The sequence below is a fragment of the Gracilinanus agilis genome, chromosome 6 (assembly GCF_016433145.1).
Source record: "Gracilinanus agilis isolate LMUSP501 chromosome 6, AgileGrace, whole genome shotgun sequence".
Classification (NCBI taxonomy): Eukaryota; Metazoa; Chordata; class Mammalia; order Didelphimorphia; family Didelphidae; genus Gracilinanus; species Gracilinanus agilis.
The window spans coordinates 273,946,346-274,018,434 of NC_058135.1; the positions used below are offsets into that span (position 1 = coordinate 273,946,346).

Here is a 72,089-nt window from a genome sequence, read left to right on the forward strand (position 1 = left end):
ACCAAGAGAAACTTGAGTGAATAAGAAAAATAGGATATTCTATTACACACAAAGAGGTCATGGGAAGGAGAGGGGACAAATACTATTATAAGAAGGAGAGGAAGAGAGCATTAAGAGGTAATAATCAAACCTTACTCTCAGTGTAATCAACCCAGAGAGGGAAGAGTAGCTATACTATCCATTGGGACATAAAACTCTTATCTAAACCTTCTGAGAAAGTCAGAAGGGATAAACCAAGGGGCGCAGGGGAGTGGGGAGGTCAAAAAAAGGGAGGGGAGAAGAAGAGGGAGGGAATTCATAAGGTCTGTAAAAACAAAAAAGGGGGGGAAATAAGGGAGGAGGTAGAAAGGGAAGTTAATCCAGGGAGGGGATAAGGGATAGCAGCTCAATAGCAAACCACTGGTTTAAAAGGAAATAGTATAAGAAAAAGGGGGTAGGAATAGGGGAGGATACAAAAATGTCAGCAAATGCACAACTGATGATTATAACTCTGAATGGGAATGGGATGAACTCGCCCATAAAACGTAAGGAAATAGCAGAGTGGATTAGAAACCAAAATCCTACCATATGTTGTCTACAAGAAACACATATGAGGCGGGTGGATATACACAAGTTTAAGGTTCAGGGCTTGAGCAAAATCTTTTGGGCATCAAATGAGAAAAAGAAGGCAGGAGTGGCTATTATGATTTCTGACAAAGCCAAAGTAAAAATAGATATGATTAAAAAAGACAGGGAAGGTCATTACATCCTGATTAAAGGCAGTATAGACAATGAGGAAATAACAGTGCTCAATATGTATGCACCAAGTGGCATAGCATCGAGATTCATAAAGAAGAAACTGGCAGAGCTCAAGAAGGAAATAGATAGTAAAACCATACTAGTGGGAGATCTAAATATTCCTCTTTCAGATCTAGATAAATCAAACCGAAAAATAAATAAGAAAGAGGTAAGAGAGGTGAATGAAGTCCTAGGAAAATTAGATTTAATTGATATGTGGAGAAAAATAAATAGGGACAGAAAGGAATACACCTTCTTTTCAGCTGCACATGGCACATTCACAAAGATTGACCATGTTATAGGGCATAGCATCATTGCAAACAAATGCAAAAGAGCAGAAATAATAAATGTAACCTTCTCAGATCATAATGCAATTAAAATAATAATTAGTAAGGGCACCTAGACAGGAAAATCAAAAACTAATTGGAAATTAAATAATGATTCTCAAAAACCAATTTGTCAAAGAAGGAATCATAAAAAGAATCAACAATTTCATTGAAGAAAATGACAATGATGAGACATCCTATCAAACTCTGTGGGATGCAACCAAGGTAGTACTCTGGGGGAAATTTATATCTGTGAGTGCATATATTAACAAATTAAGGAGGGCAGAGATCAATGAATTGGGCATGGAACTCAAAAAATTAGAAAGAGACCAAAATAAAAATCCCCAAATGAAAACTAAATTAGAAATACTAAAAACCAAGGGAGAAATTAATAAAATCAAAAGTAAAAGAACTATTGAATTAATAAATAAGACTAGAAGCTGGTACTTTGAAAAAACAGATAAAATAGACAAAGTACTGGTCAATCTAATAAAAAAAAGGAAAGAAGAAAACCAAATTGATAGTATCAAAGATGAAAAGGGAGACCTCACCTCTAATGAAGGGGAAATTAAGGCAATCATTAAAAACTATTTTGCCCAATTATATGGCAATAAATATAACAATTTAGGGGATGTGGACGAATATTTACAAAAATATAAACTGCCTAGATTACCAGCAGCAGAAATAGAATACCTAAATAATCCCATATCAGAAAAAGAAATCGAACAAGCCATCAAAGAACTCCCTAAGAAAAAATCGCAAGGGCCTGATGGATTCACAAGTGAATTCTTTCAGACATTCAAAGAGCAAATAATCCCAATACTATACAAATTATTTGATATGATAAGCAAAGAAGGAGTCCTACCAAATTCCTTTTATGACACAAATATGGTACTGATTCCAATGCCAGGGAGATCAAAAACAGAGAAAGAAAACTACAGACCAATCTCCCTAATGAACATAGATGCAAAAATCTTAAATAGAATATTAGCAAAGAGACTCAAGCAAGTAATTAAGAAGATCATCCAACGTGATCAGATGGGATTTATACCAGGAATGCAAGGTTGGTTCAACATTAGGAAAACCATCCACATAACTGACCATATCAACAGTCTAACAAACAAAAATCACATGATTATCTCAATAGATGCTGAAAAAGCCTTTGACAAAATACAGCATCCATTCCTATTGAAAACACTGAAAAGTATAAGAATAGAAAGACCTTTCCTAAAAATGATAAACAATATATACCTAAAACCATCAACGAACATCATATGCAATGGGGATAAATTAGAAGCCTTCCCAATAAGATCAGGAGTAAAACAAGGATGCCCATTATCACCTCTATTATTCAACATAGTACTAGAAACACTAGCAGTTGCAATTAGAGAAGAAAAAGAAATTGAAGGTATCAAAATAGGCAAGGAGGAGACTAACCTATCACTCTTTGCAGATGATATGATGGTCTACTTAAAAAATGCTAGAGAATCAACTAAGAAGCCTGTAGAAATAATCAACAACTTTAGCAAAGTTGCAGGATACAAAATAAATGCACATAAATCATCAGCATTTCTATACATTTCCAACTCACTGGAGCAGCAAGAAGTAGAAAGAGAAACACCATTTAAAATCACCCTAGACAATATAAAATACTTAGGAATCTATCTACCAAAACAAACACAGCAATTATATGAAAACAACTACAAAACACTTTCCAAACAAATAAAACTGGATCTAAACAATTGGAAAGCCATTGATTGCTTATGGGTAGGACGAGCTAACATAATGAAAATGACAATTCTACCCAAATTAATGTACCTATTTAGCGCCATACCTATCAAGCTACTAGAAAACTTCTTTACTGAATTAGAAAAAACTATAACAATTTTCATTTGGAATAACAAAAGATCAAGAATTTCAAGGGAAATAATGAAAAAAATGTGAAGGAAAGGGGCCTAGTAGTAGTACCCGATATGAAACTATACTATAAAGCAGCAGTCATCAAAACAATATGGTACTGGCTAAGAGACAGAGAGGAGGATCAATGGAATAGAATTGGGGTAAATGACATCAGGAAGACAGTGTATGATAAACCCAAAGAGCCCAACTTTTGGGACATGAATCCACTATTTGACAAAAACTGCTGGGAAATTTGGAAAACAATATAGGAGAGATTAGGTCTAGATCAACATTTCACACCCTACACCAAGATAAATTCAGAATGGGTAAACGACTTGAATATAAGGAGGGAAACTATAAAGAAGTTAAGTGAACCCAGAATAGTATACTAGTCAGATCTCTGGGAAAGGAAAGACTTTAAAACCAAGCAAGAGTTAGAGAAAATTACAAAATATAAATTAAATGATTTTGATTATATTAAACTAAAAAGTTTTTGTACAAACAAAAACAATGTAGTCAAAATCAGAAGGGAAACAACAAATTGGGAAAAAATCTTTATAACTAAAAACTCAGACAGGGGTCTAATTACTCAAATATACAAGGAGTTAAATCAATTGTATAAAAAATCAAGCCATTCCCCAATTGATAAATGGGCAAGAGACATGAATAGGCAATTTTCAGGTAAAGAAATCAAAAGTATCAATAAGCACATGAGAAAGTGTTCCAAATCTCTAATAATTAGGGAAATGCAAATCAAAACAACTCTGAGGTATCACCTCATACCTAGCAGATTGGCTAAAATGAAAGAAGGGGAGTGTAATGAATGTTGGAGGGGATGTGGCAAAACTGGGACATTAATGCATTGCTGGTGGAGTTGTGAACTGATCCAACCATTCTGGCTGGAAATTTGGAACTATGCTGAAAGGGCTATAAAAGAATGCCTGCCCTTTGATCCAGCCATACCATTGTTGGGTTTGTACCCCAAAGAGATCATAGATAAACAGACTTGTATGAAAATATTTATAGTTACGCTTTTTGTGGTGGCAACAAACTGGAAAAGGAGGGTATGTCCTTCAATTGGGGAATGGCTGAACAAAGTGTGGTATATGCGGGTGATGGAATACTATTGTGCTCAAAGGAATAATAAACTGGAGGAGTTCCAGGCGAACTGGAGAGACCTCCAGGAACAGATGCAGAGTGAAAGGAGCAGAGCCAGAAGAACATTGTACACAGAGACTGATATACTATGGTTAAATTGAATGTAATGGACATCTGTACCAGCAGCAATACAATGACCCAGGACAATTCTGAGGGATCTATGGCAAAGAATGCTGCCTACATTCAGAGGAAGGACTGCAGGAGAAGAAACATATAAGAAAAACAACAGCTTGAACGCATGGATCGGGGTGGACATGATCGAGGGTGTGGACTCGAAACTACCACACCAATGCAACTACCAACAATTTGGAAATAGTTCTTGATCAAGGACACATGACAAAACTAGTGGAAATGTACATCAGCCATGGGTGGGGGGAGTGTGGGGGGTTAAGGGGAAAGTAGGAGCATGAATCATGTAACCATGTTAAAAATGAATATTAATAAATGTTTAAAAAAGAAAGAGCTCAGACAGAACCTGGACAGGAAGATAAAGCTGAGAGGGTTCATGGAGCTGGGACTCAGGGGAAAAATGCTCCAGAGCTCCACGGGCAGAAAGCCTATCTGCCTCACCCAGACTTCTGACTGAGAAATAAATAATAATAATGCAAACCAAGAACAAGAACCCCAAAAGAGAAAAAGCAAGATGAAATCTTTAGCACTCAACAACTTTTACACAGGAAAAAATCCAGACAAAACAGCAAACAGGAGAGGAGAACAAACAAGTAATCACATCCAAACATTCCCCAAAAAATTAAAATTAGACACAAGCTCTTGAAGAGTTCAAATCTGAGATCATGAGAAAATGGAAGATATTTGGTGAGAGAAGTGGGAAATAACTCAAAAGGAAATTAAAAGTTTAAAAGACAAAAACTCCCAATTGGAAACTAAAGTTAAACAGCTGGAAAACAGGATAGACCAAACCAAACCAAAAAGGAAATCCATAAGAGTATAACAGAAAATCAGTCTCTAAAAACTAAAGACTAAAGTATTGGGCAAGTAGAAGCCAATGATCTCTCAAGACAGCAAGAAAAAAATAAAACGAATTCAAAAGACTGATAAAAAAGAGGGAAACATGAAATATCTCACTGAAAAATTGACAGATAAGAAAACAGGTCTAGAAGAGAAAATCTGAGAATCATTTGTCTTCCTGAAAAAGCAGAAGTTAATAGAAATTTGGACTCCATACTAAAAGAACTTATTCAGCAAAACTGCCCTCAACTTCTACAAGAAGAAGACAATATAGACATTGAAAGGATCCATAGATCACCCTCTACATTAAACCCTGAAAAGACACCGAGGATATAATAGCCAAATTCAAGAGCTTCCAAGTAAAAGAAAAAATCTTACAAGAAGCCAGAAAGAGACAATTCAGATATCAAGGAGCACCAATCAGGATCACACAGGATCTGGCAGCCTCCACACTACAAAACCACAAGGTTTGCAATATGATATTCAGAAAGGCAAGAGAACTGGGTCTACAACCAAGGATCACCTACCCATCAAAACTGACTATATACTTCCAGGGGAAACTTGATTGAATAAGAAAAATAGGATATTCTATACCACACAAAAAGAGCATGGGAAGGGGAGGGCATGAATACTATTATAAGAAGGAGAGGAAGACAGCATTAAGAGGTAATTTTTAAAGTTTACTCTCAGTGGAATTAACCCTGAGAAGGAAGAGTAGCTATATCCATTGGGATATAGAATTCTATCTAACTCTACTGAGAAAATCAGAAGGGATTAACCAAGGGGAACAGGGGAATGGGGAGGTCAAAAACGGGAGGGGAAGAGAGGGGGAGGGAATTCATTAGACCTTAAGAATAGAGAGAGGGGAATAATAAGGGAGGGGGTGGAAAGGGAAGTAAATCAAGGGAAGGGACAAGGGGGACTGGTCTAAAACAAACCACTGGTTCTAAAGGAAATAGTGTAAGAAGACGGGGTGGAACTAGGAGAGGATACCAAAATGTTGGGGGATACACAACTGATAATTATAACTCTGAATGTGAATGGGATGAATTTACCCATAAAACGGAAGCAAATAGTTTAGTGGATTAGAAACCAAAATCCTACCATATGTTGCCTACAAGAAACACATATAAGGTTGGACATTCACAAGTTTAAGGTCAACAGCTGGAGCAAAATCTTTCGGGCTTTAAATGAGAAAAAGAAGGCAGGAGTGGCAATTATGATTTCTGACAAAGCCAAAGTAAAAATAGATATGTTTAAAAAAGACAGGGAAGGTCATTACATCCTGATTAAAGGCAGTATAGACAATGAGGAAATTACATTGCTCAATATGTATGCACCAAATGGCATAGCATCCAAATTCCTAAAGGAGAAACTGGCAGAGCTCAAGAAGGAAATAGATAGTAAAACCATACTAGTGGGAGATCTAAATTCTTCTTTCAAATCTAGATAAATCCAACCAAAAAATAAAGAGATAAGAGAGATGAATGAAATCCTAGAAAAATTAGATTTACTAGATATGTGGAGAAAAAGAAATAGGGACAAAAAGGAATACACCTTCTTTTCAGTTATACATGGTACATTCACAAAGATTGACCATGTAATAGGTCATAGAAACATTGCAAACAAATGCAAAAGAGCAGAAATAATAAATGTGACCTTCTCAGATCATAATGCAATAAAAACAATAATTAGTAAGGTCAGGTGGACAGGGAAATAAAAAACTAATTGGAAATTAAATAATATGATTCTCCAAAACCAGTTAGTTAAAGAAGAAATCATAGAAACAATCAATAATTTCACTGAAGAGAATGACAATGATGAGACATCCTACCAAACTATGTGGGATGAAGCTAAGGAAGTACTCAGGGGGAAATTTATATCCTTGAGTACATGTATTAATAAATTAGAGAGGGCAAATATCAACGAACTAGGCATGCAAATCAAAAAACTAGAAAGGGAAAAAATTAAAAATCCCCAGTTAAAGACCAAATTAGAGATTATAAAAATTAAAGGAGAAATCAATAAAATTGAAAGTAAAAGAATTATTGAATTAATAAATAAGACTAGAACCTACCTGGTACTTTGAAAAAACATACAAAATTGACAAAGTACTCATCAATCTAATTAAGAAATGGAAATAAGAAAACCAAATCAAAAGTATCAAAGATGAAAAGGGAGACCTCACCTCTAATGAAGACGAAATCAAGGCAAACATTAAAAACTATTTTGTCCAATTATATGGCAGTAAATATAGCAATTTAGGTGAGATTCATGAATATTTACAAAAATATAAATTATCTAGAATAACTGTAGAAGAAATAGAATACTTAAATTATCTAATATCAGAAAAAGAAATTGAACAAGTCATCAAAGAACTCCCTAAGAAAAAATCCCCAAGACCAGATGGATTCACAAGTGAATTCTATCAAACATTCAAAGAACAACTAATTCCAATACTATACAAACTATTTGACATAATAAGCAAAGAAGGAGTTCTACCAAACTCCTTTTATGATACAAATGTGGTACTGATTCAAAAGCCAGGTAGGTCAAAAACAGAGAAAGAAAATTACAGACCAATTTCCTGAATGAACATAGATGCGAAAATCTTAAACAGAATACTAGCAAAGTGCTCATGAGGGTTATTCATTACGGTCAGGTGGGATTTATACCAGGAATGCAAGCATGGTTCAACATCAGGAAAACCATTCACATAATTGACCAATCCCTGATCTCAACTTTCTGTAATGCAATTTTCTGTTAGTGAATTTGAAGTGAGAGCCAGGACCTGGGAAACCTCAGGATTCTATGATGTGGTTTACCCTAACTGAAAAGCACTGCAGACCTATTTCAGGAGGCTCTAGGTTTTGGCAGTGAGAATCAGAGCTAAATAGCACTGGATTCACTTGGGTCTCTGTCGCATCTGGAAGAACAAAAGATCAAGAATATCAAGGGAACTAATAAAAAAATGTGGTATTTGAATGATTTCATTGTTTGAAGTAGTTCTTCTTTAACTTAGGACCTCTTGAATTTGGCAATAATATCCTATGTTTCAATTTGGTATCTCTATCAGGAAGTGATTGATGGATTCTTTTTATTTCTATTTCATCTTCTCAATATCTTCCCTCTGTATCTATAAATCTATACTTATATCTAAATGGCTATATATATGCTCTGTGGGTAAAAAACTGATTCTGGAGTCAGGAACACCTGAATTCAAATCTGGATTCAAACACTTAATAGCTGTATGACCCTGGGTATGTCATTTCACCTTTATTTGCTTTAATCTGTTGGAGAATGAAATGACAAACCACTCGAGCCTTGCCAAGGAAACTCCATGGACAGTATGATCCACAGGGTCATAAAAAGTTGGACATTACGGAACAACTGAATAACCATCACAACAAATTATATCTACTTCTCTTCTACAAATTCTATTTGAACTTGTGCTAAAACTGTATTTTTCTTTCACAATAGGTAGATGTATTTGGGGTCATTCTCCTCTTCTATGTATATGCATTTTTATCTGTCACCATAATATCTTTATGACATGATTCATTTGGTTCTTTAATCTTGAACTTTATGTTCGAGCTAGGTAATGTACTCTTCATGAAATGGGTGTGTTTAGGCTAAGTTTCTATCCCTTTGTATCCTGGTGGTACTTTTGAAGAATATTGACTTTTGTGTTACTCCAGGATCTCTGAGAAAGTTCAGACTGGGATTTGGGGGAAAATCTGATCATATCCCTTCTGGTCTAAGGTCATTAATTTTTTAAAACCCTTAACTTCTGTGTATTGGCTCATAGGTGGAAGAGTGGTAAGGGTGGGCAATGGGAGTCAAGTGACTTGCCCATGGTCACACAGCTGGGAAGTGTCTGAAGCCAGATTTGAAGCTAGGACCTCCCGTCTCTAGGCCTGACTCTCAATCCACTGAGCTACCCAGCTGTCCCAGGTCATTAATTTTTTGACTGGTTTATAAAAAGACTCGAGATTATTTTATCATGTATTGCAATTAACTGCTGTTGTAACCAGCCACTATCAGCTAGTTGAATTGCTTTCAGTTTCAGAGTAACAGAACTTCTGACTCCACTTTGGTCTGAGTTTGCTGCCTTGGTTATTTCTAGCTGCACACTGAAATCAGTCCTGTACTGGAGACTCTGCTCATATCCTAGGATTAGAGATATGGAGATACAGTTTGTTTCTAATTTAGTGGAATGATGGTGAACTTTTTAGAGACCTAGTGCCCAAACCATAACTCTCACACTACATATGAGCTGATCTCTTGCCCCAAAGAGGGGAGGGAGGAAGTATTCCCACTGGGCTGCTGGACAGAAGTGTGGCTGATGACAGAAATGTTCTCAGGCACAGTGGAGAGGGGGACGGGAGTAGCCTTCTTTGGCACATGTGCCATAGGTTCAACAACACAGGTCTAGGGCCTATTACCACTCCTTCTATTTGAAAGCTCTGCCTGAACACAAATCTCCTCAATCTACCCTAGATCATTATGTTTTCAATTGATCAATCAATTAATAAGTATTAATCAGATTACTACTTGTTATGTTGATCTTAACAGAGATATTTGGGAAGCTGAAGAGATGGCCTGAAACTAGAAACCTGCAGGACACACTTCTCCTCCACACAAAGGCTTGAGTGAGAAGGGAGGGGCTCAATCTAGAACAGTGATCCTTTCTCCCCACTCCCAACAAACAGTTAGAAATCAGTTAGAAATGGAGGCAGGACTGATGTCTTTTGGCAAGGCTCAGCAAGGCAAATCTCTAATGATGTTCACTTTCTCAACTTATATTCCCCACAGGTTTGACTGAGGGACAATAAGAGAAGCTTGATGTCTTATAGTTATCAGGGACAGAACGAGGATCTGACTTCTTGGGCTGGCAACTGAAAGGAACCAAGCTTTACAGAGGCTGTGAGTATGCCCAAAATAATAACTAGGCACAGCTACTAAAAGATGAAATTTTACTGATAAAAGAGGAAGGGAAGGCAAGGAGGTTTTTCAAGGATTAGGATAAGATCTGGGAATCCCTGAAGTGTTAGGTAGAAATTGCCACTCCCTCCCTATCTAGCTTGCCCTCAAAGCCTATAACTATCACTTCTAATTTCTAAATAACTAAATAACAATTGTACTGTTGCTGGAAAGGTCCAGTTCAGCTAAACAGGCAAACTGCTGAACAGAACCAAAATGGCTTTCGCCACAAATGGCCTCCAAAGCAATCCAGAACTGGGGTCAGCAAATAGAGTGACTTGCTCGCTTCAACCCCCAGTAATCAACTCTCTCTAACTGCTTTAAACTGTCCCCTCACCCAGAGTTCTCCAGGGGGGGTCCCTTTGAATTCTGGGTGAGGCTTGACCCTTTATCTTGTAGGAATTCCACCCTGCCATTTCCATGTTACACTACAATTTACCAAGATTTATATCATGCACTGGGGGGGGGGCGGTAAGCAAGTATAGTTGTTCCTCCATATCTACTAATCTGATATATGCAGATTTAGTTAGCCATAGTTATCCATGGAAGACATGAAATAAAGGGGAAATTTTGAAAAAAAAATTAAGTTCATGAATTTTAAATCAATTACCAAGCAAATACAGGATATAACATGATGAATTCTTCCAGCCCAGAATATGACAACAGAGTGGGAGATGGAGAAGGAAAGAGAGAATGTTCTTTGTCCTTCATTTACAAAGAGAACTAATGGCCCCATAGGATAATATCTTGACTTCTGCTTGAATTGGCTTTAAGTGAAACAGAGTTGGACAAAGTCATCAGCACCACTCTCTTCCAAAATCCCCAAAGAAAAATGTCAAGTCAAAGGTCAGGATAAATGGTGATGAATTGGGATGCAATGGGATGCAATGCATCTTCAAAGTTAGACTAAGTTTTAAGTGCTCCATAGCACTTGCTTCATCTGTCTTCATCGTCTTTGGGACAAAATTCTCTCATCCCCCATTCCAAAAGAGGAATGTTTCACATGCTTGGAGTTTTGGGTAAATACCTCCATAACTCAATGACTGGCTTCATAGCCCATAGGCTGCTTACCTTCAACCTGGTTTAACCCATCTACTGAAATGGTCTTAAAAAGGTGTGGCTTCTATACATGCTAAAATTTCTTGTATCCCCAGGGTAGAGCTGGATGCCAGGTGGACACCAAAGATGGGGGATAAGAACTGGAAAAGGCTCAAAAACCTCACACTAGAATTGCTATTACTTCTTAAATACCCATACATTCCAAGAGAATATTGTACTGTAAAATAATATATGCTATACTTAATTATTATATTTAACATTTGCAATATCTTATGTTTAATTTGTCAATTAAAATTTATTATATATACAGAAAATTATTTATGCTTTTTATCAATCGGTGTGTGCTTATATACATGGATCTTGAGGAGGAAAATACTATACAATAAATGAAACAGATCCTACTTATACTAAGTTTACACTCTAATATATGAGATAAAAAGCACTTATACAAATAAATGTGTGTGTGCATACATATGTGTATATATATGTATATATATAGTGAAAATTAGGAATAATAAATATAAAGACATCCAAGCAAAAATTTTAAATACAAAATAGTTGGAGGAGGGTACTAGCATCATTTGGGGGGTAAGAAAAGCCTTCACACAGAAACTGGTGCTTGAGCTGCATCTTAAAGGAATTATTAAAGTGAATGATTTTTGACCAAACTGGATTTATATTTGTTCTTCACTCATGACACTTTATCTCATGTCTCTGAATCTTTATACTGTTCTCTCAGCACTACCCAATGATTAGATTAAATTCACAGCATACTTGTCCCTCATGATGTCCCCTCCTTCCTTTAAAGCATCAAGTATCTAACTATGAGATTACATTTCACTATTTGATACCTTAAAAAATGTGGTGAGGAGGCAGGGTAGGTTTTATTAACTCATTTTATGAAAGAACATATATAAAATCAATAGTCCAATGTTAGAGAGCTATAAAATATTTCCACATTTATGTTTAAGATACAGTCTTTATAAACCCATTATTGGTTTCTATTTACTGTAAAGTACTCAGTTGTGTTTGACATTTTCCCCTGGAGAACCATCAGTGACATATTTTATAATATAAAAGAAATTAAGAATTGGAAGGATAGATATATATTTTAGTGGTTGTTCAGCCTGGACCTCTCCCTAATGCCAGTGAGAACTATTGAGGGTTATCTCAGGTCAGGTCTAGTTCTTAGCTCAAAGGACTCAGAAATTAGGTTCAACGGAACTCATTCATATTAAGTAAATTCAGTGAACTTTATTAATAGGTCTGAATTCCCCTACTTAAAGTTACTTTGGGAACTGTGCCTGATAGAGTAACTGGTCAGTCAGAGATATCTTAAGTGACCAAATGTAACTTTCTGTTGGGTAACTTCACCCAAGAGGCTAAAATACAATGGCTATAGTAGGAGATTTACCTGGAAAGAGTAGCAGTACTCATCATTTGTAGAATATACATCCACAGATGGAAGACAGCTATAAGTGTTCTAGGAAATGGGTTGTGAAATGATCAGGAGGAAAAGTGTATTAAATTATAACAATAATCATATCTATAGTGTACATAATATCTGTAATATATCATCTACATAAATGTAATATAATGTAAAATATATATTATATGTAATATCTATAATAAGCACATCTATAAATATCACTAGTATTGCAGTCTGGAAAAGCAGTTTTCTTTGACAGACTTATCATATTGTAAAACTATATCAGTTATCAATTCATCAATAAATTGAGTGAAAGTGGATGGTCAATATAGAAAAAAAGAAATTTAAGGTAAATAAATGAAAGATTATTCTTTTACAGAAAAAAATCACAAAATTGGAGGATTGCCAAAATCCTCAGTGATCATTCAATATAAACTTTAAAAGTTTATTAGAAAAGGGATCATACATTCTTTTAAAATTTTTTGATAGGTACTTGATCCTGTTACTTGTTTACTGAAGAATGATTTAACCCTGAACAAAATTTCTGTGTTTGTGTGTGTGCATGCATGTGCATGCATCATAGACCTCCTTGCCAATTTGATGAAGCTTATGTATTTTTTCAGAATAATGTTTGTAGCATATATTCATAGTGAAAGGAAATGTGAAATTTTAGTTACATGTGAGGAAAAATAACATATTTTCCCATAATGGTCACTCAATACAGATCCTTTCAATGTCTATAAATTCCAGTTTTAATATTCACTTATTCCTAAATGATTTTATCAAATTCTAAAATTACATTTAAAGTCTAAAAGGTGCTAAATGAATCTCATCTGAGATCATGGTAGGAGAGACATCATCAACATTTATCAACTTTTAGAGAATACAGCAGGATCTGGGAATCCGAATGTCACTGCTGAGCAGCACAAAGGGGCTAACTGATTGGAAAGACACTGAAAGAAGAGAAGAGACATAGTATGCCCAGGAAATGATTCCTTGAGAACGTTCCATATGAAGAATAAATGGGCCACTGATTACATTAAAGCAGACAAAAGAGCTTACCAACAGCAGGATGGATTTAGTGGCTTGGATCTCAGGGGATGTACTGGAAGATAGACTGGTGTTGTGAATGTGCTTGACCTGACAATGGTGTCTATATAGGAAATATACCATGTATATGCTACTACAAGCCATTATACCCACAAATATAAAATCATAGAGAGACTTCCAGATTATAACTTTTAAAGAACTCACAGAATGTACATCCAGAGAACAGTACCCCAAATTCATTCTCTCTTTGGTTGTGTTATTCCTTGGACCTGTCACATAGACAAGTAAAAATACATCTATCAACAGATTAAAAATCCAAGAGAGAAGGCAGCATGGGAAGACACAATTTGGGGCTTTGGTTTTAACTTCAGCCCAAAAGAGACTGCTGGGACTGACAATAATGGCCTGGAAGACACTCAGGAGGCTAGTACTAGAGAGAGAAAGGCCCCGGGATACTCTTTGGAAGTAAATTATGAGTTTACACTCAATGTCATTCAGGAAATCTCCCTGTCTCCAAACTCTTATCATTTGTGGGATACCCCTAAACAGAAGAAACATGATATTGACAAAGGCCAAATGAATAAGTATTGGATCTATGGGTCTTTTCTTGTAGCCAGTGATAAAATTATAGTTATATATGCAAAAAAGAAAGCCATTCCCAAGGACACCAGTTATGAACTGTATAAAGTAGATGATCCATAGGACTTCAGCATGAGAAATCATCTTTCATTTTTCTTGCATCAAATTGTTTCTTTCATATCTGGAATCAATCTGTGGAGTGAAACATATGAATATTCAGAATATTGAAGATAAAAATGCTTTCCAGATGTATTTCCCCATGTCCTCATCTACAACATGGGCATTAGTAAAAGTACCTCTAATGGAGTTCAAGGCATGTAGGAAGGGTCATCCAATTTCAAAAGTACTTGCCTGATAAATATGAAAATCTGATCACCCTAGTGCAAATATTAATAATATGGAAATAGGTCTTGATCAATGACACGTAAAAACCAATGGAATTGCTTGTTGGCTAAGAGAAGGGGTGGTAGGAGGGAAAAGAAAGAACATGATTCATGTAACCATAGAGAAATATTCTAAATTGATTAAATAAATAAACTTCAAAATATGAATATCTGAATAGATGAATATTTATTAAAATATTACTTGCCCCAATTAACAGAAGAGAAAACAGCATACTTAAACAGGCCTACCTTATTAAAAAGGTCATCAATATTCATTTTAAGGAAAAATACCCTGAATCACAAATGAACTTTATGTAATATTTTAAATGAATAATTATAATGTTATATAATATTTTTTTGAAAATAGACAAGAAAGTATTCTACTAAATTCCTTTGAACACAAATATGGTGCTGACATTTGAAATAGTAAGGGAAAAACCATAAAAGGAAATTATAGTTCAATTTCCCTCATGAAATATTTATTTTAAAAATGTCAAGTAAAATATCAGAAAGGAGAGAACACACATAAATCACAAAGATAATATTGTATGAATAGATTTATTTAGATTTATACCAGGAATACATGATCTATACATTTACAGGAAAACCATCAGCATAATTTATCATTTCAATAAAAAAAGTTACAAAAATTTTTCTCAACATATATAGAAAAATATTTTTAAAATATAATACTCATTCCTATAAAAATAATATAAAACATAGGATTAAATGGAGAATTTTAAAAAATGATGAGCAATACCTATCTAAAACATCAGCAAGCATTATCTATAGTAGGATGAGCAAGAATCCTTTCCAATGAGATCAGAGATGAAGCAAGGCTGTTCATTATTACCAGCATTATTTAATATTTTACTAGAAAATTTCCCTATAGTAATAATAAAAAGAATCAGAAAGGGATTTTAATAGGCCATGAGAAGCAAAACTATCACTTTTGAAGATGACATGATGGTATACTGTAAGTAAAATATCGGCTAATGAACTAACAATTGAACAATTGGAATTGAAAGGTAATAATTTAAAACTTCAGCCAAGTTAGAGGGTATAAAATATACCTCCATAAGTCATCAGCAGAACATATGATCTGCTCATTATTTATGTGGGCATATATAATACATACATATATATATATATACACACACATACTTACACATACCAAAAAAAAAAAAACAACTCTGCAGGAAGAAACAAAGAAATTCCATTTAAAATAACAGCATACAATAGAAAATACTTGGGAGTCTTCCTTCCAAGAAAAACCTGGAGACTATGTGTTGATGTTCATACTTCATTTTTTTCAAAGTACTATGTGACCACAAATGCGAAATACTTTTCATACAAATAAAGAGAAATTGAAACAATTGAAAAATTATTGTTCATGAATACACAATTGATATAATTAAAGTGATGATTCTATTTAAATTAATTTGTTTATTTAGTGTCATATCAAACACTAACAATAATTCTATCAGTCTAGCAAAGGTAAAAATAAAATTTATCTGGAAGAACAAAAAGTTAAGAATATAATGAGAATCAATAAATAAAAATGTTATGAAAAGTGGTCTAGTAGGACCAAATCTCATATTGTATTACAACTTGATAATCATGAAAATAATCTGTTGCTAATTAAGAATAGACTAGATCGGGTACACGTAATTCACAGTAATAACTAACTATAGAAACATGGTGTTTGATGAATCCAAAAATTCAAACCTTTGGGACAATAACTCACTATTTGAAATAATTGCTAGTAAAACTTAGGAAATTGTATGAATTTCTGTGTAGACCATCATCTTACATTGTATACCAAGATAAGGTCAAAATGGATATATAACATAGTCATGAGGTAATATGTTAAAATCTTCATGGGAACATGGAAAATTTTATCTGTTAAATCTTTGGGTGAGAGAAGAATTTATGACCAATTAAGAGACAAAGAACGTTGGAAGTAAAGTGGATAATTTTGATTACAGTAAATTAAAAGGTTTTGTACAAACAAAATCAATGTGGCCAAGATTAGAAGGAGAATAGGAAACTTGAGTGAGGAAAGTAGATTACGACAAGTAAACAGAATACTAGCAAAGTGCTCATGAGGGTTATTCATTATGATCAGGTGGGATTTATACCAGGAATGCAAGGATGGTTCAACATCAGGAAAACCATTCACATAATTGACCAATCTCTGATCTCAGCTTTCTGTAATGCAATTTTCTGTTAGTGAATTTAAAGTGAGAGTAAAGGGAAGCACCATGCTATGTTACAATTTTCTTTTAATATACATTGAAACAGACTATACCCAATATTTGAGGTCAGTTTCAATGATCTCTCTCAAGTACGCTAAACTCCTTTTAGCCTTTTTACTACCTTGGATATCAAGACCTAATTAATTCCTCATGAAGTAAGCAAATTCTCTATATACATTTATATGCCAGCCAGTATACCCTCCCCTCCTCCCACAGAATTTTTGGTTGGAATGAATTGCTTTATACCAGTCAATGCACTGTACATAATAATTGGTGTTAAAGGGATAAGGTTGGTGTAAGAAGAGAGAGTTATTTTTATGCACTGGGAAGCCTCAGTATAAAAGATAGTGTTAAAAAGATTGTTAGGATGTATCTAGTCCAGACCTCCCCCTTTAAAAAAACAGACAACAGAGGCATAGAAAAATGAAATATTTCCCCCAAGGCATCACAAGTAGCATCCAGATAGAATTTGTACCCAGGTCATCTGCCTCTGATAAAGTGACTTTTCCCATTCTCCAAGCTGAATGAAGGTTATATCTTACAGATGCTTAGGGACCGCCTTTCCCTCTTTTTAGAGAATAATTTTTAAAACGTCTCTAGATCTTTGGCTGACCATGATTAAATGAGTGTGAATGGTGAATCCCTTGCAAACGTATACAGATACAGAGGAAGAAATCTTATAGAGAGTCATGAAGGCTCAATAATGGCATATAAAGCCAGAGTTGTTGGACAGTTTTCATGCTAAGGCTATATCCATTGATAATAGGCATCTCATGCCATGCCAGTGAGAAAATGGGAAAGTGATAGAATAGAAAACCATTGATGAGGATTCAAATATATTTTCTACTTTTTGCTACTTCTGTGTCCTTGTATGAGTCACTGTATGATCTCTTTGCCTTGGTTGCCTCATTTGTAAAATGAAGATTTTTGTTGGACTGAAATATACCCTCTCTTCTACTCTTCAGTGTGTGTGTGTGTACATTGAGAAGAAGATTGAGAGATCAGCAAACTCAAAAAATAGACAGACATAGAAAAACATGAAAACAGAGAAAAAGAGGGAGGAAGAGAGGCAGAGACACACAGAGAAAGTAAGAGGCAGAAAGAAGAAAGTTGGAAAAAGACAGAGACAGAAACAGACAGAGAGATCATAGCCTGTACAAGAATGTCAGAAAGATATGTATAGTTTCAGCTATCTCAGAGGAATTTTAAACCTGTTGTTGACATTCTTTCAGATCCATGGGATCTAAGCCAGGGAGGAGGTGGTAGGATCAGGCTGATGTAATGAAAAGCTCTGATAAAAGAAACCAAGGATCTTGGTTTCCACATTCTCTCTCAATATAAGACAATAAAGACCCTGAGCTTATCCTGTGAGGGCATTTGATATTTCACAATGATTTTACCAACTGACAGGATCTGGATTAGAGTTAAAGGATTCCTCCTCCTGCTCATAGTGCTGGGCTTAGACTCAACAAGCACAGATTCCTTCTTTTATCTAAGTAGAAAAGGAATAACAAGGGACTTTCTTCACTTTGTGGCTGTTTCTGGTGTACAATCCCATAGTATCAGGTTAATAACTTTGTGCCAGTCCTGCATATACTCCCCTAATGTAACCTGTTTGAAGGCCTAGATCAGGGAATATACAGGCAAGCACAGAAGGCAAGTGACATATCTCTACTGGGTTTTAAATATATAATGAGATCATTTTGCATCCCTATCATAAATAAGCTGGGATTCCTTCTAGGAAAAATATATACACACATACATATATACATACATGCACGCATATATATATTTATATAAACATATACATGTACATGCATGCACACACAAACATGTCCTCATGTATACATGCCTTTTTTTCTCTCTAGCATTGTTTATATCTGAGCTGTAGAAATAAAGGCACTTACCAGACTGGTTTGTCCTGCCAGAAAATAGTATAGAATTCTCTCTACCGCTGTGTTTGCAAGTATGTGTGTATGTGTACATATGTCTGGTGAAATGGCCAAAGATGGGTTTATAGGGAGAACCTTGTCTAATCTCAACTCCCTCAAGAGCTATGATTATCATGTCATCTGGAGAAAAATAAATACTGTCAACAGAAGGAATCTGGCAAGTGTCAAAAGAAGAAATAAACCTTTGTCTCAGGTGTAAATCCCCACAATGGCTAATGATTATTCAGGATTTCAAAAAGTGAATCACTGGATATTTGTAGGGATACTTCTTTTTGCTCTGATTCATCAGAGAGAAGGAGGGAATGTGGTTTCCAAGGTCATATGGAAGAGGAAAATTGTGCTTCCTAAACAGTGATTTGTGACGTGGCAATCCCTGTATTCTAGGTGTCTAGATGTAATTTATTTTGGAACAATTGACAAAAGGACTTTAGTTTTATTCTAACAAAGCAAAGATATACAACAATGGTATAGTGGTTTCCCTGGAGTTGACCACATTATCTCCTCAGTGGCATGGTGACTCGGATGTTTTTCAAATAATCAAGAAGATGTGTCAAATGAATAAGAGGTCATTTCCCAGGGACAGCTTTATTGCTTTTCAAGGAAATCAAATCATGTTGAGGGGAAACAGGGAAACCTGGTCCTATGACAGGGGATAAATATCAACTAACAAATAATCTCTTAATGGGATTTGGTATATATGCAACTCTGATTTAATTGTGTGACTGAAAATATGTAGTCTGCTCTAAAGAATCATTTGTGAAACCTTGAATATTCTCATATATTTTATTAATACTTCCCCTTAAAGTGCATGTATATCACTTTCATAAACATTTTGTAAAGATGAAAAAGGATATGGGTTATTAGTAATTGATGTTCTAATTAATACTCTTCTTGGCATATTAATATTGTATCTAATTTTTTCCCATTATTTTGATATTTTTCCTTCCTGAGATATTTTGGAAAACTGCCAATAACAAACTGAATGGAACAAAGTTGATATATGATCAATTTTTTTTTCAACTTGGCATCAGGACATGTTCAATGCCTTAGAAACAATTAGCAATAGATTTAACATATGTGTGTGCAAATGTGTATAATCATTTGATCTTTTTATTTTCTTCAAAAACTTTCGCTTCAATTATTATCACTTCCATTATTTGTTATGTGCTATTACTCATTACTTGTTATTATTTATTTTAATCTCCATTTTTAATTATCAATCCTTCTCAATCCCTCCTTAGGAAGATGAGATTCTGTAAAGGATCACATTCTTCCTTGAGATTCTTAGATAACACATTCTTTGCAAACACGTGACTTCTACACCTAAACTAGATAGTAACACATGAATTCACCCAAATGACATTTCACTCTTCTGTTCTAACAACAACTGACTTGGAAGGAGATCAATAAAAAGTTAAGTAAATTAGATTATAGGATTTCATTATTATTAGATTGCATTATAGGATATATCCCATACTCAAGTGTTAGAATTAACAACAAATAAAAATTCCAAATATCACTTAGAAATAAAAAAGAATTTGTCATTTTTCTAAGGTAAGTTATTGTACACAATTCTTCTGACCCAAAACAAAAAATGCTGCTTGGTTTAGATGTTCCGAAATCATCACCTAATTATACTACTCTGAGATATTGGTACATGAAATAATTAAGGACAGATAATAGGGTCAAATACTTTTCTATGGGATCGTAAAAAAAAGAATCACATTTTCAGATTGAATAACTTTTATCTATTAATTACTATTACATATATTTTTCAGTTTTAATAACAATTTTATACAGTGTTTATATATTTCATTGACCAATTGCCCTGATTAAGAGGAATTTGTTAGGAGGAAAAAAAGAAAGGACAAAATCCACATAGCCTGAAAACAGGTCTTTCTGACAGAATACTCCATTTAGGTTCAGGTAAGAATTATAGTAAAGTTCCACATAAAGTCTTTCTTCCATTTTAGGGTGTCAAAGCCAGATATAGTATTTAAACATCCCAGCTCTCAATAAATGGACTTTTTCCTTGGAAAGTTTGTTTCCTCAACCTTTCCCAGTGCAGTCAGGTCAAGCACACTGGCAGTACCCTTTAAGAAAGGAGTGATGGCAATTGATGAAGGGTCTGACTATTAGGTTTAAAAAAATAAGCAAAAATCAAAGAGCAAAACTTAGAATAGGAACATATTAAATGTCCCAAAGCTTTTCCTCCAAAACAAAATCATCATCATTTATAGCTCAAGATCAGGTTATTGTTATTTTCTTCATGCCTCAGTATCGATGAGTATATACTATCTATCTGTCATAAGAATAATTACAGTATAGATTTTCAGAGTGAAAAGTAGATTCAAAATGCAGGTTTGCTATATTCAAGTTAATAACACATACAGTTACATGATTTCCCAAATGATTGAAAAAGAAGTTTCTTATAAAATTTAATTCTTTGCGAATGGTGATACAAAGTTTCAAAATCTTGGCAAAAGGCCTGATAGTGTGTAATTTGAATTTGTTAGCCTAAAATAATGATCCCCAGTAAAACTATGATCCCCAGCAAAACTATGATTTCTAGCACCCTAATCGCTTCCTTTTGTTACATAATGACATAGACAGGATATAAATTTGGTATAGCCCCACCTCTTACTCTCTTTCCTTCCTGTTGCAGCTTTGGTGGAGTCGGGATTTTTGAACAGAGAGAAAAACTTAGTCACATGATTTGATTTTGTCAGATAATAAACTTTATAAAAATAATACTTGAGGTACTTCCTGGAGTCTAGGAGGTAGCAATTTTCTTAATTTTTATAAAACTAGAATTTTTTGCCAATTATTTAATCCCCCCTGAGGAGGGTGTTGACAAACACCCTGATCAACTCAAAATACATTAATTTTCACTAATAATACAGCTTTATAATAAAACAGTAGCATAGCAGCTAATTCAAGAATATCTTTTGGGTTTAAAATGTCACCAAGTATCCAGATCATTCTGGTGGAGGAATATTAAGCTGAAGAGTTAAAAACTATCCAGAAGCTATTAGACTTCATGGGAAATACTTCCTCTTGGGAGCCATCCAGGGGTACCATGCTTCCTAGGAAAACCTTCCCAGCTCCTCTGGTATGAGACTGTAATACTTGTAAAAGGCATGTCCTTACATCTGATCCATTACATTTTTTATGAATGTGGACGTGCAGAATAGTGCTATAAGACCTCACTTCAGCTACTAAATGGACACTTCCCTCTTATTACAAGCAACTCAAAGGTACTTTTATAATGGTATCTTCTCCAGTCCAGTCATATGGGGAGGTACAGATAAATACAGTGCAACAGAATATATAGCTAATAGCCAAAACACAGTAGTTTAAAATGATTCAGTATAACAGAACTTAAGAAACAAAATAAGATCTTAAAAAAAGGATTCAGCAAATACAATATATGTGACAGGATAGAGGTACTGAATTCATGAGTTCTTTTTTCACAATTCTGATACTGTTATAAGGAAGAGAGGGTTAAAGTAAGTTTGCAGAAGCATGAAACCAACAGGAAGAGAATTCTGGAATGTTGGTAAAGGGAGTTGAGTGGAAAAAACTCAGAAGCAGTTAGTCTCTCTGGGGCTTGTGGATTACTAGCATCTAGGAGGTTTTTTGCTGTTATCTACCTTGTGGATTACCTTGATCTGATAATTTCTATATTCCCTGTGAAGAACATCCTTGAACTGAAGCTAACCTGACTCAACATCTTGTCAATAGCAGCTGTCAGTGAGTGGGAGATCTGAGTCCATCTGGACTTGGAATCTTTTCCTGTGCCCTGCCAAGCTTACCACAGTACAGTACCTTAATACTATCTAAGTGGGGTTAGTGCAGCTTAGCAAGATCAGGGACTAGGGATTTTCAAGAAAGTTAGGAGAGGATTATTGTAGAACATAACTCTCAGAAGGCTCTCCTTGAGGAGATATTAGATCATTGGGACTCCTAGTTAGATAAAATTATTTTAGGGTTATTCAAATCCCTTCTAACCTTTCCCTTTTAATTAAATATTTTTTTTAATTTAATGATTAAGTGTACTGTATGTGTGATCTAATACCAGGCTCTGCCTGGGCAGAGCTTCAGTTGACCTTCCCACCCAAAATTTAACATCCTTATACTGGACCAATTCTATTCTTCCTATCCCATCCCCAAAATTATCCCAATACAATAGAGAGATTTCCATAAAATAATGGTGTCTGAAAAGGCTTAAATTCCACTTCCAGACTTTTTAAGGTTCCTTCCCCTGCCTGGTATCATCATCCATCTAGGTTCCTTTTGGTCACACCTCTGAGATCTACCATAGTGAAGGAGAATTTGGTGCTGAACATAGTGTGGAGGAATCCCATATTAAATGTGTTGTAGAGACTGGGCAGGCCAGAATGCCAAGGGGGTGTAGGGAGATTAATTTCTCCCCTGAATCTTAGGATTATTCAAGCTAATTGCTAGGACCAGTGTACCCAGAAATAGTCGGAAGAAAAAGCATCCTAAAACTGTGAGATGTTTGAGATAGATAGGGCACCGCTCTTTTATAGAGTGGGCCATACTTGCAATTCGACTTTCTGTTTAGAAGACTAACCTCCCTACTAGGAGAATTGAAGACCATGATAGGAAAATTATGTACTGAGACTCATTTGAAATGGCCTGAAGCTCTCCCTCTAACTCTATTCTACCTTCAAAGCAGGCCAAAGGGAGATGTACACATCTCACCATTTGAGATGCTGTTTGGTCATCCACCAATACATGCTAAACCATTTAATCCTGTGAATACATTATTGCCAGGAGAAGATACTACTATTGCCTCATATATACTAGATCCACAAAACAAAATATGAGAACTTCTGGAATCCGGAGCAAGCTGGTCCTTTAGACTGTTCTCTTCATGATTTAAATCCAGGAGACACAATATATGTAAAGAACTTCCAATTCACAGAAACAACTTAGCCAGGCTGGGAAAGTCCATCCCAAGTACTGTTAACAACCCCAATAGTGATAAAAATTGGATAAAAGACATAGTGGATCCATTACTCTCATGTGAAAAATGTACCTTCTCTCACAAGTGATTAGGAGTCAGCTATGCGGCTTGATGGATTGAGAGCCAGGCCCAGAGATGAGAGGTTCTTGCTTCAAATCTGGGCTCAGATACTTCCCAGATGTATCACCCTGGGTAAGTCACTTAACCCCCATTGCCTAACTCTTACTCCTCTTCTGCCTTGGAACCAATACACAGAATTGATTTCAAGAAAGATGAAAGGTAAGGAATTTTAAAAGAAAAATAAGAAATGATTGACTGTATGCATCAATGACATTGAAATCCTGAACATATTTTTCATTAAAAGGTTTAATTTATCTACAACACTATTTATTCACCTTCACCTAGAACATAAAAAGCTAAATGAACCAGAATAGAACTAAGCTCCAATCCCATTCCATGAGTCCACAAAGCCTAAAAGAAGATGAAATAATAGCCAATAGGTAAGTGTATAATTTATATTATATTATGAAATTTCTGTTTAGAAATTATTATTATTAATATGCTTTTATTGGATTATGGAAAAAAGTTAAAATAACTCAATAATAGGTACATGATAAAGCATTACAAAGTGTTATAATTGTTGATCAACACCTGCCTCAGGGGAATATCATATTTATGTAATATTCCTGTATATAATATTTTTGTATTTTTTCATACATAATAATTGTAAATTGAATTTGGATTAATATTTTTAGGTTCTTATTTCTGTAGAACATAGTTAAGATTGTGTAATTTGTAACTTATTATATATTTTAATTATTTACAATTTTGTAAGTATAAATATTTTTAATTGTTTGTAATTTGAGACTTTCTTTCTTTCTTCCTCTCCTGACTTCTCCCTGTTTTTTATATTGGTATAGTTTTCTATTAGAAAGAATTAATAATATAGGCACCTTTGACTAGGAATATGAATATAAGATAGTTATGTTTGAAGAGGTCCATTGGGGAGACTTGTCTCCCAAAGGATCTCAGGATATATATATATATATATATATATATTAAAAGGAGTTTTCTTAATCTCTCCCTCTGTCCCCTTAAAAGGCAAGAGATCAGGATTTCTAAGCATATCATAGTTGATAGGTGTCAGTGAGCCAGAGCTGAAGATTTCATTACCAGGGAGACTAAGAGAGAGATAAGGAAGGAGTGCTGACAGTTAGGGGCTTTTGCCTCTGAATCTCAAGAAAGCAGGAAGTCTCTCTCTGAGGCAAGGGTGACTGGCTGTTGACTACCGACAGTAGGGTGATAGAAATAGATTGAAGGAATTTGTGGGTGGTGACTGTCAATTATTTAGGAAGATAGGTAGTTAGTGAATCAATTTTAGGTAGAGTAAGTTAGGGCAAGCCTGGTGTTTGCCAGGCAAAAAGAACCTGTCCTTAGAAGACTGTTAGAGGCAGGTTATTAGAAATTTTAGATAGTATTAGGAATTTAGGTATACTCAAAGGGCACTAAAATAATAATCACTCTTTGCTCTTTTTCTATTCTCTATCTGTACTTCTCAAACTAAACTAAGCATTTTTATTCAACTGCTTTCCTCACTTTTGTCAAACTCCTACTTTTAACCCTTGAAGTTTTTGATCAATAAGTCTGTGATCCCTGGGCCTATTTCTATCAAAATGCCATTCTTTGTGTAACATAACTTTACTTTGTACATGTCCAAATCACCTAACATGGAAAAACCAAATAGGAAATGCCAGGGATCAGATTTTGAGTGAAAACAGTCTAAGGTCTCCTAATATGTGAGTGGACATGGTTTATTTATATTGATTGTCCTGCTAGAACAGGTCATCTCTTTAAAATGACCTAACATATTGTCTTGCTTTCTTTTTAGTTGTGTCCAGAGAGGGAGAATATTTTCAATTCAAATGCACATCCTATGAACTGCACTGGATAATTCCTTCCCTTCCTTCATCTTCTTTTAGGCTTTGTGGACTCATGGAATGGGATTAGAGCTTAGTTCTGTTCTGGTTAATTTACCTTTTTATGTTCTAGGTGAAGGTGATTAAATAGTTTGTCGATAAATTAATGAAGTAGGATGTAAATGTTTAAGATGAGGTATTATTAGGAGGCTTATGAAGCAAGGATAGAGAATTCTAAATGGAATGGGTACATGGGTTGATGTGGACATAATTGGGGATGTAGACTTGAAATGACCACACAAATGCAACTATATGTAAATAAGTCTTGATTGATGACACGTGTTAAAACCAGTGGAAATGTGCATTGGATATAGGGAGGTGAAGGAGGGGTGAAGGGAAGAGTAAAAACATGGATCATGTAACTATGGAAAATTTTTCTAAAAAAATAAAATATTTAAATCTTAAAAAATAAAATAAATAGATCATAATTAAAGGTAAAACAAACAAACAAACAAATAAATGAAAATAAAATAAAATAAATGCAATGAGGAAGCAGGAAGTGGATCTCTCTCCTGGGATGGACTCCATGTTGGGCTGAGTTTTTGCTGACCAACTGACTCAGTGGGAAACCTCAGGGAAAGTGGAGTTTGTATCCTGGTATCCTGAAGGAAGAATCATCTGTCTGTGGGAGGTTAGGATGATAATGTTAAATCTGACCTGGCTGCTGGTCATCTCAGGCTGGTTTAACTCCCTAATCTTACCCATCTCAAGGATTACTGGCTGAGGACCTGGGAGAGCTGTATCATCACTCGAGTTGGACAGGACTCAGCAGTGAGGATCCCACTTCCATCCCTGATAGTCCAGCTGTGCCTTGATATAGCCTTTAGATTAGTATAGATAAGTTCCTTCCCTGACCCAGAGACTTGCCCATAGATTATTAGAATAGACATCCTTTTCCCTTCCTTCAAAACCAAAGTTTATCTAATTCAACCAATATTTATAATTCTTTGGTCATAGGCTACTCACTTGTTAGTTTTACAGACTCCCAGGCTAGGTGGATCTGTGGTGGCAGTTGGTCTCAACTGACAATCCATATTCTCTCATTCCTTATTCTTTGGAGGGGTTTATGTTTCCCCAGCTTTTTAGTCTAGTCTGTTATCCCTCTCCAGTCAGTCCTCTTTCTCCCCTTTCTCTAACCTAGTAATATTTAAGTTACCCATAAGAGTTTCCCCATAAGAATAGCTACCAGGCCCCAACATGAGACAGTAAACTTGGTGCCAAGATTCAAGGGTGATTATTGTAGGCAGTCAATCAAATATATCTAAGAAATATCATATAGTCTTAAGAAGGCTATTTGAGTATCTAGCCAAAGTAGATCTTTGGAATTATAACTTTTTAGTAATATACTATATAGAAAGTGAGATGAGCTATCAGTCTAATCTCTTTCTCTTTCTCAGAGTCTGAGATAATGCAAATGGAGATTATACTCTACACATTTACAGAGTGGGGAAGGTTGTTCATATTTGTATATTTGTTCATAGTATAGCTTTGAAATAAATACTCCTTTATAATTGCCCATCAGATTGCTGAGTAGTTAAATGTATCTAGCATTCAAGAGATCCCTTTAAACTGAAGGAACATATAAGTTTGAAGGGGGCCAATTTGAAAAAAAAAATAGACATTTAACCTCCTTTAAAAAGGTCCTGGATATCACTGGGGAATAATGAAATGTAACACACCTAATTTCTAGGCAAAAGAGGTCATAGTAGAGACTATTACATTTATACCCGAAATACTTAGTCCAGAACATGGTAGGTACTTCATAAAAACTAGCTGATGTGACTTAATTATTATTTTTATGATTGTAATTACTATTGTCATGTAATACAAAATCAAATTTTGGGAGAAATAGTATGAGGAAAATAGAAGTTTGAATGATAGATGACTATACTATATGGAATCTATAATAGTACTGGTTCAATAATAGGGTGTTATTCTTGGAGGAAACAGGTCCTAATTCCAAGTCCTTCCTCAAACACATATTGGTTTTGTAAGCCTTAAACCTTTCTAGTACCCTAGGAAACTTTTAAGGCTATAAATGACAGAGCTTGTACCAAATTGCATTGACAGAGGGAGTTTTCTCACCTGGAAATGACTTTTGCCAATGAAATCACAGATCAAGGGACTACCTCTAATCCTTACAATACTGTTTATAAATCAAACAATAATTTAATGACTGAAATTAGTAACTGACTTTGGAAGACACAGAGAAATGTAGATTATTAACAGCTATTGGAATATAAAAAATGACATAGGCAAGTAGAAAAAGTCTTTCATTATTCTACCTTGAGGCAGTATAATTGCCCTAATGGTTTTTTTTTTTTTCTGTTTAGAAATGCCTAGTCTTTGCAGTGATGTCATGCTCTCTAACAGCAAAAAGTAGGTCTCCTGGACCTACTTCCAAACAAGCCTTCACTCTGCAGCTCTCAGAAATTCCCAATTCCCTGTCCTGAGCAATCCTGTCCCTTCTTACTCACTCTAACTTCCCCCCACACTGCACCCAACCTTGACCCAAAGGATACAGACAAGTTTCTCTTCCAGATGCTCAGCGGAACTTTTGCAAATGTTATAATCAATCAAGTGTTATTATCTATGGGCTTATACACTTGAGATAAAAGTTTACTTCTTGTGCAGACACACCTCAGATTCCCAGTACAGACAGGGTTACTCTTCCTACCAGTGACATGATAATCACAGCAGCAGGGGAGGGAGGAGTGACAGGCTTATTGTTACCAGAATGTTTTCTAGTTTCCCCAGCAGTTTTATTAAAGATATTATCTAAATTACTTATATTTTATTTTGTTGGAAAAATGGCTATTGAGTTCCTTTTTGAAGCAACTAGATGACTCAATGGATATAGTACCAGTCCTGGACTCAGGAAAACTTGAGTTCAAATTCGGCTTCAGATAATGATTAACTCTGTGGCCATGAATGCCAGATAACTTTTTTTCTGCATTATTTCTCCAACTATGAAATGAGGGATATTTGCTAAAATGTTATTTTTAGGTTAAAATATTTTATGACAGCCTATTTGCACTTTCTTACCTTCACCTCCAAATGACATTTCCTCCTATTTATTAACAATACATGTAGTTTGAGAATTTCATATCCTTTAATCTAATTATTTATATCTCTTCTTTCTCCTCTCTTTGTTAAGTAAGCAGATTAAACCCCCTTTCCTTTTTGCTTTTTGAATTTGATATGATCATCAAGTTTTTATAAATAATTATTTCATTTTTTCTCTTCCTTTCTCTGAAAGGATTTCTCTCTCATTCTTTACAAGTTTTTTATTCCCTTTCTGTCTATTTCAGACATTCTATGATTTGTAGTGCTCACATTTGTTAGTTTTTTGTAGCTTCTGTATTCACCATAGAATTAAAGCTTCCTAGCAAGTTTCTTTTAAAATACCTTATAAATGTTTCCCCTGTTCTACTTATTTTTGTGTCTCACTCTGAGAAATACCAATGCCTGCAAACCAGGAAAACATGTCAGTATGGAAAAAAAAAAGGTCTGGTATAGTGTTTGAATACAAATATATATCATGAGAATTTCAAATATATATCTTTTTAAGAACATCACACATTTGTCATATATTAGTATATGAACTTTTGCCTAAAATGTTAATGTGGCAAAAAAGACTTAATTTCTAGTAGTCTGCATTGGGGTAAAGAGGATATGTTGAAAGAGTACTCTGAGCCCTTTCCTTCAATTGAGAACAGTTTCTAAATTCATGAACTGAGAAACACAAAGAAATGGTAGATTTTTCTTCTCTACAGGGAGAAAAGACCCTTGAAGACCAGGCAGGATTCATGCTAAGAGCAACTTCATGAGGTCTCTATGATTAAAGAAAAGGATTTTCAAACTTTTAGAGTAATATTATGGTACAGATTCTTTTAAGTTTTGTTGTTTATTCATTCATTTATGCCTAACTCTTTATGACCCAATGGACCACAGCTCTCTGTCTGATCTTCTTGAGAAGGATACTGGACTGGTTTGTCATTTCCTTTTTCAGTGGATTCAATGAATCCTTTTGTCAATCAGATGATGTGAGTTGTCTAGAATTATATAGTTTAGAAATGTCTGTAGCTGAATTTGAACTCAGATCTTCCTGACTCCAAATGCAATATTCTTTAGCGTTGTTATAAATAAAAATTAACCTGGAGTCTTATTACCAGATTAATAAGCATTTACTAGTAAAGAGAGAGGACTAGATAAAGAGGAAAGAAAGAGCAAAATTCCAGAGACTATTTGTTCAAATGCAGAAGCAAAAAGAGAACTTTCCTTCCTGTACTCGATTTTTAAATTGTGACAATTTCGTGCTGGCTTTAGCACGTAGATGCTCAGAATGATCATGATAACTTCAAAGGATGCCAGGTGATGCCAGCATCAGGCCATCATCATCAGACACTAAAAGTGAGTCTATGACTCCTCTGTCCCACTGCTAGGGTGTGTAGGATCAAAGTCCCCTAAATAATTTACTTTACTCACCAGTGAGCCACAGTTGCCTCTATTCATCTTTTTACTTCATCACATTAGCTATTATTTTAAAACCTATTTACATAGGTCCAGATGAATTAAATGACTTTGCCAATTAGTGAATTCAATTTACTACTGAAAACATCATTTTGTGAAAGAAAACATATATTGTTAATGCTAGGGAAAAAATCATGAAAGAAATAAAGAATGGTATGTGTCAAATTGCATTCAGACTATTTATTCCTTCTAAGCTGGTGGATATGCCTTTTTTGTCATGAGTCTCTTGGCATTGTCCTGTATGCTTGCCTTGTTGCCAATAATCAAAGCATTTTTCAACATCCAGGTCCTTTTATAATGATTACTAGCTAAAACAAAATCCTTAGAACTTGTGGCATTTTTAAATCAGTGGTTCCAATGAATTTTTAAAGTTTATTTAATTAATTAATTTAGAATGTTTTACCATGGTTACATGATTCATGTTCTTTCCATCCCTTCTTCCCACCCCTGTCCCATAACCAATGAGTAATTCCACTGGGTTTTACATGTGTCATCGATCAGGACCTATTTCCATATTATTTTTTTAAACCCTTAACTTCTGTGTATTGGCTCCTTGGTGGAAGAGTGGTAAGGGTGGGCAATGGGGGTCAAGTGACTTGCCCAGGGTCACACAGCTGGGAAGTGTCTGAGGCTGGATTTGAACCTGAGACCTGCCATCTCTAGGCCTGACTCTCAATCCACTGAGCTACCCAGCTGCCCCTATTTCCATATCATTAATATTTGCATTAGGTTGATTGTTCAGAGTCTACATCCCCAATTATATTCCCATTGACCCATGTGATTAAGCAGTAATTTTTCTTCTGCGTTTCTGCTCCCACAGTTCTTTCTCTGGATGTGAATAGCGTTCTTTCTCATTAGTCCCTCAGAAATGTCCTGGATCATTGCATTGCTGCTAGTAGAAAAGTCCATTACATTCTATTGTGCCACAGTGTATCCATCTATGTATATAAGATTCTCCTGGTTCTGCTCCTTTTACTCTGCATCAATTTCTGGAGGTCTTTCCAATTCACATGGAATTCTTTCAGTTCATTATTTCTTTTATTACAATAGTATTTCATCACCAACAAATGCCACAATTTGTTCATCCATTTCCCAATCCAAGGTCACCAACTCATTTTCCAATTTTTTTGCCACCACAAAAAGCATGCCTCTCCATTTTTAAGTGATGGGCCCTTATTTAAAAAAGAGTAAATATTACAGCATAAAAATATGGAGATTGTTGGAACACCTGTATATATCATATGCAAATAGTATATTTTCCCTCCAGAACAAGAACTAAAATCATAAGTGGTAAGAATCAGATAACAAAATTTTAATGGATTAAGTCAGATAAAAAACATGTGTATGCTTTATTTTTTGCTATCCATTTACTGTGTATAAAGGTATTTCCTGGATAAACATGGAAGGGCAACTTGCTATCAGCTTATTGAAGCTTGGTACTTTTTATAAACCTAAACTTCAGGAAGCAGTCAAACTATAAATCACTTTAGGTAGGAATCGTCTTAGTCAAGTGTCACTCCTTACTGTGCCTCTTTCAATGGCTCTCTTCTTCTCTTGGAATCTTATACCAATGTTAATCATAAAGTAAGATGCACCACAGATTGTTTGAGAAGGAAACATATTTGAGAAACTTTGGCCATGGAAACTTATAAGAAAAGGAATCATAGGTTCAGAGGAAAAGTGAATGTCACAATGCTACAGTGAAATGAACTGAGGTTAATATTCTTGGAGGCCCAGATGAAACAGTCATCTAGAAGAGACATAACATGATTTGAGAAAACATGAGGAAATGAGAAGGAAAACTACATTAATATCCTGTGACAGTGAATGCATGTTAAGTCATGCATATATTATTGAGTGTCTAAGTAGTTCAGATCAATAGAGCTGAAATTACTGGCAGAGGATTTCCAAGTATGAGAAAATACTGGAAGAAGTTTATAAGTGTTGAATAGATGGCTGGTTGATTTCAGGTATCAGTCTGGTATCCACTAGTATCAGGAGCTGGGCTCAAGAGATGATTCTCCCTTCACAGTTCGAATACATGTCCCTGAGTCTGCAGAGTCTTCACTGCACTCCACATTTCAAGATTGCAAAATCCCTCCACTGCCTGTCTTTAATTTCTTCCTTCTGTTCTCTGTTCCTCCACTTCTCAGTTGCTTTCCATCTTTCCCAAATTTATCAAGAGTAAGCACTAAGTACAGTAAGCTGAGGACATTAATGAGATTTCATAATGTAATTCCTAGGTACATCTTGTCTCTGATATATCATGGCTTAAGTGTTGCTTATTTTTCTTTCTGCTGTCTACTTGGAACTATTTCTGCTGGTTGGGTCAGTTAACTTTATGCCCTGTACCTGCTGTTCTCCATAAATCCATTTACAATATCTAGGTTGATTTTCAGGAAAAAATAACAACAACAACAAATATTCTGGGTAGCATGCTAATGACAATCATTTCTCACTAAAACACAAATTTGCTATGCTTGCCTTTTTATCAAAGAAAAATACACAAAAAAATTAAACTCAACATCTTTAAATATTGCCAAAAGACAATCAGTGAGTCAGAAAAGAATGTTGGAAACATAGCAAAAGAGAAAATAGTCTTTTTTTTCCCCAAACAATATGATCATTTACCTAGAGAACATAAAGAATCAACTAAAGTAATAACTCAAACAATACCTTTAACACAATTGCTTGGCAAAAATCAAATTTGCATGAATCATTAGAATTTATGTATATTTTTAATGAAATCATCAAAGGGAGAAATATGCATACTCACATATATATTTATATTTCCCCACACATATTTGTGCATGTATGTATATGTATATGTGGATAAAATGATTACAGAATGTAATAAAGTCTATTGGTCATGGCACACAGAATCTATATGAATTCAACTACAAAATATTTTCTTTGCCTTTAATTGATATACTCAGGGCCTCATAAGTAGTGTCTAGACTGAATTAGAACTCATTTTCCTGACTCCAGAACCTATCACCTATCAAATTTGTGATTACCCTAGAGCTCTATTTATTACATTCACCTAAGCTTACTCTTCTTAAGACTAGCCCTCAAATTGTGTTCACTATCGAAGATTAAATACAAATAAAAATGGATTATTTTTTCCTTCATTCCTATAGGTAATTTGAGATCTTTAAGAAGTAGAGTGACATTTAAATTTGTTTACACATAAAAGTTAGCAATTAAGCATAATTATCTTAAAGGAAAGGCATTTATGAAGATTGCTTAACAAGAATAATACCATGACTTTTCTTACTATCATTATGGCTTCCTGGAATCAATGTGGAGATTAAGCACTTTGTACATAGATAGTGGAGGACTTAATGGGATTATTTGTGACCAAGACAGCAGATGTCTCTGATATATTATGGATTCAATGTCACATTGTTCTTGTTTTTCTGCTCTTAGAAGTGTTTCTGCGGGGTTGGCAAATTAGCTTTGTTCCCTGGGTCTGCTCTTCTCCACTGTATATCTACATCATTCAGGTTAATTTTCATTACACACACACACACACACACACACACACACAATGGTGAATCTGCCAGATAGTACCTTAATGACAAGTATTTCTATGAAAACAAACAAATTTGCTATTTTTTTTGTGTTAAAGAAAAATGTACAACAAATTTAAATCCAACACCTTTTTAAAATAGTACCAAAATAATTAGTGAGCTAAAAACAGTGTTGGAAACAGCAAAAGAGGTTTTCTCCTTCCCCACTTTACAATAGTTTACCTAGAGAACCAGAGAGAGTCAACTAATATAGTAACTGAAAGAATAGCCAACAAAATTCTCAAATAAAAATCAAATTCACATAAATCATTAAAATTTCTATATATTTTCAATTAAATCATTAGAGATAATTTAATATATTAAATATATTAGCTAAAGCAGACAGAAACTATATAGATTAAACTATGAAACACTCTAATCAAAGTAAATTTCTTATTAATTATTTTATTTGTTTCATTAAATATTTCCCAATTTATGTAAAAATTTAACAATCTTTAAAAAAATTGATTTCTAGTTTCTCTCCCTCCATCTTGCCCCTTACTTTTCCTTGAGAAGGAAAGCATATTTATTTCAATTATATGTGTGAAGTCATGTACGAAAAATAATTCCATAGTACTCGTGTTGCAAAAGAAAATATATCTCAAAGAATAACAAAAAAAGAACAAGAAGAAAGTGAAATAAATTATTTTATGGTCTGCATCAGTTCTTTCCCTGGAAGCAGTGGATACTTTTCACCATAAGACTCTGGGGTTGTCTTAGATCACTGTGTTGCTGAGAATAACTCAGTCATCCACGGTTAGTCATCTAAAATTTTTTCTGTTGCTGTATATAATGTTCTCTTGGTTCTGCTCAATTTATTATGCATCAGTCCATGTAATTTCTCCAGGATTTTCTGAAATCAGCATGCTCCTCACTTCTTATGGCACAATAGTATTCCACCACAATCCATCACAACTTGGTAAGCCATTCCATAATTCATGGTCATTCTCTCATTTTCCCATTCTTTATACCACAAGAAGAGCTGTTATTCTTATAATTTTGTACAAATAAGCCCCCTTTCCCTTTTCTTTGATCCCTTTGAGATTTAGAACTAATAGTGGATCAAAGAGTATGCAGAGCATATAGAAACATCTTGGTTCTATATTTCACTTGTCCCTGGAAGGGACCACCCATTGTCTACCCACAAATCTTCCCCAAAGAAATTTCCCTTTGTAATTTAAAAGCATTAGTTATCTCTACCCCTGTCAGACTGAAAGACATCATTAAATACTGGTTGATTATAGAGAACACAAGGGAATTCTATATGGAGTTCTATAAATGGATTTCTATAAATAAATTTTATATCTATACTACAAAATTTGAGGCTATCCTAAAAATACAGATTATAGTATTTTTAATAATAAAAAAATATTGATCAGAAGAGAGCCACATAGAGGGGTCTGGATTGGTTTTTCCATCTATTCTGTGGCCCAATTTTCAGGTTCCAGGGATCAGTACATGATTGTGTCAACTGTACTGACTTGATGGTTCCTCGTTCCTCTGGGGGGCTCCTGAAAATACTCAATAAGTATAGAACACATGAATATAGATCATATTTTATACATTTATTTTAGCTTTGTAAAGTAGTTTACAAATATTGAATATTATCTTCACAAACCATTTGGGATATAGCTGCTATATATAAGAGATAAAGATTTTTATTGTGTGTATCTATTTGAATAAAATAGATGGCTTTGGTGATCATGGTATTAAAGTATATCATATTGTTAAAGGGATTTTATTAATCTCTCCTTCTGTCTCCTTAAGACACAAGAGAGCAGGATTTCTAAGTAGAGCAGAACTGACAGGTGTCTTTGAGCCAGAACTAAAGATTCCATTACCAGGAAGATGAGGGGAGAGATAAGAAGGGAACACTGGTGGTTGGGGCTTTTTGCCTCTGGATCTCAAGAGAGCAGGAGGTCTATCTCTGTTACTGGCAGTTGGGTGGTTGAAACTGACTGAAGGAGTTTGTGGGTGGTGAATGTTTGATTATTTAGGAAGATAGCTAGTTAGTGAATCAATTTTAGGTAGTGTAGGTTAAATAGGCCTGGTGCTTGTGTGAAGATGGGATTGACTCTTTCCTTGCCTATTATTGTATTAATCAACCAAAGCTTGAACACCCCTACTTGGAACTAGGTGGGGGAGTTTGCAAGACATTTAGAGAGCTCCACCCTTTCAACTCAATCAGTCAAAAACTTGTGAATCCTTTGATAAGAGTTATATTCTCATAGGATGAGAGGTGAAACATACAAACAGTGCCCCCATGGGCAGTGCTAAGGAAATTAAAAGATTAAAACTGGTCCCTGTAAAGTGGAGAAAGGGACAGGAAGTGATATAAAAAAGTACTATAAAAGATGATGAACTTCCTGTGCAAGGTCTTCTTTTTCCTGAATTTTCAGGTTGGGGAATCTTCTCCTTCAGAACTTCTCCTTGGGAATTTGGTCTTTGGCTTCACCTGGACCTGGGACTCTGGCTCTTGGACTGCTTCTGATAAGACTGCTCCTGGATCTTCTCACTTTGGATCTTCTCCTGGTGAGTGAAAAGCTGACCTTTATTTCCTGGCTTCTGGAGAGATTAGTTCCAGAGAGGCCTCCTCTTCTTGGAGGATATCTTGTGGGTTGAATCCTTACTTAATTCACCACCAAGTTCTCTGACTGAGGGGTTAATGAGCCCTGTGTGGGTTGAGCTGGGGCCTGGACCAACATTTAGGGTGATAAACTGGACTTCTTACTCTATCCTTTTTCACATTTCTCTACTTGCACTCTCTCCAACATTTTTGTAAAGAAAAGCTACTGAAAGTCATTTTGACTTGGGCTGTATTAATTTTTAAACCAGAGTCCACAGTATTATCTTAAAATTCTCATATATTTAGTCAAACCCTTAATTTAATTCCTTACATTTTGCCAGGCAAGAAGAACCTGTTCTCAGAAAACAGTTAGATTGTAGGTTATTAGAAATTTTAGAAAGTATTAAGAATTTAGGTATATTCATGGAGTATTAGAATAATGATAATAATAATCTCTCTTTCCTCCTTTTCTATTTTCTATCTGTACTTCTCAAATTAAACCAAGTGTTTTATTCTACTGTTCTCCTCACTTTTGTCAAACTCCTACTTTTATCCCTTACAGTATTCAATATGAATGGTTTTCATGGTTACACATTCATTAAGCAACTTTTAGGCTCCAAATACTCTGCCAAATTCTTGGGACACAAAAGAAGCAAAAAGACAATTTATTGGGGGCAGCTGGGTAGCTCAGTAGATTGAGAGCCAGGCCTGGAGACGGGAGGTCCTAGGTTCAAATCTGACCTCAGGCACTTCCCAGCTGTGTGACCCTGGGCAAGTTACTTGACCCCCATTCCCTCCCCTTACCACTCTTCTGCCTTGGAGCCAATACACAGTTTTTACTCCAAGATGGTAGGTAAGGGTTTAAAATAAAGACAATTTATTCCCTCAACGAGTTTACAACTTAATGGGAAAAATAGCATACAATATACACATATGTATATTTATTTATATATGTCATATACTGAATAAATGGGAAGTAATATATAGCAGAAAGGAGCTGGAATTAAAAGACTTTGAGAAAGATTTGCTGCATAAGGTAAAATTTTAGTCATGTAGTTACTCAGAGAAGTTAATATATGGAAAAGAGATGAGAGACTTCCAGAGAAAATGCCCAGAGCCAAGAATTGGAATGTCTTGTTTGTGCAACATCCAGGAGGCCACTGTTACTGGATAGAGGAATAGTTGTAGAATAAGACTAGAAAAGTAGGAGGAGGGCTATTTTCCATGTCACATGTTGAACAAAAGTTTCATATTATGAATAAATACAAATATTTTATAATCTATCTTTGGTAGCATTATTCACACTGAGGAAGATTATAGGACAAGAAGATTAGGGCCTAGGGTGCTGATTATATATAAGTCCTATGATAATTAGATGAAGTCTACACTATTCATCTTTAGATTTAATCACCAAAGGTGAGAACACCTCTAATCTTGGGAAGTCCCTAACACACGTGTGCTAGAGTGGGTGACGTATCAGAATCAACTGACTGCCCCCTAGGCAGTATTATGAGAATCATCTATTGTGATTGGACATGCAAATTAGGAGAAAGGCACAGGAAGTGATGAATTAGTGACCCCTTTAAAAAGAGGGAGTTGAGTGAGTGAGAGGTCTTGGGTGAAGAGCACTGCTAATGAAGGAGTTCTTCTGGTTCATGGAGGAGTGTTGGAACCCTGAGACCCTGGTGAGACTGCTTTAAATATTTTCTTTGAATTCCATGTGGTGAGTTTAAAGACTGACTGAATCTTCCTGAACTTCTCTTAAGAAATTTCTTTTAGTAGACTCGGTGAATGAAGTTTCCTCCATTTACCTCCGGGCCTCTGGCCCTCTAACTCTCCACTGAGGGTTAATTAGATCTCCTTGGATTAATTAGAGGATCATAGTAAATTACCTACTGGGTTAGATTCTTATTTCCTTATTTCCTCTCTCTCTTCTTAATTGTAAATAAACTTCCATAAAAGTCAATTTTGACTTGAGATTATTCTTAATTGAGGATTGACAATAGTTCAATCCTCTGGTGACCATCTTTTAATATATTGAACCCATAAAACCCCTTTCCCCCCCACTTATTAGTTGTCAGGATTCCTCATTCATGCCCTTCCCTTCATGTTTCCTTTGCAACCCTAACTCAAACTTAACTTCCCCACTTTTAGTAAATAAAAGTTTCTTTACCTTCTGCACATGGGATTAATTAATATTTCTTGTTGATATGGATATGTAGCCGAGATAAAAGTTTACATCTATAGACACATCCCATATTCCCACTTCAGAGATGTTACTTTGCCTGTAGGTGACAAGATAATTATATATGAGATTATATATAGGATAGGATGAGCTCAGGCTTGACTGACTTATAAAGTGAGCCCTGGTCACCTCTAGGACACATAAATGTGCTCTGTGAATCAACATTACTCTCTTCATTAGAATTACCACTCAGACTTGTGAGTGATACATGGTTTCATCTCAACTAGAAAGAAAGAGATTAGTAAGAAGAAAGAGAAAAAGAAAGAAAAGGGGGAAAAGGATACTTGGGTCTCTTAGCATTGGACAAGAAACAGCCAAGGCAAAATCTGGAAGATGCCTGAACACACATAGTGCTTGGGAAAGAAATTTGGAAGTTTCATAATACCCCATTCAGGTACATTACTTATATCAGATCTTTTGTAAAATTTAAGATGATATTCATTGCAAATAAATTTGTTTATTTGATTCAGTTCCATGTTCTGCCTACTTATATCTTTTAAAAAATAACGTTGTTTTCAAATATTTCCGATATTAAACTCTGCTTAGTGACTACTGAATTGTATAAATTATTTATCTACTTATTCATGCCATTGATAAAAATGCCAAAAAAAAACAGTCCTGGTTCAAGACAAATTCCTATCTTGAAAAAATAGATACTTTTAAGTAACTTTTATGCACTAAGTACTCTAGATTTTTAGTCTTTTTCACATTTTAGTTTTATCTCTTGCTTTAAATACTCACTCATATGTCTTCAAGGATAGGACAGATTTGTTTAAAGTCTAGATATATGATTTTTTTTGGAGAGAAGGAAAATGCAGGGTTTTTTATTTTGAAAATGCATTTTTGACATGATTACTTTGAATCAAATGAGTTGTCTTTATGACCTCACAAGACTCTATCTGCTTGTTTCTGTCCATTACCATAAGTCCTTTGCAGAATAACATGAATTTCAAACTGAGATATTTAGAAATTAGACTTGATAGAAAAATCCAAATTACTTGTTTCCATTTAAATATTGTCATTTTGCTTGTGCTAATAAAATAATTTGGAATAATTAAACTTTTCTATTTGATCTCTTAATTGCCCTGTTACTGATATCTTTCTTTGTCAAGAGATATGAATAACTAGATGTCATAGTACACAGAACTCTGCCCTTGGGAGCAGAAAGACAAAAGCTAAAATCTGTTCTCAGACATGGTAGCTCTGTGGCCCTTCTGTCTTCCCGTTTCTGTAAATGTAAAAGGGGAAATGATATGTACCTTGCTGGTCCAGTGAATAGACAACTGGATCTGAAGTCAGGAAGACCTGAGGTCAATTGACTTCAGAAACATACTACCTGTGCAACACTCAAGTCATTTAACCCTGTTTGCCCTACTTTCCTCACTGATAACATGAAAAGGAGAAGGAAATGCAAATCATTCCAGTATCTTTGCTAAGTAAACCCCAAATGGGAACAGAAAGAGTCAGACAAAACTGAAAAACAAAAACAAAAACTGAGAAATAACAAATGAGCAAAATTACAATTACTACCAATGAGTTTTATGTAGATAAAATTAATAATCTTTGTGAAATGTTTTATAAATTTTTTAAATCATATGTAAATGCTAGAAAAGAAGATAATTTTCCCCTTGCTCATCTAATTTGCTGAAATTTTCTCATTTCATTTCATTTCTGCATCACATAATATATTAGGAATTTATTTTGTCATACTATGTGAAAATTTTTCCCATATATAATTTCCTCTATACATTGTAAGGATGGGGAATGGGACAAAAAGAGCCAGAAGAAGGCCATTGGTGACAGTTACTTACAACATCTAAAAATACTATTTAAAATGAATGTCCCACGTCACTGCAATAAGTTTTTTTGTTTTTCCTACTCCCAAAGGAAAAAAGTGTATGAAATCTCTATTAAAAATCTTTGAATTTTAAATAATCTTAACTTTCCTATTTTTTTTTACGCAGGTTTCTTTGGGTATGTTAAAAATTTTTTCTGTTCAGTACCAATAAAGGTATGATTTCTCACAGTGAAATCCTGGGGATCATTTATGTGATTATATTCATAAGTGGAATCCTAGGGAATAGTCTCCTCCTTTATTTGTACAGCATCAATTTCAGCTCTGATGATAGAAGAAGATCATTCAAGTTAATTGTCATCCATTTGGCATTTGCCAACACTATGATGCTTCTCTTCAGAGGAATTCCCAAGGTCATAGAGATTTGGGGATGGAAAAATTTCCTGAATGACATTGGGTGTAAGCTAATAACTTACCTGCAGAGAGTATCCCGAGGCCTTTCACTCTGCAGCACAAGTTTGCTGAGTGTCTTTCAAGTGACTTCTATCAGTCCCAGAAGCCCCAGGTGGGCAGAGCTCAAAGCCAGATCTCCCAAATGTGTCTTACCCTGTTGTTTCTTCTGTTGGATTCTCAATCTATTAATAGATGTGTTTGTGCCCTTATATGTCACTGGTCCAAATAATAGCACAAATAAAGGGAGAAGGGATTTGGGATACTGTTTTATAGACAATTATGCTATGAGCCCTTTAAAAGTTAATATCTGGAAATCTCTCTATGATGGTTTATTTTTGATCATCATGGCTTGTAGCAGTGTCTACATGGTAGCTTTTCTATATAGACACCGAGAGCAAGTTGAGTATATTTACAAGACTAGCCTCTTACCCAAAGTTTCCTCTGAGATCAGAGCCACCAAAGCCATCCTGTTATTGATGAGCACCTTTTTCTGCTTTAACACAATCAGTGGTCCGTTTATTCTTTACGTGCAACATTTTAATGGAAGCAGTTATTGGGCAGACCATGTCACTCTATTTATGTCTATATCTTTTCAATCAATCAGCCCATTTGTGATGATCAATAGTGACACCCAAATTCATAAGTCCTGCCTTGTCATCTAAGTCAGTGATGGGCAAAGTTTTTAAAGTGGGGTCCAAAGTAAGGAAATGCTCATTTGTCAGTCTGTTTCTAAGGCAACTCTTTAGAAACTTCATTGTATTGTATCCTACTCATTGTATTCCTCAGATTAGGAATAATGTCCAGGGGCTAGATAGAACATTTCAGGGGGCCAAATCTGGCCTGTAGGCTGTAGTTTGCCCATCACTGGTCTAACAGATCATATAATCCTCGAATTTTTCTTCCTTCCATTATTTTAGATTAAATTCCTCTAGATCAAATTCTATTAAACTGTGGTGCATAAACATTTAAAAATAATATTTTTGTCTTCCTTTCTTCCTTGCTTCCTTCATTTCTTTGTTTGTTTCTCTATCTCTATCTCCCCCCATAGCCTGTGCATTTCCACTGGTTTTAACATGTATCATCAATCAAGACTTATTTACATATTATTGATAGTTACATTGGTGTTGTTGTTTCAAGTCTACATCCCCAATTATGTCTGCATCGACCCATGTGTTCAAGCAGTTTTTTTCTTCTGTGTTTCTACTTCTGTAGTTCTTTCTCTGAATGTGGGTAGCATTCTTTTCCATAAATCCCTCAGAATTTTCCTGGGTCGTTTCATTGCTGCTAGTACAGAGGTCCATTATGTTCAATTTTACCACAGTGTATCAGTCTCCGTGTACAATGTTCTCCTGGTTCTGCTCCTTTCACTCTGCATCAATTCCTGGACCATGTTCCAATTCATATTGAATTCCTCCAGTTAGTTACTCCTTTGAGCATAATAGTTTTCCATCACCAGCACCACCAGAAAATGAGGGTATGCCCTTCAATTGGGGACTGGATGAACACATTGTGGCATATGTTGGTGATGGAATACTACTGTGCTCAAAGTAATAATAAAGTAGAGGAATTCCATGTGGACTAAATCTCTAATAATTAGAGAAATGAAAATCAAAACAACTCTGAGGTATCATCTCACACCTAACAGATTGACTAAAATGACAGCAGAGAAGAGTAATGAATGTTGGAAGGGATGTGGCAAAATTGGGACATTAATGCACGGCTGGAGGAGTTGTGAATTGATCCAACCATTGTGGATGGCAATTTGGAACTATGCTCAAAGAGCTTTAAAAGACTATCTGCCTTTTGATCCAGACGTACCACTGCTGGGTTTATACCCCAAAGAGATCATAGGGAAAATATGTGTTAAAAAAATATTTATAGCCATGCTCTTTGTGGTGGCAAAAAATTGGAAAATGAGAGAATGTGTGATTGGGGAATGGCTGAACAAATTGTGGTATCTGTTGGTGATGGAATACTATTGTGCTCAAAGGAATAAAGAACTGGAGAAATTCCATGTGAACTGGGATGACCTCCAGGAATTGATGCAGAGTGAAGGGATCAGATCCAGGAGAACATTGTACACAGAGACTGATACACTGTGGTAAAATCGATTGTAATAGACTTCTGTACTGGCAGCAATGCAATGACCCAGGGCAATTCTGATCAATTTATGGAAAAGAATACTACCCACATTCAGAGGAAGAACTGTGGGAGGAGAAACACAGAAGAAAAACAAGTGTTTGAACATATGGGCTGATGGGGATATTATTGGGGATGTAGATAGTAAATGATAAATCTAGTCCAACTATCAATAATATGGAATTAGGTGTTAATCAATGATACATGTAAAACACAGTGGAATTATACGTTCGGCTAAGGGGCTTTAGAGTGGTTTGGGGGAGAGGGAAAGAACATAAAACATGTAACTATGGGAAAATATTCAAAATAAAAATAAAAAAAAATAAAAATAAAAAAACAAAAAGATTGAAACTGCATTACTTATCACACTTGGAGTAGAATTGTAGTTTCTACTCATATGCCTAACCCCATTTCTGATTACCTTAAGATCTTTAATTTGTTTCCTTTCTAACCTAAGTCAGATTACCCCTGCTTAGGATACAGTGGCACTTTCAGGAGGGTTATAAGGGGGAAAAGGGTTTTTTTTTGGTTCAATATATTAAAAGATGATCACCAGAGGATTGAACTATTGTCAATCCTCAATTAAGAATAATCTCAAGTCAAAATTGACTTTTATGGAAGTTTATTTACAATTAAGAAGAGAGAGAGGAAATAAGGAAATAAGGAAATAAGAATCTAACCCAGTAGGTAATTTACTATGATCCTCTAATTAATCCAAGGAGATCTAATTAACCCTCAGTGGAGAGTTAGAGGGCCAGAGGCCCGGAGGTGAATGGAGGAAACTTCATTCACAGAGTCTACTAAAAGAAATTTCTTAAGAGAAGTTCAGGAAGATTCAGTCAGTCTTTAAACTCACTACATGGAATTCAAAGAAGATATTTAAAGCAGTCTCACCAGGGTCTCAACACTCCTTTAAGTACCAGAAGAGCTCCTTTCTCAGCCACCCTCTTCCAGAAGTTTCCAGTTTACTGAGGACCTTCTCCTCTTAAACGAGTCACTTATGCATCACTTCCTGTGCCTTTCTCCTAATTTGCATGTCCAATCACAATAGAAACTTCTCATAGTACTGCCTATGTGGAAGTCAGTTGATTCTGAATCGTCACCCACTCTACCACAAGTGTGTTAGGGACCTCCCAGAATTAGAGGTGTTCTTACCTTTTGTGATTAAATCTAAAGATGGGCAGTGTAGACTTAATCTAATTATCACAATCCCCTCTGTGATCATTTGGGAGACTGGTCTCCTCAATTGATTATTTGGCATAATCATCTTGTACCCCTAAAGTTCTAACTTTAGATAGTTGGAGATAAGAGTTAAGTAGAAGAGATAGAAAGAGAGAGATCAAAACCAATGTTTTGCTAGGTGCATTGGCAAAAAAGCCATTTAGGGGACAATCCCCTTTGGCATAAGAGTTTACAATTCAAGTAATTGTTTTTCAATCCCTTCAAGTTCAATTTGTTGTATCCCAAAGTTTACTTTGGATCGTCTTGATTCAGTGTAGATTTCTGCAGGCATCTTTTCTGGATCGTCTTGATTCAGTGTAGGTTTCTGCAGGCAAATAGTCCATTTTCTGGTTTTAAAGCACTAGCAGACTTCTTTTTCTGAAAAATTTTCTGGAACAAAATTTTAAGGCTTAGATTTTTATAAAAATACAATCCCCCTGAAGAGGGTGTTTAAAAAAGAAACACCCAGATCAGCTCAGAATACATTGTTGAGTTATGGGGTATATGAGTCAGTTATGAAAAGAAAAACCAAAAACATAAAAAAATTAAATTTTGGGAGAAATAAAAATTCAAAATAAGAATCAAAATATCAAAAATCTATGTATGTAAAAATTTTAGTAAACAAGAATAAATTCATAGCAGGCCCTTGTATTAGGGTCCAATTAAAGTAAATTCTGTACCATAAATCTGTAAGACAAAATGCAGTAATATTGCACTTACCCATTGGCAGCCAAGACTACAACAAGTTGCCATATCATAAGAGAAGAGAGAACTAGATTTTTATGTAAAAGGGAAGTGGTCTGATTTTGCTTCATTCTCAGACATAGGGGAGCCAGAATGATGATGGCCAACCTTCGGTACTTGATTGGAAGAGTAGTACAAAGAGTCCTACTCCTTAACATTTGTCAAGTGTCACAACTTTGAGTCTTACACTAAGTTCAAGTCCTTTAGTACTGGAATAAAAGTTTAACAATCCTACTTGGATTAGTATGGTTTTTTTTTTTTACCTTGTGCTCCATGGCACTGTAGTTTCTCATCAATCCCGATGGGACTGGTTGGTCTCCATGATCTTGTGCTTCTTGCACTGTATGTTGACTCCATTGTTCCATTCTTTTGGAATCAGACAGAATCATTAATCACAGTTTTATAATATTTAATAATAAATGACAGGTTACCATAGTCTAGGGCTCTAGGGGTATGAATTGATGTTATAGCAAATATATTTTAAACATATTACTGAAGAATAAAAAATTAATATTGATTATATGTATTTTAAGTATAAGAAATAAAAAAGGAAAAAAAATCAAATATTCTATTAGAAAAGTAAAAGGCAATATCAAAATAAAATTTCAGGAATTCAATGTGTTTTTAATACTAGTAATATGTCTTCAAATACCAAAAATTAGAGAAAAAAATTGAATACTGTATCGCACATGCAGGTAGAAAAAATATTTAAAAATGTGAATATTTCAGAACCACAGAGGTAAAATATAGAATCTACTTGCCAAAAAAAAAAAGATTCATTTCTTCTTTAACTTTGCTTGATCTGCAGTATGAGTGCAGATGAGGTAGAAAAGCAATAATACAGTCAAAAAATTTTTTTGGAAAAGTCACAAAGTGTTATAAAAAGGATGGTGCAATTTCTTCTTTGCTATTTTAAGGGGAGACAAAACTAAAAACAATAGAGTTTAAGGGTCACCACATTCTGCCCCATGTAGAGGGGCAGTAGCACCCTGAGTATTTTGTGGATGAGCTCCACTTAAGAGATATTTTTGTGAGATCATTTGATATGAGTTATCATCTTCCTGATTTTTATTCCTAGCATATTTATCACTCCTAAAGTTGCTATTCCTGGAATCATTATTATTATTATTATTATTATTCCTATCATTATTTCTATAGTTATTATTCAACTGGGTGTTATTTCTAATTACACTTAACACATTTCTACAGTTAATCATTGTATGGCCCCTCTTCTCACAGAAGTGGCAGGTAAGGGATTGATAGATTCTTGGAGAGGAGCTATGCTCTCTCCCCATCTTTTCAGTTTTTTCTCTTAATATTTTAACTTCTGTCTTTATATCCTCTACTGAGTCACTATTTCCCTCACATCTTTCTGCATGGCCATTAAAAACATAAGAAGCTACCTTCCTCAATTCCTCAAGATTCATAGACTCCCAATTCAGGCAGTCAGTTCTAAAGTAATCTTTGACTATTTTACAACAATTCTCAACAAATTGTTTACATATTTGTCTAATATCTTGTTCTCTGGTCAAATCAAAGTCTATATTTATGTTACCCACCTCAATATGTCTATCCAAAAATCTTGGAGGGGGTTTTGTTGGTATATTGTTTGGTCTCTGAATTTTGTACAGCTTTTAGGCATATCAGAGCAGACTTTCATGGCGGACAATAATGCTTCTCTGCCTTGGTAGAGTTTTGTATAATTTGGGTCTGAATTGTAATTCCATTTAGGATTCTGGTCCAGCCAATTAATTGCTCCCCTACCTTTCTTCTTATTGACAAGAAGTGTTAGAAATGTTTCCAATAGATTTTCAACATCCATCCAATTGGGGTCATAAGTTTGGAATATATTATCTATTTTTTTTTCATAATTAAGACTGGTTTGTTCTCAAAAGTAAGCATATTTTCTTTAAATCTAGCTAAATCTTGAGGGTTGAAGCATGGTGTCTTATAGACACCAACTCCCCATTTTTATTGAAGGTAGGTACTTCCCTTAGAAGGAATAAGCTTTGGGCTTCAACATTTTCTCTTTCTGCCTTTAGGTTCCCTGTTTGAAGCAGTGACTGGGGGAGGGTCCCATGGAGTAGTGGGAGGATCAGAGTCAGAGTGGGACAAAGATTCTGATGATGAGGAGGTATGGAGAAATAAGTCTCCCTTAAGCTGGAGTTTTCTCATTTTTCGTTTTCTTCTTTTTAAATACTTTGCAAAGATTTTTATAGAAGTCATCATTTGCTCCATATTCTCCTCCACATTGTCCAGTCTTGAGTTATAATTAAGTTGAGCTTGTGGTTCCCTGGGTTGTTCTATATTAGAAGGGGCATTTGTTTGGTTTGGACCTGAAATGTGTACTTCATAGAGAAGCTGAGATGAATCTTTTAATTGTATCTTCAGCTTACTTAGGGTATTTCTTAAGTTTTTCTGAGAGAAAAAGATATAAAAAAACCTCCACATCCTATTATTATTATTATTATTATTATTATTATTATTATTCCCAGGTATAGTGCTAAGTATATCCATTGTGGTATAGTCTCTGAGAGTATGAGCCAATTGGAAATAGTATAAAAAATTATTTTGAATGGTTTTCTTAGGATGTTTAAATTTAAGTATTAGATTGCTTGTCATTCTAGTTTTTGTCAGTAAATGATGTTACTGAGTAAGTTTTCCCTGGCTATGGGTTAAGGTCAAGGTGTGAGAATTCACAAGTAAGGGTTTGGTCCCTTTAAGTACTTAAAGGGTGTGGTCTGAAGATTTAATTAACTTTGGGTGGAAGGCAGGCTAGGAGCAGCTGGGTAGCTTAGAGGATTGAGAGCCAGGCCTAGAGATGGGAGGTCCTAGGTTCAAATCTGGCCTCAGACACTTCCCAGCTGTGTGACCCTGAGCAAGTCACTTGACCCCCATTGTCTACCCTTACCACTCTTCTTCCTTGGAGCCAATACACAGTATTGACTCCAAGATGGAAGGTAAGGGTTTAAAAAAAAAGATTAAATATAGATTAAGTAGCTGCTAAGGGTAAAATAAACATATAATCCATGTGCTTCCTAAGCAAATGTTTTCTCTTTTGGGCAAAATGCAGCTTTTCTGAGGCAAAAGTTTTTTCAGGAATAAAACAAAGTAAAAATGGTTAATTTCAACTTAAAATCATTCTAATAAAAGCTAAGTCAAGCTCGATGATTTTTCTCCAGTTTTTCAGGAGATTTTTTTACAAGATGAAATTGTTTGGGACACAGAGAAGAGATGCTTTCCCTCTGAGAGGGTTTTAAAAGCTTTTCTCTAGGTGTGGCCCACAGTTAATTAAGAAATGAGGGGCCTGTTTGTTACCAGTAAGGCAAACTAGCCAGCTGAAAGATGTAATCCTTCCCAAAATCTGAGGGTTGCCTAGTTTGAAACAGTTCCCCAAGTGAGGCCTATACTCTCTCCAGGGTTTTTCCTGGCATGGGAGGGGTTGGTTTGGGAACCAATTCCCCAGGTGGGGTTTTAGGACCCAGCCGCTAAAATTCAAACACTTGTGTGCTATTTATTCTAAGGTAAAAGTAGAAAAATATTTTTTAACTTACCTCTTCAGCTGTGTTGAGAGGGTGAAGGGTAACTTCTAAAGCTCCCCCAGTCCTTGACTATGCCAGGTACCCACAGAGATTCAGACCCTGGGAATCTGATCTCCATGTTCCCCAAATGCAGCTTCACTGTCCTAAGCCCAATATTATATTTATAAACTATGAATGGTATTAGATTCAAAGGGGATATTGTGGGGCAAAGCCCATGACAAATGGGGTCCAGAGATTGGCTCCCCAATTGAAGTCCAGACACCCCTTCCCAACTTTGTTGAAAGGTGTTGGATATTCAATAAACTTCAAGAACCAGTATAACTCAAGAGTTACTGCAAGTCTTCTTAGAAAATTTGAGGAAAAACCTCCAGGGATCACTTCTGAGGATCTCACAGCCAAAATACAACCTCCTCCCCCCTTGGCTTCCCTCTAAAGCTGCTCCTTCTGGCTCTTCTGTCCCAGAACCCTTTGCTTCTCACCAATGGTCTCTGATACTGCTTCTCTATTTTTTCCTCTGTTTCACTTTCTCTTGCTTATGAAGAGCTGACCTCTTTAGAAAGCTGACTCTCTCTCTCTCTCTCTCTCTCTCTCTCTCTCTCTCTCTGGTTTTTACTCCTGATTAACTGGTCCTCACATTCTTTCACTTGACAAGGATTATTTGAAGCAAGTGATGAAATGAGAATAAAAATTGAGAGCAGAGCAGACACCAAAGTTATATGTTTATTGTATTATTTAGGACTTTCTTAAACAAACAAAAAACTGTATGGAACAATGAGGTAGTAGTAAGTAGTAGGACCCTATAAATGACCTATATTTTTGTGTTTGTGGATATGTTCTCTTGTTTTGTTTTAAAGATGTTAATATGCAGCAGTATGAGATATACAAAAAAGAATAGATCAAAGGCTAGTCTGAATTTGTAGAATTGGTTGATGACTAAGGGTAAACACCTAGCAGAAATGAGAGGGAACAGGAAGATCATTTGTCAATTGGAGAATAACTTATACTCTTATAATTTGACAGATTTCTACAAATTTGAAAAATTAGATCTATATGAGAGAAATTTGCTATGTTATTTTCCCCCAGCTTGTTCTTTCCTTTCTAATCTTGGTTGCATTGGTTTTGTTTGTTAAATGGCCTTTTAATTTAATGTAATCAAAATCATTCATTTTACATCTTATAATACTCTTTATCTCTTATTTGGTCATAAGTTCTTCTCTTTTCCAAAGATCTGATAGGTAAACAAATCTATGCTCCCCTGATTTACTTGTGGTATCATTCTTTATATCTAAATGATATCCATTTTGATCTTTTCTTGGCATAGGGTGTGAGATATTGGTCTCAACCTAGTTTCTGCCATAACTGTTTTCCAGTTTTCCTAGCAGTTTTTATTAAATAGTGAGCTTTTATCCCAAAAGCTGAAATCTTTGGGTTCATCAAACATTAGGCTGCTAAAGTCATTTACTCCTGTATACTATATATTTAATCTGTTCTATTGATCCACCAATCTATTTCTTAGTCAATACCAGAATGTTTTGATGATTATTGCTTTACGGTACAGTTTGAGACTTGATACTGCTAAGCCTCCTTCCTTCACACTTTTTGTTATTTCCCTTGACATTCTTAACCTTTTGTTCTTCTAGATAAATTTTAAAATTATTTTTCTAATTCCATAAAATATTTTTTGTAGTTTGATTGGTATGGCACAAAATGAGTAAATTAATTTAGATAAAATTGTCATTTTTAACTGGAATGACCATGTGTTAGGGTATAAACACTTCACAACTAAATATTGAACAGGAAAAATAATAAATACATCCCTTTCAGATCATAATGCAATAAAATTATATTCAATAAATTGCTATGGAAACACAGATTGAGAGATAATTAGAAATTGAATAGTCTAAAGGAATGCTAAGTAACCTGCTAGAGAAAGTATCATACATGAAGTCAGGAAGACTCATCAAATGTTGGAGGAGATGTAGAGAAAACTGGAAATTTAATGCAAAGTTGGTAGAGTTGTGAATTGATTCAACCATTTTGGAGAACAATTTGAACGTAGGGCCAAAGAATCATAATATTATATATTTTTTATTCAGATCTATCACAAATAAGTCTATATGTTAAAGAGATCTTTTTAAAGGAAAAGGATCTACATGTGCAAAATTATATTTGTAGCAGTTTTTGTAGTGGCAAAAATTGGAAAATGAAGGGATGTTCATAAACTGGGGAATGACAGATCAAGTTGTGGAATGTGATTGTGAGGGAATACTATTGTGCTACTAGAAATGACAAACAGGACATTTTTAGAAAAACCTTGAAAGACTTGTATGAACTTATGAAAACTGAAGTATGCAGAACCAGGATAAAATTGCAAACAACAACAATAGCAATATTATAGGATTATCAATAGTGAATGACATAGCTATTCTTAGCAATAAAATGACCCAAAACCATTCCAAACGAGGGACAAGAAACAGAAGCAATGTAAAATTTTATATTCTTGAACTTGAAAATGATGAAAACAAACCTCTTTATCTTTGATCTAATAAAACTTTTATTAAAAGAAAAATCAGAACTCCACCTGTCTGAAAATGACTACCTCCACTCTGTGTAAATAGAATTAGCCAGATCCCATTAATAGTCAAAAATCTACTCAACCCAGGCTTGCTAATGATGTCACTCCCACCTCCCTTAGTGGGGAGGGGAGACGAGTTACCCACACGTGACAATAAGTAGCAAATCAAGAATAAGGGACTGCCCTTTNCGATGCTGACTTGGGTCTGATTTAATTACGGAATCAACCTGAATTGTTGATTCCTGGGGGCCACATATTTTTAATATATAGCTATAATAACTAAATTTTAATTCTTACATTTTGGCGATCCGCATTTGGTCCTAGATCCCTCAATCTTCCTGAATTTTCTTGAATTCTTCTTTATATCTATCCTTAAGTCAGCCTTCTCACAGCACGCCGTGGAGCTTTGGTCGATATAAAGCTGCTAGATTGGTGAGATCAAAAAACCTGGGGACCCTGAAAATTTAGCTAGGTTGCCTCTTTGTCTTAAGGAAAGAACTAAGCCTAGTAGGAGGCCTTGGCCACACCTGGGAAGGACTCCTCAGTTCTCCTAGTTCTTCCTTTCACTAAGGGTTGGGCTATAGAACTAGTTGTATTGTTTTGGGTCAAGACTTCCTTTTGTTCCTGCCTGGCTGAGGACAAAAGCTATAGCCTGAGGCTGAGTACTAGAGATAAAGCTCTTTGAGGGTAGGCAGGGCTTTTTGCCTGAGGCAAAAAGTTGGGAGTGTCTTTCAAAAGCTAATTTTGGTTCTGGGAGGCTCTATTCTATTGTAAAAGTCTGAAAAATTTCTTTTCTTTAAAGTTATGTGCCTTCTACTGTGGGGGAGAAAGGAAGTCTTGACCCAAAACAATACAACTAGTTCTATAGCCCACTATCAGGAGTCAGTATAATCCTCAGGGCTACTGCTATTGCTGCAGGACATACATTCCCTGCCATTCAGGATAGCACAACACTATTTCCTTTACGAGAAGTACCTACTTTTAATACTGAAGGAGACCTGGTATCTGTAAAACACTTTACTCCCTTCAGCCCTGATGATTTAGCTGGATTGAAAAAGAATATGCCTAGTTGAAATTTTAGGCATGATAGAAATGCTAAAAATAAACCTCGGGATGATGATAGCTCATACCAAATGACCCCACAACAGTATATCTCAAGTGGAGCTCGCCCCCGAACTAATCAGGGTGCTAATGCCCCTCAGGGGGGTGCCCATGGAGCCCAAGCATCTTTATGAAGGTGCGTGGGGGGAGGGACGGCTTTGGAATCAGAAAGGGAAACCTTTGACTTTCCTGACCAGGATGTTCTAATGCCTATTATCCCTATACATTCCCCCCCAAATAGTAAGGAACCTTATGTAACCCTAAAAGTGGGTAATTCATGTTATGATTGTTTATTAGATACTGGGGCTTCAAGATCACTATTGGTGAGCAAACCAGATGTAAACTGTAATTCTATTGGCTCTCTAAACGTAGTAGGGGTATCAGGGACATCTCAAAAGGTCCCAGAACTTTCTCCTCATATGGTAAGCCTTGGACCTTTATCAATAGAACACTCCTTTCTTTTAATGCCTGGATCCCCCACAAATTTACTGGGAAGGGATCTATTATGTAAACTTAATGCCACAATAATTTGTAATCCAGATGGTTCTATGTCACTGGAATTGCCAGAGGACTCTTTAAACCTACTCCCTGTACTTCTTTCAGAAGAGCAGGAAGTAAAAGAGCCTCCCATTTTTAAAATCCCAGATGATATCCCAGAGTCTCTATGGGCTACATCTTCTACTGATGTAGGCTATACTTAAATCAGCTGTACCTGTTCTGATTAGAACAAAAGGAGGACCAGCTCCCTCCATTCCTCAGTACCCTTTATCAAAAGAAGCCATTGAGGGAATTACCCCAGTGATAAATTCACTAATTGAGCAAGGAATAATAATCCCGTGCAAGTCAGAATATAATACACCTATTTTACCTGTCAAGAAGCCGAAATCAGGCCCAGATGGAAAACCCCAATATAGATTTGTTCAGGATCTAAGGGCTATAAACAATCATGTTATAAAGAGACACCAAGTGGTTTCAAACCCAAACACAATTATTTCTTCTATTCCCAGCACAGCCACTTACTTTACGGTTGTGGACCTGTGCTCAGCCTTCTTCTCAATTCCTATTCATGAGAATTCCAGACATATATTTGCTTTTACCTGGAATAATTCTCAGTGGTCCTGGGGGCATCTTCCCCAAGGATATTGTGAGAGCCTGTGTATTTTTGCACAGATTTTGAGCCAAGATACAGAAAATATAATATTTAAAAATAGTAAATTGATTAAATATGTAGATGACTTGCTCCTGGCTTCACCTGATGCTGAAACATGCCAGGAAGATAGTAAACATCTTCTTTTAGAGTTACATAAAAGAGGACATAAAATAGCAAAAGAAAAAGTGCAGTGGTGTCTCCCCAGAGTGGAATATTTGGGGTTCATCTTGACAGCTGGTGCACGACACATATCCCCTAAGCGCATTGAAAATATTCAAAAATTGAGCAATCCTACCACTAAAAAACACTTAAGAGCAATCCTAGGAGCAACAGGTTTCTGCAGACAATGGATCCCTTGCTATGGGGAAATTACTAAACCCCTTATAGCATTAACAAAAGATTCAGTCCCTGAACCACTTAAATTAGAGCCAGAACACAAGTTAGCTCTATCAAATTTAAAACAAGCTATTCTGTCTGCTCCTGCTCTAGGCATCCCAGATTATAACAAACCATTTACTTTATATGTACATGAGCGTAGAGGAGTAGCTTCAGGTGTTTTAACCCAAACTTTGGGACCATACCAGCGTCCAATTGCTTATTATTCAGCTCAGCTAGACCCTATAGCTGCAGGTGCACCACCATGCCTTAGAGGTGTAGCTGCCACAGCTCTGTTAGTGACAAAAACTGTTGATCTAGTATTGGGATGCCCATTAACAATTATGTGCCCACATGAAGTGGAAGCATTACTGCTAAGACATAGAACACAGGCATTTTCTGATCAGAGAATTACAAGGTATGAAATAACCTTGCTAAATAATGAAAATATTACTTTAAAACGTTGTACAACCCTTAACCCAGCCACCTTACTTCCAGATTTACCAGTTTCAGAAGAATCTTTACATAATTGTGAAACACTAGTGTCCATGGCTGAAAAGCCTCGAGACGATCTCCTGGACACTCCTTTAGAGAATCCTGATCTAGTTTTATTTACTGATGGCTCTTCATTTATGAGGGATGGCATACGCTACACTGGAGCTGCTGGTAGTTACAGAATTTAACACTGTATGGTCAGCTTCACTGCCCTCAAATCTAAGTGCTCAAGCCGCAGAACTCATAGCTCTAAAACATGCATGTATAATTGCCAAAGATAAAAAGGCTACAATTTATACAGATTCTCGATATGCATTTGGAATATGTCATGCAGTGGGTATGTTATGGCTCCAGAGAGGATTTTTAACCTCAGCTGGAAAATCTATAGCTAATACAAAAATTATTAATGAAGTTCTTTCTGCTCTCCAGCTACCTAAAGCCCTAGCTGTAGTTCACTGCTCTGCTCATACAGGTGGCACTGATCCTGTCTCTAAGGGAAATAATCGGGCAGATATTGCTGCAAAGCTCGCAGCAATAGAAGGGTCTGAACTAATTTTAACATTAACAACCACTGATGACTTAAATTTATCACTTTCCTATGATGAGAAGGAAGTAACAAAATGGAAGCATAAATTTAAAGCCAAACAGATAAATGGAGTATGGGTGTCCTCTGAAGGAAAACCCTTGCTCCCTAGACACTTTTATCGCCAAATTTGCCAATCTATTCATAAAAATGGTCATTTTGGTACCCAGGGCATCGTGGACTCTGTTAAGAGAGTATGGATAGCTCCTGGCATAACCACTATAGCCTCTAAAGTGTGTGCAGCTTGCCCTACTTGCCAAGCATATAACCAACACGCTTTTCGTGGCAAGGCTTTTGGTGGGCGTCCATTGGCTTACACACCTTTTGAGCACCTACAAATTGATTTCATAACAATGCCAAAGGCTGGACAATATAAATTCTGTCTGGTCATAGTGGATCAACTGACCAGGTGGCCGGAAGCATTTCCTACTGCCCGAGCCACGTCAGCCTTTGTTGCCAAGGTGCTTTTAAAAGAAATTATTCCTTGTTTTGGTCTGCCCGCACGTATTGACTCGGACAGAGGGAGTCACTTTACTGATTCAGTTTTATCTGAAATATATTCATGCCTGGGGATAACTCCAAAATTCCATGTACCATATCACCCCCAGAGCTCAGGCCAAGTTGAACGGATGAACAGAGAACTTAAAACCATGATTGGCAAATTATGTACTGAGACACATCTAAAATGGCCTGAAATTCTCCCTCTAGCTCTATTTTATCTTAGAAGCAGACCTAGGGGAGATCTACACATCTCACCATATGAGATGCTTTTTGGACATCCTTCTATACAGGCTAAACCTTTTTCTCCTGCATATACATCACTATTAGGAGGAGATACTTCTATTGCTTCCTATATACAGGAATTGCAACACAGACTGCGTGAACTCCATGAATCTGGAACTGCAGTACAAGCAGGACCAATAGACTTTTCACTTCACGACCTGAATCCAGGAGACAAAGTGTATATAAAGAACTTCCAGCGCACTGGGGCAACCCAGCCTTCGTGGGATGGCCCGTTTGAAATTTTAATAACCACCCCAACAGCTATAAAGATCGGAGAAAAGGACTCTTGGATTCATTACTCACATGTAAAGAGGGCATCTTCTATTGAACCTGATTGACTGTTTCCTGTTACCTGCATTGGATATAACAGTTCATAGACTCATGGATGCTAATTGGAATCATTGGTTTGTCTTGATTCTTTCCCTGATTTTATTTCAATTTTCTTATTGATTTACCTAATATCTATTAATTGAATAATTGATATTTTTTTTGTCTTTTTTCTCATTTCTTGTACTTGAGTACATATAATCACTTAATTTTTTCATTATTTTTTGCAATGCTATAATTTTAATATATATAATTGCTGTAATATTACTGCTTACTCACAAAGGTTAGACTCCAAGAACTTGCCATATATTGTTAAATGTTATGGGACTGTGATTAATGCTTCTAATTCCAGGAGAAGGGAACACATGAGCCATTAATGGTGCTAAGGAAAGCACAAGGTCATGAAGACCGACCGACAAATCCAATGGGATTTCTGAGAACATCTGCACAGTGCCAAGGAGCACAAGGTTAAAGAGATCATACATATACAGGTGGGATTGAGGTACTCCCACGCCAACACTGAGGACTTGAACTCATATGTTAAGACGTAGGACTCTCCGATCCTGGCTCACCCATATATTCCTGAGAGTAAAGGGAATGACAGACGCTTCCCTTGCATTTAAATCTGGTCCTTTTTTCTCTCTTATAGAATGGCAACTTCCTGTAGTCTTAGCTGCAAATGGGTAAGTGCAGTATTACTGCATTGTATCCTACAGACTAGTAGGATGGAAATTATAATTGATTAGACCCTAATACAAGGGCCTGTTATAATTTTGTTTTGTTTTCTTCAAAATTTTTTATGTACATAACTTTTGATATTTGATTTGATTTTAATGCTTTTTTTTTATCAAAAGCTTCAATTTTCTTCTATTTGATTTTTATATTTTTTTCTTTCTTTTTTTCTTTTGAATTGACTCATACAACCCCATGACTCATCTGTATATATTGAGCTGATCTGGGTATTTCTTTCTAAATACCCACGTCAGGGGGGATTGTATTTTTATAAAATCCAAGATTAATCGTATTTTTGTTATATCCAAGATTTAATTTTTGGTTTTGTTTGAGAAAATTCTCAGGGAAAGAAACTTGCTGATTCCTTAATCCAGAGAATGAACTGTTTGCAGAGAGATTCCTGAAGAACCTACGTTTAATCAAGAGATCCAGAATGAACTTTGGGTTGCAATTGATTGAACTGATGGGGTTTTGTTGCATCAAGTGATCCAGAACGAACTTTGGGTACTAATGAATGGACTGATGGGTTTTGAACAGCTACTTTAATTGTACATGATGCGCCGATTGGGGACTGCCCCCAATTGGTTTCTTGTCAACGCGCTTAGCAAAACATTGGTTTTGCTTTCTCTCTTTTCCATTTCCCTCTTATCTCTAACTATTGTAGTTAGAAGGACCTTTGTGGTAGAAGATGTTTGTGTAACATGATCACTTGGGGTGACTAGGCACCCAATGATCATCAGGGGGGATTGTGTAAATAGAATTAGCCAGATCCCATTAATAGTCAAAAATCTACTCAACCCAGGCGTGCTAATGATGTCACTCCCACCTCCCTTAGTGGGGAGGGGAGACGAGTTATCCACACGTGACAATAAGTAGCAAATCAAGAATAAGGGACTGCCCTTTGGGCAGTCCAAATCAATGTAGAAACTGCCATTTGTCCATTTGAATTAGAGGTGGACCACAGGAAGTGATGGAAGACACGATCTCTTTAAGTAAGTGAGTGAACTTCCTGTGGGGGCAGTTGCCCTCTGGAACTGAAGGAAGAAGCATCTCCTGAGACCACAGACAGCTTACACTCTGTATTGTCAAGTGGGTAAGTTAGGCTGGCTTCCTTGGCCTAGCTGGGCCAATTCTAAACTCTGCCTATCTGGCTGTTGGGCCTTGTGGCTTACAGCTTCATTTATTTAGACTTCTAACCTCCCTCTTCTCTTTATCCCTACTTTACCTTCCTGATTGTAAATAAACTCCTCAACCCGATGCTGACTTGGGTCTGATTTAATTACGGAATCAACCTGAATTGTTGATTCCTGGCGGCCACATATTTTTAATATATAGCTATAATAACTAAATTTTAATTCTTACAACTCAAACCCAGAATCAAATCTGATTCCAAAGCCCCTCCTTGGCACAGGCTTGGTCATTATATAGACCAATTCCATGGCCAGAAGTAGAGGGGAGGGAACCCTGGGGCATGCTGTATTTCAGCATACAATTCTCTTTAATACAGCAAAGAATGCTGGGGGATACAGTCCCCAGACACAATATTTTCAAAACTCACAAACTCAAAGATAAACAATTAAAATATTCTTGTTCTTTTCAATGAAAGCTATAGAAAATATGGACAGGATACTAAAATAAAAAGCAGAGGTGTCATTTTGTCAACAAACTTCATATAGTCAAAGCTATGTTTTTTACTAGCAGCAGTGTCTGTCTATAAGAATTGGATTAAAAGGAAAGCTGAGAGCCTCAGAATTGACAATTTCAAATTGTGGTGCTAGAGAAGATTTCTGAGAATCCCTTCAATGACAATTAATTCAGATCAGTCAATACTTAAAGAAATTAGCCCAGATGATTCCCTGCAAGGCAAAATACTGAAGATGAAGTGTAAATACTTTGGTCCGTAATGAGGTAATAGGTCTCATTGGGAAAGACCCTTGTTTTGGGGAAGTGAAACAAGAAAAGGGGACAGCAGAGGATAAAATGGAGAGATAGTGTCATGAAGTTGTGAATATGAACTTGGATAAATTTTGGAAGATAGTGGAGGATGGAGATAGATTTATCAAGAATTAGATATAGCTGACCAATTAACAACAGAAGCATTTTGCTTATACTTTGACCACTGAATAATTTATCTTTTTTATCAAAAGAGTGTCCTAAATGATTTCAAGTGATGTGTCATTTATAGATGTCTTTAATACAAAATTATGTAGAAATCTTTCTTGATCATATCTTTTCACATAGCCTGGGGAAATTATTAACTTTTTGTGTCCTCCAGAGGAACCAACCTTATATTATCCATTTATTAGAAATGTTAAAGAAGGCATCTGGGTATCTCAGTGGATTGGGGGCCAGACTAGGGATGGGAGGTCCTAAGTTCAAATCTGGCCTCTGACATTCCCTACATGTGTGATCCTAGGCAAGTCATTTAACACCCATTGTCTTGCCCTTACCACTCTTCTTTACCCTTACCTTTAGCTAGCTGGTTTATACAATCATGAGTTACTGTTAGGAGTAGAACAGATAAAAGAACACAATGGTAGACACAGAAGGGTCTGAAATAATAAGTCATTAGACCTATAGAAAGAACATAATATAATAGATTAGACGGGACTCAGAGTTAGGAAAATGTTGACTTTTTTTTAACATTTCCTTACTGTTAGATAATGGTAAGTGTGTTTAATGTCTGAACAGTATCAGTTTCTTTATCTATAAAATGGCCATAACAAATATAATGATATCAATTTCTCTGGGCTATTGTGAAGATCAAACAAATTATTATATAAAGGGATTTCTGAAACTTAGAGCACTATAAAGACTGTGTTTCCTAATGAAACTTGGTCCTGGAGATAGAAATGACCTGCCCAAATGAAAATAGCTAATTACTAAAGTAACTGAGAGTAGAACCCAGGTGTCTTGATTTCCTGGCCTTTGTTTTTCCTAAGAGGCCATGATTCTCTTGTCATTGTACTTTGGACAGAGAACATATTGCAAAGTTTATTCATCATGACTGATGTTATAAGTAAGAGAGATTATAGCATGTGAGTTTGGTCTGCAAGGGAGAGTTGCAGGAGGATAAAGATTTTACATTGTGAAAGTGGGGGTCAGACAGTTAATTGAGGATTTAGCTATCTCTCTGGAGGTTGCTGGAGAAGTTACCTACTGTTCCTTAGTGGCTGATTCAACCTGATTCCCCATCCTGCCTGTTACCTTGCTTTTGCCTGCTGTGTTTCCTGGTGATGCTGAACATATAGCCATCTGTAAGATCAGGTCTGGGTTCCTTTTGGATCCAGGACCTATCCCTGGGCCCTGCCAAACTACCATAGACCACTACCTCTAATGCCACCTAAGGGGGGGGAGGGGTTAGTACAGATTTACATAGAACAGGGACTGGGATTTCTTTAGGACAGAGAGGTGAGGATTAGTGTAGTTCAAACTCTTTGAAGACTTCTTGTGAGGGAACAAATTAGATCTGGGAAATTTTATTTAGTTGACATTAGCATTAGAGTTATTCTAATTCCCACGTATCCTTTCCCCTTAGAATAAACAAAACTTCCTTGTTACTATGTGGTTTGTGTGTGTTAGTCTCAGATCAGACTTTGAATTGGCTTCTGTTGGCCTTGCCAAACTACAGTTAACATTCTAATACTGGCCCAATTTTAACTATCCTAACCATCTGGTCCCATCCCCTCTATACCACCCTAATACACTGGTAAAAGAGATAGAGTGAAGATGGTTCCTAAATGATAGAAAATGAATTCAAAGTTTGAATTCACCTTGATAGAGATACATCACTATTTTTTTAAATTAGGCAACATACACCACAGTTTTACATGGAATTAGTACTCATTAAATGATGCCTAATTCCAGTTTTATGAGGGTAGAATGTGTTCCTTACTTCCAGGAGTGTGTTGGACCCAGCTCTAGCAGGTTTACTTGTTAAATCTTCAGTGTGAAAATGTATATAACTGAAATTGGCAAATGTGAAAAATCATATTTTTTGTTTATTGTTTTATTGATTGTCTAGTCTAGGGAAAGCAATGTAGAAAATAAAAATAATACAGACTACACTTACAAGTGTACTACAATTTTTCATAAATACATTTATCTTTAAAGTTCAGTTTTCCCCTCTTTATCTTTGTATTTCAAAATTTGGAAACTGTACATTTCTCATATTTAGTAGTTAATAATTTTTTGAATCATTTATCTGAGTGAATAGATGGATGGATGAATCATTTAATAGACAATTTGACCTTCCCTCTTTCAGCAAAGAAGTTTATGCTATGCCTATCTCAAAAAATTCCAAGCAAAATGAAATATCTCTAGTGGTTCCCAAGTTTACTTTGTCTATTCCACTGATGTACTATGTGGAAACAATTGGAGCCATAGTGCATTTCTTTAAATTAGGATATAACACCCTAGGGTCTCATTATCAAATCTCTTAATTAAGTGAATATGATTCAGCTTCCATGGCAGAAGAGTTAAAGACCTGATGCTGATCAAGAGAAGACAGACATTTCTAAGTGTCTCAATGAAATGCTCTTTACATCTAAAAGACCAATGCCAACGTTTTCTGACTTTGTTGCAGCGCAAACCTTCTGTCCTTACTACAGCTGAGGACTTACCCAGGAAAGTCATCAGGAGATCTGAGTCTATCTGGAACCATTATCTGAAGATGATATGATTTTATCTGGCAACCAATGAAGAAATCTAACTCCTAAAAGTGCTATGCTATCTTGTTCTTTTGTACAAGGTCATCAGATGAAAGGGCTCTTGTGCATTATCTAAAATTCCACTTTTCCACTTATGAATGCATCAAACGTGAGTTGTTGTTGCTGTTGTTTTCACCTGAGATAATAATTTACTATGTTGTCCAAAATGCCCAAGTTTTCTGTTTATTCTTTTTGTGTTTGATAGATGATCTCATCAGGGGATTATCTATCCCTTATTAGTGAGATATGAATGCAAGAAGATGTGCCTTATTATATTGCATAAGGAGCAAGTTAATTTACTTGTAATCTTGGCTACATTATCTCCCAAACCTATATGGTCCCTTCCAGCTATCACATTCAGTAATTTTTTCCTCCAATGGGGAAGTCCCTTGTTTGGTAGTTGATGAACATAGAGAATGGATTAAATGAAGAATGAGTGTCTAATGTGGTGTTTTAGGAAGTTCCTGAATTGACTGCATGAGTTGTTTACTTGAATATGAAATAGACAAAGTGATGAAATTCCAGCAGCACTAGTATTGGAGCCAAGAGACATATGAACACATAAGATCATAGATTTAGAACTGAAAAAGAACTTTGAGGTCATCAAATCCTTACTCATTTTACATACAAGGAAATTGAATCCCAGAAGGAGGGTGATTTGTCCAGTCACCTAACAACCAGATATGTGAGACAAGTTTTAAACAAATATTATCTTGACTCGATGTTAGTAGATTATCTACCATACATTGCCTCAATCAAATATCATTCTTTTATCCATCTAACCCTTTATTTCTAATTTTATGCTTCTAATTTAATACTAGCTTACAAACCATATGACTACCTAGTTTGTACTGTGTGTGAAGCCTTAATCAAAGACTCTACTTGAGATCTGAAGGAACTTTCCTATGAACATAATAAAATAGAATACATTATTTTGCAATATTAATCTGATATGCCCTTATTTCTTGCCCTCTTTATGATTTTTTAAAAATTAATTTTGTTTTTTGGTTTGGTATCAGACAAATAAATATACTTATTAGAGGGTCCTTGAAGAACCAATGTGTAATATGATGGATTCCTTTTTCTTTTTGAATCTAGTAAGTTATTTATGGAGCAGTTGAATATTTTGAATCTAGCCTCAGACATTTGTTAACTGTTTGACTCTGGGAAAGTCATTTAACCTTTGACTCAGTTTTCTCAACTGTAAAATGGGGATAATAGTATCTATCTTCCAATCTTGATATGAGGATCAAAGGAGACAATGTTTTTAAATTACTTAGCATAGTGCTGCCATATGGTAGGAGCTATATAAACATGTTATTATTATTGATGTTAATAATATTATTTTTACTTTAGTATTTTTCCAAATTAGGATTATTATTTGTCAGTTCATGAAATCTTATTCAAAGACATCTCCAAAACAGGAAAAATGGAGGGAAAAAAAAGCCTTTCTTCTCTATTTAACACAAATCTATATGATTGTGGCTACATATATTTCTAATCTATACATATATTTCACATATATATATATATATATATATTGACTCTATAAAGATTTTATGCTGATACAAGAGAGCGATTGAAGACAAGATATGGAAGAGGGTTGAAATGTAATTTTATGAGTATAGTGAGTTCTCATAGAAGAATTTTCTCTAACAAAATATATCTTCACCTTTTATGCAACTTATAGCCTTAGGCAAGTCTCTTAGACACAGAGACTTATGTCGGTTACTCCAAGGCTAAGTAATTTGACCAGGGTCATTCATCCCATATTTACTCTCAAAGGTTATGCAGACATTTTAATAAAAAAAACTTTTTATAAGGAATTATTTTTCATGAAAAAATATTAGTTCATTTATTTCTCAATGTTATTTTCTATTAAGTATTTACAAATTGAATAACAAATCCAATAATTAATCATTTAACAAATATTTATGTAGTGCAAATTACATAGAAAAATATTTATTACCCTTTGAAGAGAGAAATTAAAAAATGAAACAATCCCTGGCCCCCAAGAGTTGACATTCTATGTGCTTAATATTGCTGATATATTTGTATAGTAGGTATTCATTTCACAAGTTCATCCACACTTTTTCTTCATGTCTATTATGTAATAATATGAAATGATTTGTTCAGTGATCTAGCATCGTCATCAAAACATTTCACTTTCCTTTTGGGAACCATTGCATTAAAAAAAGAATTGTTTAACTATCCTGGAGAGACATCCCTGGAGAGGAAAATAATTGCTTCTTGGCAATAGCTGAAGTGAGTAGAATAGTCTAAGATCCCAGGATCCCAAGATTATGTTGTTAAGATTCAGCTAAAATCCCACATCACTTGGATTGGGTTTAACTTTTCTGAGTAAAACTAATGGCATTATAGGATTGAGAACCAAAAGAAATTGTAGAGATGAGATCATTCAATCCAACCCACCATATTTCAGATGAGAAAGCTCAATCATAAAAGGAGTGAAGATCATAAAGTTATTAATAACAGGTTCTTGATTTGAACCTAAATACAAATTCAGTCTTCTCTACACTAAAAGGTTTTAGTCCTTCATCTAAATCCTACATTTTTATGGAGTCTTACTTCATTTTCTCCCAGTTTGACAGATCTAACTTTATAAGGAGAAAGGAAAAGTAAGCCCTGACTCTGAAAAATATCACAAAGTAATGTCAAATTAGGGAATACCAGGGGAAACCACAAAACAGCAATGGCTTAAGAAATACAAATTGCATCATAAAATTGTCCACATTCTGGAATGTATTAATTTTTTTCTTCCCAGTTATACAGGGACTTCCCTCCATGGAACTTTGTTGCTCAGTCTTTTTTCAGTCATGCCCAACTCTCCATGACCTTATTTGGAATTTTCTTGGCAAAAATAGTGGAATAGTCTCCCATTTACTCCTTCACATCATTTTACAGATGAAGAATTGAGGCTGCAATGACTAAGGTCCTATCTGAGACTTCCGTTGTCACATAATATAGAGTTAGAGAATTTAGATGTTATGGACATAGTCAGTATGTTTCTTTTTCCTTAGTATCAATGAGACACAGTGATGCATGACTTGTATAAACGTACAATTCCAAGAGAAGGTATGCAGGTAGTATGAAAAACATATAAGAAAAGAATAGCCAAATATCTTAATGAACAACCTTTTGAGTGTGTGGTGTGACTTGATTTCTAGTACTTTGATGAGCAATAGCAATATTTTGGGAAAATAACATGAGGTGGCAAGTAGTCAGGGTACAATTTCTTTTTAAATAGACAATATATTTCATTATGATCTGAATAGGAGTTAGTATGGTTTTATCTACTAGATATATGATTAGCATAATTTGCCATAAGTTTTATATGCTATTTGATTATACTTTTCTATTTAGAATATAACAAAAGAGCATAAGAATATCAGGGGATCATAAGCCTAATTAAGTCTAGTCTGAGCAAAGAAAATAGTCTGTTTTGTGTTGTTTTTTAAATAATTGTGCTCATTCCACTGCCCTGGCAGACTCAAGGTGATGTGGCCACTGAGAAAAGTCATGAACAGATAACCTTGGAGCTTTTTTTTTCCTGTAAAGTGGATGATTCTCTCAATATTGTTTAACAAAATGTGTATCAAAATCATGGATTGAAGACCTTTATAATTTTGTACAACTTGGAACAATGTATGCTATTAAAAATTTTACCCCTCCCAAAATCATTTAAATTTTAGTAAATAAAAATGCATATCCAAAATTACCAAAACTTACTTAAAATAATTCTGCATATTAAAAAGGTTTGTATGGTAAATGAATTAACAGTTTATTGCATATTTGTAGCCTTTTGGATTAGCTTCAAATAGAACATTTACTATAGCATTATAACACAGAGGTGTCAAATCCAAAATTTACAACACATCAGATATGCCTGAATTAGATTAACATGAAGTTGGGAAATATTTAGCAATAAATAAAATACAGTAAAATATAGACAATATTAAAATTTAAAAATTAAGTCAATATGCAGTCTTGAAGGAATCTTTATTTTATATTAGAAACCTGCTTTTCTGGTTGAGTTTAAAATCACTGATGTAAGTGGAAATGTGTGTTGACTATGGGGGGAATAGGGGAGATGAAGGGGAAAGTAAAAACATGAATCATGGAACCATGGAAAATTTTTCTAAAAAATAAAATATTAAAAAAAGACTTCAAAAAATAAAGTAGATTAAGAAAAAATAAAATCACTGATGTAACATTTAAAAACAAAAACAAAAACAAGCAAACAACCAACCAGAACAAAAGCAGAGAATATCTTCTAATTCAATTTGTTTTAATGGTTGTCATATTGTCAGGTTATTTACTCTAAAACTTACTGCACTTTCTATTGTTGTTTCTCAACAATACATCCTGCGTCAGGTATTCTATTTCCCCTAAAATTAGAGTTTGCTGACATATCAATAAGAGAACTTTTACCTGAATTCAAGGAATCATACAAGAATTCATAGTCTTAAGATATTACATATCACACAATAAATGTGATCTTTTGTATTTTCAGGTAAGGTATAGTTGTTGATCTAACATTAATGATATGGGAACTTGGGGTTGATTAAAGATTATATAGTAATATTGCATTAAAAGTTTTTTGAATCCATTGGGCTGATATAAGATAATTGAAGCCTTTTAACTTCTCTATCCTTGGTTGCTACTTATAAAATCCTCAATTCATACTATGCATGATCTTTTATTTACAAGCAATTAAAAAATAAATGTCATATTTAGAAATTAAGAAGCACAAAATAATAAACTTGTAAATAAAATATGAAACAAAAATGAAAAGGATAATCTTAAGAGATTTTATGTAAAAATGAAAATGTGGAACTTTATAAAGAGAAGTTTGGATTTTATTTAGTATAGAAATGGCTAACAAATTAGGTAGTTCCGTGTTTTATTATGTCTGAAGCTATAGGGACTACATTTTTTCCCTTTTCTTTTTTGGGTAAGGCATGCAAAATGAATATATTCTCTCTACCTTTTTTATTTTTAATTTTAACATCCAAAATAACTTAAAGTTGCACCTGTGGATGCTATATTGAAAGTTTTCGTGGTCAATGGCAATATAGGTGGACTGCATATCTGCTGAGGTATTCACATCTTTTAGGCTCCCTTTTTTTTCAGTTGTTCAAAGTGTTGATTTTAAATCTTTAGGATGAAAGTTTCCCATCCCTCTCTAGTGAATACATTCCAATAGCTCTATATAACTCCTATTTTATATATATGCATGCATATATATATGCAAATATATATATATATATACCAGACACCTATTTTATATATGTATGGAAGAGATAATGTATTAGAAATTATAGAGATTTATGTGTATGACACATATGGCAAACAGAAAAATATATTTTATATACAATATAATAGTATTTCACAAATATATACATATATACACACATGCACAACCTCCCTTTATATATGCTATTGATATGTAAATATGGAGATATGTGTATATATGGTGTATGAATCAACTGTTGTTGATGTTTTATAGATTGTAAATGGATAGGATGATATTATCTCTTTATGTATTCCATTTGAAACTTATCAAATTCTGACATGACCAAGACTGGGGAAAAAGTTTGGTAGCTCTCTCTAATTTTATTCTTTATATTTCATATAATTACAGGTATAAATCACCAGTGCCCTGAGTCTCTGTATTAGGTGTCTTCTCAATCAATGGAAAATCAAAACAACGTGACAGAGTTCGTTTTATTTGGTCTCTTCCAAAGTCGGGAGATGCAGCATGCCTGCTTTGTAGTTTTCTCTATCATCCATGTGCTCACTATCCTGGGTAACCTGGTAGTGATAATCACTATAAAAGCCAGCAAGACCCTCACTGCCCCCATGTATTTCTTCCTCAGCCACTTGTCCTTTGCAGACATGTGCTACCCATCAGCCACCACTCCAAAGATGATTGCTGACACTTTTGTAGAGAGAAAGACCATCTCCTTCAATGGCTGCATGACTCAACTCTTTTCTGCCCATTTCTTTGGTGGAACTGAGATCTTCCTCCTCACTGCTATGGCCTATGACCGTTATGTTGCCATCTGTAAACCTCTGCATTATACAACTATTATGGACCGACAGAAATGTAGTTTGCTGGCTGGGGCTTCTTGGGTAGCTGGCTTCCTTCACTCCATTCTGCAAACCCTCCTCACTGTCCAGCTGCCTTTCTGTGGTCCAAATGAGATAGACCACTTTTTCTGTGATGTCCACCCACTTCTGAAGCTTGCATGTGCTGACACTTATGTGGTGGGGCTGATTGTTGTAGCCAACGGTGGGATGATCTCACTTATATCCTTTATTGTCCTTATCATCTCATATATCATAATCCTGTTGAACCTGAGGAGTCAGTCATCAGAGGGGAGGCGCAAGGCTCTCTCTACCTGTGTCTCCCACATCATCACTGTCCTCTTGGTCCTTGTGCCTCCCATGTTCATGTATATCCGCCCCTCTACTACACTGGCAGCTGACAAACTTGTTATTTTGTTCAACATTGTGATGCCGCCATTGCTCAACCCTCTGATATATACCCTGAGAAATAATGAAGTAAAAAATGCCATGAGGAAACTATGGAGCATAAAATTGGCATGTGGAAAGAAATGAATTGATATGTGATTTACTCAGTTCTGGCAAAATTCAGAAATGAGAGAAAGTAAATATTTCTTACCGTGACTAATGGAAATTCCAAGAGAGCCTTTTTTCTAGCCTGATAAATGGACTCATGAAGATAAAGTGGTTGTTGATCACATTTCCTCACATTAGGATTAAATGTAATATATTTAGAAGCTTTTTTAGAATCTATTAATTTCCTCCTGAGAAACTCATAAAAGCTTAGGTGGATGAGGAATTTAAAATGCAGGTTAAATGACTTGCTTAGCTTCAGCAGAATAATTTAGTAAGAAAGATAGATCTAAAACTTATGCCCCCTTATTCCTATTGAGTAATATCTACTCCATTTACCTCACAAGAGAATATATAGAACTTAAATACAATGCATATAACAATTAAAGAGATGGCTCTACCTGGTTGAAGTGAGCTGGTTTAGTGTGATAAACATTTCTTTATTTTTAAAATTTAATTTTATTGATTACTTAAGGCATTTTTCCATGGTTATATGATTCATATTCTTTCCCCCCCTCCTTCCACCCATCTCCCATTGCCAACATGCAATTCCACTGAGTTTTCCATATGTCATTGATCACGACCTATTTCCATATTATTGATATTTGTACTAGGGTTATTGTTCAGGGCCTACATCCCAAATCCATGTTTCTTTTTTGAGAGACACTGTTTTTACTTTCTAAACAGGACTTTAGCCAACTGCTCTGTCATATTTTCCAAGATTTTCTATTTATTTTTTTGAAGAAGCTTTTGAGATGGTGTAATGATTACAGTTCTGTATTAGAAGTTGGGATGACATTATTTTGAATATCATCACAGGCACTTTCCAACAGTATTACTAAAGACAATTTTCTTAACCTCTCTCTGTCTCAGTTTCTTCAATTGTAAAGTAGAAATAATAATTACTATTTAACTCACAAGGTTATTATAAGGATAAAAAATATACATAGTATATTAATGCTAGCTATTATTACTATTAATGCTAGCTTATTATGGTTGCTTATGATGATTACTATTATTTTCTTTAACCATTTCCCCTATGTTTCCATCCCTCACTCTTTCCCCTTTTACTTTTTTCCATATGATCTCATACTCTGAAGTCATTAACAGGATGAGGTTTAAGTGAGCCTGAGTTAAGAAAAACTTTTAGTTTTCCTTTTCTTATTTCAAAGCCTAAGAAATATAGATGATGATTTTGACTCCCATCTATAGAAAATCATTGGACAACTGGGCCTTAGAATTAAAACTGGTAAGGGGCCTTAGAGGTAATCTACTACAAACCCTTTAGTTGACAGAAGATGAACCTGAAACTTAAATAAGACTGTCATAGGTGGATAAAATAGAAGAGCTCAGATTTGAACTTAAGTTCTTCAACTCCAAGATCAACACTTTTAGTTTAACTATATCCTAGTGATTATAATATATAATTTGGTACTATTTAGAACACCATACATTTAGTTGCACTTTTATACATCAGTTTGCTCAGTACCTAATAAGAGGCAAGTATTTAACTGTTCTTGATGGTCAATTTTAATGCCTTCCTCTGAGATTACTCCCAATTTCTTCTTTTTGTATCTCACTTAGTTGTTTGTACAAGTTCTGTCCAATTAGCCTGTGAAGTCCTTTAGAGCTAGGATGATTCATCCTATCTGCCTTTGTATCCATGTTGCTTAGCACAAATCTTGGTACATAGTGGATAATTGGTTAATGTTACTTGAATGACAGTCTGTGGTCAACAAAATTAAGTTTTACTGGAGGAGCTCAAATTAATTAGCGATGACTAATTGTGGAGAATAGGGTCAAAGAAGTCACAATGATGATGAAGTGACCAAAGAAAATGCCCTTGATTATCACACTATTTTTGTTGTAATGGAAATATTGTGTTTATTATATTATTTTTCTTGAGAAAGTTATAAAAATTTGAGATGGCAAAATGAACATGGCAAGATGTCCTCATTGTAAAGGCTACTGAGATAGTAAATGACTAGATTAGATGAAGCAATTGAATCTGGGAGTCTTTGGTTAACTACATTCAGACACTAAGATACAGATTCACTCACCACCTCCAATCAGAGGTTTTCTATATTGGATTCATGCCCAGTACATTAATTCCTCACCCCCTGGGATGGGAGCAGATGAATTTTTGCTATTCTGGTTATAAAGGATCATTGATCCTTATAGGGACAGAAGAAGATAATTTAAGCAGATAATCTCTTCAGAAATTTAAAACTCTTTTTTTATTTTTATTTTGAATATTTTCCCATAGTCACATGTTTCATGTTCTTTCCCTCTCCCCAAAGTCCCCGAACCCCCCTTAGCCAACAAACAATTCCACTGGATTTTACATGTATCATTGATTTAGACCTAATTCCATATTATTGATATTTGGACTAGAGTTATCATTTAGGGTCTACATCCCCAATAATATCCCCAACAGCCCATGTGTTCAAGCAGTTGTTAGAAACTTAAAACTCTTAAACATCATCAGATTTGGTAAAAAATAATGTTAGCCTTATTTTATTGATATAGAAACTGACATATAAATTGGTCAAGTGATTATCTCAAGGACAAATTCAATTCATGCTACCAATCCAAGGACTAGTTATTAACCACATATCTTCAAATCACTTGTATGAAGGATTAGAGATAACAGAGGTGAAGATAAGTCATTTTCTTTCCTCAATGAAGCTTATATGCTGATATTAATGTTGACATATTAACAAGTAAATATGTTAAAGCCAAAATATGAAAAATTCAAATAATAGGGTTATGTTAAATGGTGAGTGCAATCTGTGGAGGAAATTTTCACTTCTAAATATTTACCTGCTTGTGCAGGAGAAGAAGGGGTTATGGAAGTTACCATGAAAAAATTGAAACTATATTGGACATTAAATAAATATGTTTTAACAACATACACACATATACATATATATCCACATGCTTTTATGTCTACACATATACATATAAATGAATGTAAACATACATTTTATTTTATGTATTCTGTATATAGGCACATATATAGAGAGACAGAGAGAGAGAGAATACTTTGAGAATGATGAAAAATCCATATTATTCATATAAATGCACAGTCAGGAGAGGGCAACATTATATTAGGAAACACAAGCTTTTTAATTTCTTGGAACATAGAATGTAAGCAAGAGGATGATGTGAATTAATGCTGGAACAGTAGGCTGGACCCAGATGGCACACTGCATCAAATGTCAAGCTAAGGAGTGTGTATTTCATCAGATAAGGAATGATGAATGATGAATGCTTCAATAATTCCTATTAAAAGTTAATACTCAGAGGTAGCTAAGTAGCTCAGTGGATAGAAAGCCAGACCTTAAAATGGGAAATCTTGGGTTTAAATCTGGCCCTAGACACTTCCTAGCTATGTGACCCTGGACGAGTCATTTAACCCAATTTGCCACTCTTCTGCCTAGGAACCAATAATGATTCTCAGACACAAGGTAAAGGTTTAAATAAAAAGAAGGCAACACTCCTTTTGGATTGGTATATTTTTATTTTAACAATGTTGAATATTTTAATCCAATTTTCTTTTAGAATCCTACAATGTTGGGGGCAACTGGGTGGCTCAGTGGATTGAGAGCCAGGCCCAGAGATGGAATGTCATGGCTTCAAATCTGACCTCAGAAATTTCCTAGCTTTGTGACTCTGGGCTAGTCCCTTGACCCCCATTGCCTAGCCTTTACCACTCTTCTGCCTTGGAACCAATACACAGTATTGATTCTAAGATGGAAGGTAAGGTTTTAAATTGAAAAAAAAAGAAGCTTATGATGATAACTATGTAATAACCATGAGTAAAATCACAAATCAAATACTAGGTTGGTTTTATATATATATTTTTATTATCTATGTGTGAGTGAGTGAGTGAGTGAGTGTGTGTTTGTGTGTGTGTGTGTGTGTGTGTGTGTGTGTGTGTGTGTGTGTGTGTGATAAGCAGAATTTTTGAAAAGCTATGTGGGAGCGAGATT

General features: G+C 35.3%; 3 protein-coding genes across 3 annotated transcripts; 2 read left to right on the forward strand and 1 right to left on the reverse strand.

Moving 5' to 3' along the window:
- Nucleotides 1-13,476: 13,476 nt before the first annotated feature.
- On the reverse strand, nt 13,477-14,373 carry LOC123251314 (vomeronasal type-1 receptor 1-like). Its single transcript, XM_044680549.1, has one exon. The coding sequence runs from the start codon at nt 14,371-14,373 to the stop codon at nt 13,477-13,479; it is 897 nt and encodes a 298-aa protein (XP_044536484.1).
- A 26,347-nt stretch (nt 14,374-40,720) lies between these two features.
- LOC123252610 (vomeronasal type-1 receptor 1-like) lies at nt 40,721-41,617 on the forward strand. Its single transcript, XM_044681884.1, has one exon. It carries the CDS (start codon nt 40,721-40,723, stop codon nt 41,615-41,617), a length of 897 nt encoding a protein of 298 aa, XP_044537819.1.
- A 25,520-nt stretch (nt 41,618-67,137) lies between these two features.
- Nucleotides 67,138-68,076, forward strand: LOC123251647 (olfactory receptor 4S1). Its single transcript, XM_044680953.1, has one exon. The coding sequence runs from the start codon at nt 67,147-67,149 to the stop codon at nt 68,074-68,076; it is 930 nt and encodes a 309-aa protein (XP_044536888.1). The 5' UTR covers nt 67,138-67,146.
- The last annotated feature ends 4,013 nt before the right edge of the window (nt 68,077-72,089 follow it).

Coding starts and splice junctions, on each gene's coding strand:
- LOC123251314 (XM_044680549.1), bottom strand. CDS start 14,373: ATGATTTCTCATGCTGAAGTCCTATGGATCATCTACTTTATACAGTTC.
- LOC123252610 (XM_044681884.1), top strand. CDS start 40,721: ATGATTTCTCACAGTGAAATCCTGGGGATCATTTATGTGATTATATTC.
- LOC123251647 (XM_044680953.1), top strand. CDS start 67,147: ATGGAAAATCAAAACAACGTGACAGAGTTCGTTTTATTTGGTCTCTTC.